Consider the following 54269-nt stretch of genomic DNA (forward strand, 5'->3'; position numbering starts at 1 on the left):
AATATCTAGGATCAGAAGAGGTTTCAGAGTCTTTAAAGGGTCATTGTGAAAGCATTGTCTACATCCACCACCTTTCTACTACTGTGATTTTCACAGACCCACTACACCTCATATTACCCTAGTAGTGTCTATTGCATCCATTTCCAACCTGGAAACTTTATAAGTGACTCTGTGTTTGCATTAGTTTAAGCTCCTTAGCAGTGACTTTCTGAGCCACCATTCCGTTGTGAATCATCTTTGACGCCATCCTCATGTTCTATGACTCCTCTCGATCACAATATCTTACAGTAGACACTACTACAAATGTTTTGCCGCTCATGTTTTAGGCATTTTAAAATCCTCTATGACACTAATAAATACTATTGACACCTAGAGTCTTTGTCATTTTGGGGATCACTTTTTTTTTTTATACAACTCAGATACACAATTGTCCTGTATTCTCTAGTTCCCTTCAATTTTTTTTTTTGTGCTCATTTAACTTCCCTTATCATATCTTTTTTTTTATTTAAATTTTTTAATTTTTATTTAATTTATTTATTTAAATTTTATTTTGCAATACAATTCAGTTCTACATATCAGCCACGGATTCCCTTGTTCTCCCCCCTCCCCCCCCCCTCACTTTCCCCCCAGCCCACCCCCCATTCCCACCTCCTCCAGGGCAAAGCCTTCCCCGAGGACTGAGATCAACCTGGTAGACTCAGTCCAGGTAGGTCCAGTCCCCTCCTTCCAGGCCAAGCCAAGCGATCCTGCATAGGCCCCAGGTTTCAAACAGCCGACTCATGCAATGAGCACAGGACCCGGTCCCACTGCCTGGATGCCTCCCAAACAGATCAAGCCAATCAACTGTCTCACCCATTCAGAGGGCCTGATCCAGTTGGTGACCCCTCAGCCATTGGTTCATAGTTCATGTGTTTCCATTCATTTGGCTATTTGTCCCTGTGCTTTATCCAACCTTGGTCTCAACAATTCTCGCTCATATAAACCCTCCTCATTCTCGCTAATTGGACTCCCAGAGGTCCACCCGGGGCCTAGTCGTGGATCTCTGCATCCAGTTCCCTCAGTTATTGGATGGGGTTTCTAGCATGACAATTAGGGTGTTTGGCCATCCCATCACCAGAGTAGGTCAGTTCGGGCTGTCTCTCGACCATTGCCAGCAGTCTGTTGTGTGGGTATCTTTGTGGATTTCTGTGGGCCTCTCTAGCCCTTTGCTTCTTCCTATTCTCATGTGGTCTTCATTTACCATGGTCTCCTATTCCTTGTTCTCCCTCTCTGTTGTTGATCCAGCTGGGATCTCCCGCTCCCCCAACTCTCTTTCCCTCGACCCTCACCCTTCACTACCCCCACTCAATATATATATATATATATATTAAAGGCAAAGTTTCTAGTCCAATCGTCTTCCTTTTTTTTTCAAAGACTTTGTTTTAGTATGGAAGAAGCCAAGTGCTGTGGTTCTCCAACAGTTGAGAGTAACGCGGGTATGTGCAGTTATGTCTACAAAACTCTTGCTAAGCTAAAGCTGTAACAGGCCGTAGACATATTAGCTCATTTTACAATACAAGCCAGGAACAATGTGTGGCATTGTGAACAAAACACATAAAACTCCCTGTCTGCTGGCATTCTAGTGGGGGAGACAGATAATAAACAGGTTTACTGAGTGAGCTCTAGACTATGTTAACTAAGACACATACCACAGTGAAAAGTTACAGAGCGGAGAAAGCGAAGGAGGTCAACATTTTAGTGAAGGTAGCCAGGAAGGGTCACAAAGAGAAGGAAACATTTAAGAACGGACTTAAAGAACACTGGAGCATGACAAGGCAAGTATTTGGAGAACACAGAGTACCAGAAAGAAGTACAAAGGTCTTGAGGGCAGGAATGTGCCTCTGTCTCTGAAGAAACATGAAGAGGTCCACAGAGCTGAGGCAGAGGAAACAAGGATGGTGTGGAAATAATGAGACAGGGAGAGCAGGCGTGGATGGTCCTGTGCATCACGGGAAAAGACTACATGCCAAGTGAAATAAGAAGTCACTGGGGGCCGGGTGATGGTGGCACATGCCTTCAATCCCAGCACTCGGGAGGCAGAGCCAGGTGGATCTCTGTGAGTTCGAGGCCAGCCTGGTCTCCAAAGCAAGTTCCAGGAAAGGCACAAAGCTACACAGAGAAACCCTGTCTCAAAAAAAAAAAAAAGCCATTGGAAAAACAGGTACAGTGGTTCATACTTGGAACCCCAGCATTTGGAAGGCTGAGGTAGGACTGACACAAGTTCAAGGCTAGGGTTGGGGATTTAGCTCAGTGGTAGAGTGCTTGCCTAGCAAGCGCAAGGCCCTGAGTTCGATCCTCAGCTTAAAAAAAGAAGAAGAAGAAGAAGAAGAAGAAGAAGAAGAAGAAGAAGAAGAAGAAGAAGAAGAAACAAGTTCAAGGCTAACCTCAGCTACATAGTGAGCTCAATAGCAACCTGGACTACAGAGTGAGACTAAAAGGCAAAAAACTATTGGGGGTGCTTAGAAAGCAGTAATGTTGAGGTCTGATTTAGATGTATGGAGGCACTCTGAAGGCATATTTTGTGTGTGCATACACACATATGTGTGCCATGGCACAAGTATGAAGGTCTGAGGACAACTTGTGGGGATCAGTTTTTCTCCTTCCACTGTGTAGGCCCTGAGGATCAAACTTAGGTCATCAGGCATGGCGGCAATAACCCTTACCCACTGAGCCATCTTACCAGCCATCTTCCTCTCTCTTTCACTTCCAGGTTGCCCCTGCACATGCTCCTGGCTGTGAGGATCACCTCCATGGCATTTGCCTTCCCCACAGGACTGAAGCAACTGGCCAAGCAATCGTGGACTGGAATCTCTGAAACTGAGCCAAAGTGTCAGGTAGGGTTACTGATGCTGTCATAAAACACCATGCCCAAACAAGCTGGGGAGGAAAGGATTTATTTTGCTTACACTTCCACATCACTGTTCATCATCAGAGGCAGGCAGGGCAGAAACTCAACACGGCAGGAACCTGGAGGCAGGAGCTGATTGATGCAGAAGCCATGAAGGCGTACTGCTTGCTGGCTTGATCCTTATGGGTTGCCCAGCCTGTCATATTGCACCCACAACCACCAGTCTAGGGGTGGCACCACCCATATCAACCACTAAATAAGGAAATGCTCTTTGTTGTTGTTGTTGTTGTTGTTGTTGTTTGAGACAGGGTTTCTCTGTGTAGCTTTGTGCCTTTCCTGGAACTCACTTGGTAGCCCAGGCTGGCCTCAAACTCACAGAGATCCGCCTGGCTCTGCCTCCCAAAGTGCTGGGATTAAAAGTGTACGTCGGCCGGGCGGTGGTGGCGCACGCCTTTAATCCCAGCACTCGGGAGGCAGAGGCAGGTGGATCTCTGTGAGTTCGAGGCCAGCCTGGGCTACCAAGTGAGTTCCAGAAAAGGCGCAAAGCTACACAGAGAAAACCCTGTCTCGAAAAACCAAAAAAAAGGGTGTGCGTCACCACCGCCCAGACTTTCTTATTTTTTTTAATTTTGATTTTTTTTTCAAGACAGGGTTTCTCTGTGTAACAACTCTGGCTGTCCTGGATCTAATTTTGTAGACCAGGCTGGCCTCCCAACTCACAGAGATCTGCCTGCCTCTACCTCGCCAGTACTGGGATTAAAGATGTGCCTCACCACAATGGACTACATTTCAGATTTCCTTTGTCTAGACTTGGAGGTACTCTGACTGCTTTGCCCTAGAAGGTACTGACTACACCCCCTTGCAGGAGACAAAGTAGATGTTAGAGCTGCCGGGAAATGTTCTCATGTGCTCAATTTATTTGATGATCCTCAAAAAATTTCCCCACTTGCAAAACATTTTCAAAACCAAAAATGTTTAGAGATATCTTACCAGGGAGCATGTGGAATCTGTTATGAGACTGTTGCCATGTAAGTGCCCTGGGTGCCTTAAGGAGATCTCAGTGTTTGTAGTAAACGGTCTGAAGGTTAATTACTCCCTGAAGGGTTGTGGAAAAAATAGAACAAGATCAAGATCTCTCTAAAAATGCCAGTGTGCAATGAACACACTTCAATGTTTTCTGCCTGGTTGGTGGATAGCTGATTCATGTGATCCATGCTACTTGTGACTACAACAAGCATGACTTCTGTTTTACTGGTGACATCTATGCTCAGGAAAGGGAAGCCTTTGGATCCTTCTTTCCAGAACTTTGAAACTTGATTCAGAAAGGTATCTTTCTTGCTTGTGTACCTAAGAATCTAGCAAGAGAAAAATTCCAGCAGTCACTGGCCACAGATTCAGATAAAGGGTCAACAAGATGTCTCAGCAGGTAAAAGACACAAGCTTTATAACCTAAATTCAATCTCCAGAATCCACAGTGGAGGGAGAGATCAGATTCCCACAGATTGTTCTCTGACCTATACTTGTGCTGTGGACTACAATTGATTTGTTTAGGCTGGCTGGTTAAAGAGCTCTGGTGATCTGCTTGTCTCCCTGCCCTCCCATTGCTAGTGTCATAGATGCTAGCCACAGCTCATGGGTTTTACTGTAGCACTGAGGGTCAAAACTCAAATCCTCGTGCAGCAGAAACTACCAACCGAGTCACCTCCTGTTTTCAGGTTGGTTTTGATTTTGATTTTGGTGGCGGTTTGGTTGTTGTTTATTTAGAGTGGCTTTTTGTTGTTGTTGTTGTTGTTTTGCTTTGTTTTGTTTTGTTTTGGTTTTGAGACAGAGTCATGCCATGAAGCCCAGGTTGGCCTTGAATTCATCATCTACCTGACTCAGCCTCCTAAGTGATAGCTTACACGGGGCCAGCAGCAGGTCATAGTGCAGCTCCAGGATCTCCATGGCCTCCACAAGGTAGTCCTCCAGCATAAAGCACTCTATGAAGATGCATGCATGTTCATCCTTCCCAGCTTCCAGATGACGGGCAACCTCCTTCCCAGCTTTCTGGTACTGCTCGGATTGCAGCATGAAGCGCACAGAAAAAGGAGTGTGCGGAGAGAGTTTGTTGAATTAAAAAAAAAAAAAGTTACACCTTAGAGAAACAATGTTACATAAAACAAATAAAAATCTTACTTAAAATACAGTGTATGCTCATAATATGACCTGTTTCTGCGCTAAGTCCTCAACATCTCACCCCCAGATCACAGGCTCTAAATACCTAGGAACTTCCTGCAAATGCAAGTTATTTGGCCACATCCTAGAACGACTGAATCAAGGCCCCACCCACCGAGGTTGAACTCGAGCACTTCCTGTGATTCTGATGCCCTGGAAATCTAGAGGATCCCATTCTAGGAAGCCTAACAGGAGACCTTAGTCTTTTCCTTTCAGCTTACCTTTATTTTCTAAAATATTCCATGGTGAACCTTTGTTATTTTGTAAACAAAGAGATTAATTTTGAAAGGAAGTTGAGCATATACGTCAGTGACAACCTGCTACTCCAGTGACAGAGAAGAATACATATCGTGCTTTCATAGTTATCATTTTCATATATGCCATTCCATGTGATTCCAGTAACACCTGTGGAGGTTTGTATTAGTATTTGCATTTATTACTGTCTGTGTACATACACATTGTTGTTGTTGTTGTTGCTGCTGCTGCTGTGTGTGTGTGTGTGTGTGTGTGTGCGTGTGTGTACATGTTCAGGTATGCTCACTGGTGTCCATATGTGTGGTGGTGGTGGTTGTGTGTGTGTGTGTGTCTGTGTGTGTGTGTCTGTGTGTATATGTGTTCAGGTATGCTCACTGGTGTACATGTGTGGAGGTGGTGGTGTATATGTATGCACAAGTGGATGCAGGTGCCCACAGAAGCCAGAAGCGGGCACTGCATTTCCTGGAGCTAGTCATCTTTCCAGCCCCTCCACTTTATTCTTTGAGACAGGGTCTCTCACTGAACTGGGAGCTGGTCTTTTGGCTACACTGGCTGGCTAGCAAACACTCAATCCACCTGTTTCCACTCTGTCCCCTTTGAGTCTCTAAATTATATACTTTGTCCAACAAACCCTAAAAGTGATGCTTACTGTTTGATTGTCATTTGAATCTGAGGTAAACAGAGGGCCAAGTACATGGAAGCAAATGTAGATGAGTCCAAAATAGGCAAATCCTTTTCCCATAGACACCTCAAAGAAAAGAAGTCACAATCATACTAGCTGTATGTATTTGTCCTGTAAATGCTAAGCTGCTATTACAACCCCAATGCTAGCATGCATGTATTATGTGCCCTGGTGATAAACTATGTGCCCTGGTGACAAATGGTCAAGACTACTGTCAACTTTTTAAAAGGATAAATTTAGGTAAGACAGGACTAATTTGTTCTGTTTAAATTGTTCTTATACTCAATGTTTAAACTTTTTCATGTGTAAAAAGAGAAACATAGTTATCTGGATGATAGCATGAGTCTCTAGGTTGTGGAGATCAAATGAAAGAACACGCAGACATACAGTTTAAAATTGGCAAGTACGGGGGCTGGAGACATGGAGAGAGGACCAGAGTTCAATGCCCAGTAGCCACGTGGGCAGCTCCAGGAGACCTGACACCCTCTTCAGTCCTCTACAGGCACCTGCACACATGTGCCATACACACACATTGGAGTGGTTTGGATGAAAATGGGCTCCACAAATTCGTAAGGAGTGGCACTACTTGAAAGGATTAGGAAGGATGGCTTTGTCGGAGGAAGTATGTCCCTGGGGGTGGGTTTTGATGTTTCAAAAAAGCCCATTCCAAGCCCAAAGTCTCTCTCTTCCTACGGCCTGTGGATCTGGATGTAGAATTCTAAGCTACCTCTCCAACACCAGTCCTGCCTGCATACCACCACGCTCCCTGCCATGACAATAATGGACTAAACCTCTGAAGTTGTAGGCAAGCCCCAATGAAATGTTCTCTTTTGTAAGAGTTACCATGGTCATGGTGTCTCTTCACAGTATTAGAATGCTGACTAAGACGGAAGTTAGCACCAGGAAGCAGGCTATTGCTGCAACAGGCCTGACTGTGCTGTTTGTTGGTGGACTTTGGATTAGGAAAGTGGTTGAACGGTTTAAGTGGGGCTAATGAGTCATACTATTAGAAGCATAAAGACAGTGGTGCTGAGAGCAGTGTAGATTATGACAGCCCAGCTCGTGTTTTCAGAGAAGATTAGTAAGTGGCCTAGAAACTGTTCTTGTGATATTATGGCAAAGAATGAGGCTGCTTTCTGCCCTTGTCAAAAAAAAAAATCTACCTGAGGCTAAATTGAAGAGTTTTGGATTAACAGCATTGGTAGAGATTTCTTTTTTTGTTTGTTTGTTTTTGTTTTTGTTTTGAGACAGGTTTCTCTTTGTAACAGCCTGGCTGTCCTGGAACTTGCTTTGTAGGCCAGGCTGTCCTTGAACTCACAAGTTCTACCTCTTGCTTCTACCTCCCAAGTGCTGGGACTAAAGGTGTGTACACCTCCCAAAAGCTGGTAGAGGAGATTTCAAAATTGCCTAGTACTGACTGTGCCATGTGGTTCTTAGTGGCCAGTCTTATGCAGATCTGTAATGAAAAGGAGCAAGCTGAACAAGGAAAAATAGAAAATGTACAGTTTGAAAAGAAAAGGAGCATTAGGAAGTGTAATGGAGTTAAGTCCAGTGCTCAAGGAGATAAAAAAGTTTAAAGAAAAGCCTGGTGCTAAGTGAAATAAAGGGAGTGGTGACCTGCAGGACCCAGCCAAGCTTCCAACTTGTGAAAATGAGTTAAAGCAAAGCTTAAGCAGCGAAGGAAGCCATCAAAACCAGAAAGTTGGCTGGGTGGTGGTGGCGCATACCTTTAATCCCAGCACTTGGGAGGAAGAGGCAAGTCAATCTCTGAGTTCGAGGCCAGACTGGTCTATAGAGTGAGTTCCAGGACATCTAGGGATAGGCTGTGAAACCCTGTCTCAAAAAACAAAACAACAACAACAACAACAACAACAACAACAACAAAAAAAAAAAACAACTAGAAAGCTGATGAAAATATATTTGAAAAAGGGGCCAAGTTCCAGCCCCAACAAGCAGAAGAAAGAACTTGTCAGCTTTAGCCACATGGATCTGGTTTTAAAGGAGTTAAGAGTTTGTGGAATCTCTCTGGTGACTAAGGAAAGCCACTGAAACCAGGTGTATGTCAGGGGTGCCCCTACACGGAGGCCCAGAAAGGCCACTACATGAAGCTATGAAGGTGAATCCTGGATTTCAATGGAGACCCCAGATATTGGAGATGCCAGCACTATGGGATACCTGCCAAGTATTGCTGATCACAGGGTATGGTACCAGCCCAAGACAGAGAAGTGTATTGCAGTCAACAAAGCTGAAAGGAATTGGAGATCTGAAGAGTCCTTTGACATGAGACATGGAGATGTAGTTTGGAGTTTGCCCGACTGGTTTTGATCTTGCTTTGGTTCAGTATTTCCTCACTATGCTCCCTTTCCTCCCTTTTGTAACAGTAATGTATATTCTATGCCGTTATATGTTGGAAGTATGTGATCTGTTTTTTTATTTTGATTTTACAGGGGTTACAGAGATTGCCATGAGTTTCAGAAGAGATTTTGGACTTTAAACAGTGTTGAGACTGTTATAGACTATAGGGACTTTTGTTGAACTAAACGCATTTTTACATTATGATATGGCTACAAGCCTATGGGGGTCAAGGAGTGGAATGTGGTGCTCTGAATGAAAATGGCCCCTGTAGGTTCATAGGCAATGGTGATATTCGAAAGGATTAGGAGGTCTGGCCTTGTTGAAGGAAGTGTGTCACTAGGGGTGGGCTTTGAGGTTTCAAAAAGCCCATTCCAAGCCCAGAGTTCCTGCTGTCTGCCAGGATCCAGATGTAGACTTCTCAACTACTCCTCCAGCACCATGCCAGCCTGCATGTCACCATGCTCCCTGCCATGATGATAATGGACTAATCCCCTGAAACTGTAAGCACATCTCAATTAAATGCTTTCTTTTATAAGAGTTGCCATGGTCAGCTGGGCGGTGGTGGCACACACCTTTAATCCCGGCACTTGGGAGGTTGAGCCAGGCAGATTTCTGTGAGTTTGAGGCCAGCCTGGTCTACAGATAGAGTTCCAGGAAAGGTGCCAAAGCTACACAGAGAAACCCTGTCTAGGAGAAAGAAAAAAAAAAGTTGCCATGGTCTTGGTGTCTCTTCACAGCAACAGAACACGGACTAAGATGCACATACACATCAAAATAAATAAAGATTTAAAAAAATTGCAAGTACTGCTTCTGGGTGTACAGCTCAGTGGCAGACCACTTACACAGCCTCTGTGAGGCCCTGGCTTTGTACTCCAGGGCCATGATCACACAAAATTTACAAGTGTTATATGAACTGTCAATGTCTTACTTGTTGTTCATGTTACCAAAAATAAATACTACCGAGTTTGCCTAAATTTCACTTATTTGGGTGCACCTTGCTTAGGCCCATGTTACCCAGTCTCCCTCTATTTCTCTCTGTCTCTCTGTATACCTGTTTATGCATTGATGCTGGAGATTGAACATAGGCCTTGAGCATGCTGTGTAAGTGGGTCTACCGTTGAACCAGATCCCTAAGTTGGCTCTCTATTATGTAATCAGGGCTTCTTAAATTCTCTACTCACAACCACTTTTGGTCTGAGAAATTTTTATGCCACCCTAACTACATAGGTAAATAAAACAGATACATAAATCAAACATTTACTGGTTAAAAAACATAAAGAAATGTATCTTAAAACAAATTTTGGATACATATAGTTTCACCATTAATTAAAGGTGAAAGCAAATTTGCATTCTAATGGGATGGATGTGCAAGTTTCTTTCTACATAAAGACTGAAATTGTGGCTGGGTGGTAGTGTCACAAACCTCTAATCCCAACACTCGGGAGGCAGAGGCAGGCCTGGTCTACAGAGTGAGTTCCAGCGCCAAAGCTACACAGAGAAACCCTATTTTGAAAAAAAAAAAAAAGAAATTGTAGGACTGAAGAGATGGCTCAGTGTTTAAGAGCACTGGCTGCTCTTCCAGAGGACCCACCTTCAATTCCCAGCACCCTCATGGCAGCCCACAACCATCTGTAACTCCAGTTCCAGGAGATCTGACACCTTCACACCAATGCACATAAAATAAAGTTAAATAAATTATTTTTTTTTTAAAAAAGAATGAGATCATAGCTGACTATTTGGTACTACAGGACATAGAACATCTTTCACATTTTTCAGAGTTGACTGATATTTTGACTTCATATTCATCAATGCTAAAAATGCTGATTTGCAATAATATGTAGGAAAACTTGCAGAAGAATGTTTAGTGCCATTTCAGATATTGCTGGAAATTCTGCCCTAATTCCAATCCCAAATTAATCGAATGTCTTTTAGGCAGAAACTCCAGCAACAATTACTTACTTATTAGTGTGTGTGGGAGTCAGAAGACAACTTTGTGGAGCTGGTTCTCCCCTTCCATGTTTACTGGGGTTCCAGGTATTGAACTCAGGTTTCAGGCTTGCACTATTAGTGCCTTCATCTGCTGATGCATCGAACGGGTATGTTTCTCTTTATTTTGCTTTGTTTGTATATTCTCTGAGACGTTCATATATGTCTACAATGTAGTCTGACTTCTCCCAGACTGTCCCACATTCCCTCCCAACTTCCTCACTATTTCTTCTTTCCTCTTCCTCTTCCTCCTTCTTCTTTATTGAGTCCAGTTAGTGTTGTTCATAGGCACATGCACATATAGGGTTATACACTAGAGTATGGCCACACTCCTGAGGAAAAGCGACTTTTTCCAGCAGCCTTCAGTAGCCGGTAACTCTCAGCTGGGGATGGGGCCTGGTGAGATGGAATGGTGACTGGCTTGCATTCGTTGTTCAACCAGCCAAGGCTGCCGTAAATTCATGAGTGGAGCCGGCGATGGTGGCGCACGCCTTTAATCCCAGCACTCGGGAGGCAGAGCCAGGCGGATCTCTGTGAGTTCGAGGCCAGTGTGGGCTACAGAGTGAGTTCCAGGAAAGGCGCAAAACTACACAGAGAAACCCTGTCTCGAAAAAACAAAAACAAAAAAAACAAAAAAAAAAAAAAAGTTCGCTGGGCAGTGGTGGCGCATGCCTTTAATCCCAGCACTCGGGAGGCAGAGCCAGGCGGATCTCTGTGAGTTCGAGGCCAGCCTGGGTTACCAAGTGAGTTCCAGGAAAGGCGCAAATCTACACAGACAAACCCTGTCTTGAAAAACCAAAAAAAAAAAAAAAAAAAAAAAGTGACCCTGTCAGGACCAGAAGACACTATTTTACACAAATCCTCCCAGATCCCTGGCTCTGACAATCTTTCCACCTCCTCTTCCTGAACTTTTGGGGAGGAGCTAATACAGATGCTCCATTTGGGGCTGAGCGCTCCATGTCACTCAACCTCTGCACTTCGATCAGTTGTGAGTCTCTCTGTTGAACAACAATTTTTTAAAAATAGTTTTAGTTTTTATTGTATGAGTGTTTTGCCTGTATGTATGTCTGTTTACCACATGTGTGTCTGGTCCCAGTGAAGTCAAAAGAGGGCATTGGATCCCCCGGAACTGGAGTTATAGGCAGTGGTGAGCAGCCATGTGAGTGTGTGGAACTGAACCCGGGTCCTCTGCAAGGGCAGTTAGGGCTCTTAACCACTGAGTCATCTCTCCAGCCCCTCAAACAGTAACTTTTCTTTCTTTTGTATAAGATTTGTTTTATTTATTATGTATACAGTGTTCTGCCTACATATATGCCTGCAGGCCAGAAGAGGGCACCAGATCTCATTACAGATGGTTGCTGGGAATTGAACCCAGGTCCTCTGGAAGAGCATCCAGTGCTCTTAACCTCTGAGCCATCTTTCCAGCCCCTCAAACAGCAATTTTTTAAATCAAACATTCTAACACAATACAAAACAAAGATATGCTAATTTGATACATGCAGAGAAATGATGGCAGTAATTTTTTTATTACATTTATTTATTGTGTGTATGCATGTGGGGGTATGTATGCCACAACACTTATGTGGAGGTCAGAGTACAACTTGCAGGAGTTGATTTCCTCCTTCCACCCTCAAGGGATCAAATTCATGCTTTCAGGGTTGGCAGCAAGTGTCTTTACCAGCTGAGATATCTCTCTGGCCTAGGAAAACATTGTCTTTGTTTCCCATAATTAAACTGTAATGTTTCTATAAGGGCAGAAAATTATGTATATATATGATAAAAGCTCTGCAGTCCATAACATACTGCAGTCTTGAATCTGAGACTGGGTATTTCAGGCAAAGTTCTCTGGCATTGCATGGCATGATGTCATTCCAGAGCAAAGTGCTTATATGTTCAGAACCAAGACTACAGCGAAATCATGATATTCAGTAGAGTTCGTCACTGCCAGAAACACATGGGATTTATTAAACTCTCTGTTTTGAATTAATTTTTAGTCAATGCACATTCAGGAACATTTTATTGTTGCCAAACATTTTTGTGACTCCCACACATTCAGTTATGCAAATATGAAGTTATGAATTATGTTTAACAGGCTAGAGTCCAAATCATGCTTAAATATCTGAAAGATCTGGCTAAAGAGCCGGCCACAGTGGTACATGCCTATAAACTCAATACACTATTAATGCTTTTGCTGGTTTTTTTTTTTTTTGTTTTTTGTTTTTTGGTTTTTTCTTCAAGACAGGGTCTCACTATGTAGCCCTGGCTGTCCTGGAACCCACTATGTATACCAGGCTGGCCTTAAAACCCACAGAGATCTGCCTGCCTCTACCTCCCAAGTCCTGGGATTAAAGGCACTACTCCCAACTCTATTAATGCTTTTTTAAAGTAATTTTTTTTGGATGGTGAGATGGCTCAATGAAGTAAAGAAACTTACTACCAAACCTGGCGACCTGAGTTTAATCCTCGGGACCTTTCAAAGGTGGAAAGAGAGCACGAAGTCATGAAAGTTGTCCTCTGACTTCCATCCTGCCTCCAACCAGCATGTCCACAGAAAATACACTTTTTAAAAATGTAATAAAAGGAGCTGGATCCATGGATCAATGCTTAAGAGCATTGGTTGTTCTTCCAGAGGACCAAAGTTCAGTTCTCAGCACCCACATGGTGGCTCACAGTCTTCTATACCTACAGTTCCAGGGCATCCAAGCCCTCTCCTAGCCTTCTGACGTTGTATACATGTAGTGTACACATACACATGCAGGAAAGACACCCATACATATAAAATACAAATAAAATTTAATGTAATGAAAAAATTTAAAACCAGGTCTGGCCGAGCGGTGATGGCACACACCTTTAATCCCAGCACTCAGGAGTCAGAGGTAGGCGGATCTTTGTGAGTTTGAGGCGAGCCTGGGCTACAGAGTGAGTTCCAGGAAAGGCTCCAAAGCTACACAGAGAAACCCTGTCTCAATAAATAAATAAATAAATATAAAAATAAAAATAAAAAATAAATAAAACAGGTCTGGAGAGAGGGCTCAGCAATTAACAGTACTTACTGTTCTGGCACAGGACCCAGGTTGAGTCTCTAATGTCCAAGTGATGGATGTCAATATGTAAAAGATTAGAAATAGATCCATATCTGTCACCATGCACAAAACTCAAGTCCAAGTGGATCAAAGACCTCAACATAAATCCAGTTACACTGAACTTGACAGAAGAGAAAGTAGGAAGTACTCTTGAACGCATTGGCACAGGAGATTACTTCCTAAATATAACACCAGTAGCACAGACACTGAGCACAACAATTAATAAATGGGACCTCTTGAAACTGAGAAGCTTTTGTAGAGCAAAAGACACGGTCAATAAGACAAAAAGACAGCCTACAGAATGGGAAAAGACCTTCACCAACCCCACATCTGACAGAGGACTGATCTCCAAAGTGTATAAAGAACTCAAGAAACTAGACATCAAAAATACTGAACAAACCAATTAAAAAGTGGGCTAAAGAGATAAACAGAGAATTCTCAAAAGAAGAATCACAAATGGCTGAAAGACATTTAAAGAAATGCTCAACATCCTTAATCACCAGAGAAATGCAAATCAAAACAACTCTGAGATACCACCTTACACCTGTCAGAATGGCAATGATCAAAAACACTAATGACAGTCAATGTTGGAGAGGATACAGAGCAAAGGGAACACTCCTCCACTGTTGGTGGGAATGCAAACTTGTACAACCACTGTGGAAATCAGTATGGCGGTCTCTCAGAAAATTGGAAATTGATCTACCTCAAGACCCAGCCATACCACTCTAGGGCATATACCCAAGGAATGTTCAATCATACCACAAAGACACATGCTCAACTATGTTCATAGCAGCAGTATTTGATATAGCCAGAACCTGGAAACAACCTAGATGCCTGTCAACTGAAGAATGAATTAAAAAAATGTGGTACATATACACAATGGAGTACTACTCGCAGAGAAAAACAATGACAGCATGAAATTTGCAGGCAAATGGATGGAACTAGAAAATATCATCCTGTATGATGGTAACCCAAACCCAGAAGGACAAACATGGTTATGTACTCACTCATAAGTGGATTCTAGATATAAAGCAAAGAACAATCAGACTGCAACCCACAGAACCAGGAAGGCTATATAGCAGGGGGGACCCTAGGATGACTGTGGCTTATAATAAGTTTTGGTTTTACTCAATCACTGGGCAAGCCTCAGTGAAACATTTCACTATTAGGATGAGAATTTGTACTGTATCAAGCTGATAATAGAAAAAAAAATTAATTAATTAAAAAATAAATAAAACCGGTCTGGAGAGAGGGCTCAGCAATTAAGAGTACTTATTGTTCTGGCACAGGACCCAGGTTTAGTCTCTAATGTCCATGTGGTAGCTCCCAACCAACCATAACTCTAGCTCCAGAGATTCCAACACTTTCTTCTAGCTTTCTTGGGCACTACACACACATGATGCACATACATACAAAATATAAGTAATGATAATAAATTTAAATCAAGTTTAAAGTTGTCTCCCTATCAACGGATGATGGGAGGACTGCTTTACTCGGCAGAGAACAGCCTGTGTTTCTCTTTGTTTGTAGTACTGATGTTTGAATCTAGGGCTCCCCAAACCATATCTTCAGACCTTCAGACGTTTTTGTTGTTGATACCGGGTCTCCCTAAGTTACCCACGTTGGCTTCGAATTTGTGATTCTTCTGCCCGGATTACTGGCCTGCACTAGCCAGAGAACTGCATTTAAGTGTAATACTTATTCCACCTGAACTCTCTTCACAGTCGAAGATGCTAAGTTTTTCTGAAAGTTGAGAGGTTAGTGGTTTGTGTGAAGCATTGGAACGAGGAAATAGTGGAGATAACAGGAAATAAGTTTGACGGGAGGAAAGGCACCTTACTGTCCTTGCTCGAGAGTGTAGTGCTGTATAAGCTGTCGCCTGGCAGAAGGGATACCTTTTTTTTTTTAAGGGCTAAGAAGCCATTTCAGAAAAATTTGCCCCGAGGGCTTAAAATCAACAGCTATTGTAACTCTGACAACACTGACTAGATAAGGCTCTATCTCAGTGGAAGAAGTCCAGGAGTCTGGTCGTGTTACATTGTAGACCTGTGGAAACTGGAATTAGAGATGTGGGAGTCCCATCTTCCCCCCTCCCCCGCCCACCCCCACCCCCCCCCCACCCTGCCCCCAGGGTTTCTCTGTGTAGCTTTGCGCCTTTCCTGGAACTCACTCTGTAGCCCAGGCTGGCCTCGAACTCACAGAGATCTGCCTGGCTCTGCCTCCCAAGTTCTGGGATTAAAGGCATGTGCCACCACCGCCGGGCTGGGATTCCCATCTTGTAAGAATTAATACAGAGAGAGATTGGGAATTCTCTTTATGATGTTTTCCCCAAAGGCAACATCTTACAAAACTAGAGTGGACTACTAGAACCAGAGTGTTGACTTTGATCCAGTCTACAGAGACCTTTGAAACAAGTAGATCTCCTTAGTAAGCAACCAGCACACTCCCGAAGGCCAGAAGCAGTCCTTTACATTCCAAAATTTCTAAGTGAGGTCTTGGAAGACACATCACTTTGGGGATTTCACAATGATCCAGAGGCAGTTTGCAGGATTGTAGGAAATATTTACTTAACCTTTTGCTCACCACCCCGACCCCTAGGAGTCTCAGGCAATTGATAACCTATTGTAAATTAACCCAAAGGCAATCAGCTTTGTAAGTTGAGCTGGACATGTATTGCAGGTATTGCAAGTTTGCAAATCATCTTATTGAGCAAGCCTCCTACAGCAAGAAGAAAGTGTATTCTGAGAGACTCTGGTTTTTCTCACAGCCACTCCATTCATTTAAAGACCTCCATGTAAGGAATTCTTGATAGCGCAAAAATGGCCTGAATGCATTTGCTTCTCTGTGGACTAACTGCTTAGATATGACTCTTGTAATTCAAATAAAGATTTTTGTACGTGTCTAAGCAGGTTAAATTTGGCCCCTGGGATCCACATTGTGGACGGAGAGAAGCAACTGCGAGTTGTCCTCTGACCTCCACATCATGCGCACACACAAATAAACCACTGTAATAACTTGTTTTTTGTTTGTTTCTTGTCTTTTTTTTTTTTTTTTTTTTGGAGACAGAGTTTCTCTATGTATTCCTGGCTGTCCTGGAACTCGCTCTATAGACCAGGCTGGCCTGGAACTCACAGAGATCCTCCTGCTTCTGTTTCCCAAGTGCTGAGACTAAAAGTGTGTACCACCACACCCTGACTTGTAATAATTACTTTAAGGTTAGGTTTTGTATTCTAATTATCAGCAGGATTTTTCCGGTTTTGTTCCTTTTTGGATATATGTTCCTTCTTGTCATGCTGCCTCGTCTGGCCTCAAATTCATATATAGCCCATGTTGGCCTTGAACTGGTGGTACTCCTCCGGCCTCAGCCTCTCAAGTACTGGAATTACAGGAGTGGACCAGCACCCATGGCGTCCTTAGTGCTTTACTGCAACCTTTGAAAGTTCTTCGGGTTGTTTTGGACAAAAACATCTAGAGTCTTTTAGATAAATATCTGAGAAAACAGACAAAAGAGGGAGAGCCCCTCCCCCTAAGGACAGATTAATCATAGTGAAAATTATAAAGCCTCCTGAATAAACTATTCATGAATTTGAAAGGAAATCCCCTCTAGAATCTGGAGAGGTCACATGAGCAAAAAAGGATAAAGAAACAATGATACAAACCATAGGAGATAAGACAGAAGCTTGCAGACTGTGTATGTGAACATGGACAATGAAAAAAGCTTTGGAAAGCCGGGCGCTGGTGGCACACACCTTTAATCCTAGCACTTGGGAAGCAGAGCCAGGAATATCTCTGTGAGTTTGAGGCCAGCCTGGACTACAGAGTGAGATCCAGGACAGGCACCAAAACTACACAGAGAAACCTTGTCTCGAAAAAAACTAACAACAACAACAACAAAAAAGCTTTGGAAAAACAAAACAAAACAAATGAAAACACAAAAACAATCTAATGCCAGGCACAAATGCTCACTAAATATCTCAGAGTGTGTTTGTGATAGGTTGTTTCTGTTATTGGTGTCCAAAGATAAAGTTCCTTTCCTGAAGTGATGCTTTACATCCTGAGACATACAGAAAGGAAGATGCGACAGTGTGGAAAGGGTCACCATCTCCTCCTATTGTTAGGATGTGGATGCTTTCCCAAGTCAGCAGTGTTCCTTCTGGTTCAGTCCCTACCGTCACACAGATTTGGGGAAGTTTTCTGAGCTTCCTCTGACAGTGCTGCAGGTGTACAGAGATCAGAGAGGAACTAGGCAACTAGTGTAGATTTCAAATTCCTGCTGGCTTAGGGAGAGGAATAACCAGCGTAACAAGGTTTTCTCCTACCACAGTAGCTCAGGCTCTCCCATCATAAGAATTCCAACTTCACACAACAAAGGAATTCAATAAATATTCGGGAAATGGGAAGTGGATAAAACAGATTGAAGTTCAACTTTTCAGTCCCCACATGACCCAAATGCCTTTAAAAATCCTCAGCAGCAATGAAAAACCCAAAGGAAGAAAATGAAGGACTTCCAGATTGAAGAGAGATAGCTAAAAGATAAGAGCTTAAAAAAAAAACCATATCAGACACACACACACACACACACACACACACACACACACACACACGTACATAGTTAGGTATTTGGGTTTTTTGTTTGTTTTTAATGGGTTCTCTTTCATGTATTCTAGGCTGGCTTCAAGCTTATTGTTAGCTAGTGATGACCTTGAATTCCTGATAACTTCTGCTTCCATATTTCAAGTGCTCAGATTATAGGCTTATGCTACCATGTCCATTTTATTCTAAGGTAATATTCTTGTAATAACTCCAACAGTAACATAAGGTGCTTTTCTTCCTTTTAACCACCAGTCCAGTTCCACCTTCCTCTCCAGAAATACTAGTATGCATCCTACTGTTTCTTTGTAGTTACACATAATTATTTATGTATTACAAGATACACTGTATCTTGTAACATTATATACATGATATTATACTGTACATTCTTGCCAATTTTTTCACTTCACAAAATGTTTGAAAAGGTTTTGTTTTGTTTTGAGACAAAGTCTCACTAGGTAGCCCAGGCTGGCCTGAACTTGCCACAATCCTCCTGCCTCAGCCTCCCAAGTGCTGGGATCATAGGTAATCAGGCTTGGCTTTTTCGGAAGTTCTTTTTACATCTTCCTCCCGCTCATTTAGTAGTGAACTTAAAGTAGTTAAAAAAAAAAAAAGAAAAAGAAAAAGAAAAGGTCAGACAGCCGCACATTAGGGACCAGACACTAGCTGAAGCATCAGCTAATACTTGTACTTCCTGTGTGTATTTTATGTATGTGTGTGCTTTTGTTGTTGTTTGATTGTTTTGGTAACAGGGTCTTCTGTAGTGCCAGCCAGATGACCTTGAACTTCTGATCCTCTTTACCTCCATCTCCAGAGTGCTAGGTTTATAGGCATGCACCACCATCTCCCATTGTATACAGTGCTAGAGAATGAACCCACGGCTTCATGGATGCTAGGCAAGCACTCTACTAACTAAGCTACATCCCCCAGCTAGTATTTTAAACATTTATTTAATGTATATGAGTGCTCAATCTGCATGTAAATCTTCATGCCAGAAGAGGGCATCAGATCCCACTATAGATGGTTGTGAGTCACCATGTGGTTGCTGGGAATTGAACTCAGGACCTCTGGAAGAGCAGTCAGTGCTCTTAACCACTGAGCCATCTCCCTTGGCCCTAACTAGTACTTTAAAAACAACAAACAAACACAATAGCTACTTACTGGAGTCACTGAAAAGGGGAGGAAAAGAAACCCGTCCAGAATGTCTTTACAAATCCCCCAGCTTTTCTTCTGTTGAGTTTCTTTTTAAAGATTTATTTATTTATTATGTATACAGTGTTCTGCCTGCATGTATGTCTGCGGGTCAGAAGAGGGCGCCAGATCTCATTACAGATGGTCGTGAGCCACCATGTGGTTGCTGGGAATTGAACTCAGGACCTCTGGAAGAGCAGTCAGTGCTCTTAACTGCTGAGCCATCTCTCCAGCCCCAATTTGTTTTTTTTTTTTTTTTTTTAATTTATTTATTTATTATGTATATAGTGTTCTGCCTGCATGCCAGAAGAGGGCACCAGATCTCATTACAGATGGTTGTGAACCACCATGTGGTTGCTGGGAATTGAACTCAGGACCTCTGGAAGAACAGCCAGTGCTCTTAACCTCTGAGCCATCTCTCCAGCCCCCCCCCCCAATTTGTTTTTATAAGACATGCATAACCACTTTTTCAACATAGTTGTAATCTGAACACAAAAATCAAGCATTAGCCAAATGTGGCGGTGTGTGCCTGTTGTGGTTTGAATGACAGGTTTTCCTATAGGCTCAGATGTTTGAATCTTGACACTTTTAAGATAGGTTTAGGAAGTATGGTCTTGCTGGAGGAAGTGTCACTAGGGACAAGCTTGGAAGTCGAAGGCCATAGGTGATTCCCAGTTGACTCTCACTGCTTTGCAGTTCAAGATACAAGCCCTCCGCTTCTGCTCCAGCTGCTAAGACTCCTGATTGCTGTCATGCTTTCCACCACAATGGACTCCTAACCCTCTGGAAGGGTAAGCTCAAAAAAAATCTTCTGTAAGTTGCCTTGGTCATGGTATTTTATCACAGGAATAAAAAAGTAATGAATGCACCTGTAATACCATCACTTGGGTGATAGAGGCAGGAGCATTAAGAGTTCAAGGTCACCCTAAGCTACACAGTGAGTTTAATACCAGCCTGGGCTACTTGTGACCTAGTCTCAAAAACAAACAAAAAAAGCCGGGCGGTGGTGGCACACGCCTATAATCCCAGCACTCGGGAGGCAGAGGCAGGCAGAGATCTCTGTGAGTTCAAGGTCAGCCTGGTCTACAGAGCTAGTCCAGGACAGGCTCCAAAGCTACAGAGAAACCCTGTCTCGAAAAACCAAAAAACAAACAAACAAACAAAAAACTGCCCCTTTCCAATCAGCAACCTTCCAAATCTCAAATCAGCCTTTCATTTTTGTTTTTACTTAAGCCAATCAAACTTTCATTCAAATATGAACTGGAATTAATAGGTGACAGTATTTCAAATCAGTAGCCAAGCCCTCTGTTCACCAAACCAACTTGCTTTCCGCTGTCCTGAACCAAATACCTTCCTCTAATTCTCCACACACTTCCAGGTCTCCAGTACTCGCTGCTTCTTCTGCTAGGTCCTGCACAAGGTCCACTTTGGGCTATTTCTTGACCCTTGCATAGGCCTGGGACCAGCACTCTCACCCTGACCCTACAATGACCCTTCCATCTTTCCACTCCAGCAAATTCTGGGACTTCCTAAAGAGTTCCCCAGGGACGACCATTGTATGGATTTCTAGTGATGGCTTGTGAAAACTTCTCTAGGGAATCCGGGCCTGGAGAAGTAAGGAGACAACTACACACTAAACCCATCCAGAGGGATATGCATTCATTTTCCTACCAAAGGGGGCGCTGGACATGATGGGCAGGCGGCCAGCTTCCTCCTCTTTAAGGTAGGCGGTGCTCCCAGGCCGGGTCGTGACGTCATCTCCCCGCGTCGGGGGCGAGATCCGCTGACGCCATCTCCGGGCGCCCGGCTGGGGGGGCCGCTGGGTGTGGGGCGGCTCCGGGGCCGGGGATGGCGGCGGCCGCGGTGGCGGCGGCTCCGGGACGAGCGGGAGGAGTCCAGGGAGCTCCGTGAAATGGGCCGGTGAGTGTCGCCTGGAGTGGTGGCCGCCGGGCTGGCCTGAGGCCAAGCGAGCCTGGGTTCGGAGCTCCGGTGGAAGGGCCCCCTAGAAGCCCGTTGCCTCACCGGGCCGAGGGCGCCCCAAACAGCGGGCAGAGAGAGCGAAAGAGGCCGTGCCTAGTCCTCTAGATGCTGCTTTCCCGCCTGGCCCGGAAGGCGGCTTCAGGCCCTGATAACCCGGCGGTGTTGTGCCCACGGGCCAGGATGTCCGAGTTCTCAGGGCGGGAAGGGGCCCCCAAACAAGGAAGCGTCGCCAGCGGGGCCTGGCCTCAGCCCGATATCCGACCCCCGACTCTCTAAACATAGAATGCCTCCGTTCAGGCCTTACCCTTGTCGGAACAGGGATTGAGGGATCATCAAAAGCCAGCCTCTGATCTCTACGAGGCTGCTCCCTTTCTGTGGGGCGCACCCCTTTCCCTCAGAGAATTTGGGTCTCCCTCAGGGAGCAACCCCTTGATTCCAATCCAGGCATGAAGAGGAGCTGTGTTCCCGTCTCTCTTGGCAGGTCTCTGGAACGGTTCCTTTGCCCCTTAGCTCAGCTGGGTTCACAAGTTGTGTCTTTTCCCATGAGAAAATCTCCAGAGCTGCTCCATACACCCACACCCAGGTTTCAGATTCTGAAATGTTTTGCCTTGTGGGAACCGGGTGCGCAGGCTTGGCTTTCTTCTTTTGGGTTGGGGGGGTGGTGAGGGCGCGGGTGGACTTTTTGCCCGTTTCCATCCTTTCATTATCTTGTGTTTGCTAACTCCTTGGTGACCCGGAGACAGGTTTTCTTAGCTATTTTAGCTACAGAGAGCAAGCATCATTTTGGGAATTAAGGAGAAAGCTGAGTGCTGTCAATTAAAAACTGTTGATGAAGAATGAATGCATGACTTGTACCCAATTTGTGATTTGTTTGTGGCACTAGGAATTTGTTTTTCCACATTTCCACATTTTGTGTACTCTTGAACTATGCCAATCTTAGGTAAATGTTGCCTTCAGTTGGATCGAGGCTTGCAATATTCTGTGTGACTTTGACAGAACAGGCAGTAATTTCTCAGAACTAGTCAGCACTGCTAACTCTGTTAAGACTTTGATGACCCGTTTTTTTTTTTTTTTTTTTTTTTTGTCTTGTTGTTTTCCTTCGAGATAGGCTCTTAATGGAACCCAGGCTGTCTTCTGACGTACTATAGACTTGGATGTAGTTGAGGATGACCATGTCCAATCTGTGTGATGCTGGGGATCAAACCTGTGGCTTGATGCATGCTAGGCACCTTAGCAACTGAGCTGCATCTAAAACCTTGAAAGAGTTAATTATTGATGTCTCTGGCAAGTGTAGATTCAGATATTGGTAGCTTAGTAATACTTTTGTTCCCCATTGCTAGCTACATAGACTTAAAGGGATATTTTCAGTTTCTTTTCACATTTCATTCAGTAGTATGAAGTTGTCACTTAGAAAATTTTACACACACACACACACACACACACACACACACACACACACAGAGGAGCCTTTTTAATTTTACTAAGAAAATCTGTTAATTTGGCTTTCACTTTGAGTAACTCCCCCTTGACCTCTTTTTCTGTCCCAGAAACTTAAATAATTGTTCCTTTTCCTCTAGTGCCACCTTTCTTATTTAAATAATCTCCACATTTGCAAACTCATAGGCCCTTAATAAAGGTGAAACTCCCTGCTTCTCATTGTTCACATGCAAACAGTATTAAGTTTCCCATTTTTATTTGTGCATTTAAGCAAAATTTGGATTGGGAATGAGTCTAATCTTTGGGAGAATAGGGTAGAGAATAAAAAATATTATGATAAAGAAACCAATGAAACTTGATACATGGAAATTTCTCCCCATGGGTATCTTACCAAAATTAAAGCATAAGAGATCTTCTTTCTTTTTCCTTCTTTTCCTCCTCCTCCTCCTCCTTCTTGTTGTTGTTGTTGTTTTGTTTTTAATTTGTGTGTGGAGGCCAGAGGCCAGCTTTCAGGAGTCAATTATCTCCACAACGTGGGTCCCAGGGATGGAACTCAGGTCATTAGGCTTGGTAGCAAGTACATTTACCTGCTGAGCCATCTTGCCAGACTTGGAATTTTTTATTCCCCTTCAATCTCCTGGGCACTCTGGGTAAATGTGCTGTTACTGCTTGGGTAGAGAATGAAGCAAGAGCTCATGGACTTTGATGGTTTCTGGTGGCTTTGGAATTACCTTTCATGATGACCTGGGGAGGGTGACAGGTCAGACTCCTGCTTACTGCATTCTTATTTCTGTCTTGTAGGCTCCCAAGCCAGAGGGGAGGACACTTACTAAAACTGCTCAGAAGTACCACCAGAAGCTCAGGTAATACAGGCATTTTGGATTCCTTGTTACAGGGAAAAACTTTTTTTTTTTTGTTTTTGGCAAGTGACAATGGAAAAACAGAACAGAATTCAGCCTGATTGGAAAAATTATTGGTAAAGTTCATATGCATTGACATGTTCATACGAAAAAGATGCTTTCTGATTTTTTTTTTTGAGATTGGTTGTCATTTAGCCCAGAGCAGCCTCTGATTCATTATGTAGCTAAGAGCGACCTCAAAATCCTGAACTCTTGACTCCCAAGTGCTGGGATTCTATACATGTGCCATCACAGTGGCTCTAAAAAGATGCTTTTCGACAATGCATAAAGTGATTACAAAAAGGGACAGTAAGGGAAAGGGGAGAGAAGACTTTCTTCTGAATCATATGGACCTAAAAATAGTAAGTGGCCATGCATCTGAGGAGAGATGGAACCAGAATTGTATGAAGTCATACCTGGAGCAGACCTACAGTGGATAAGGAGCTGCTGTCCAAAGAAACAAAGGGGAAAAAAGAAGGCAGATTGAAAGTGATCAGTACGGAGAAAAGAAGTCTGACCAGAGCAGGGAACTCCGGGAAGTCGGTGTGAAGTCAAAATTGTTTGGTTGCTCTTTAGAGAGGGTGGAGAAGAAACAAGTTATAGAGCAAGCGAAAATAATCACTCTTCTTATGGGATCCAAGTTGGAATGTAAAGTTTCTTGGAAGAAGAAGAACAACAAAAATACTACATTTCATAATATGTTTAGAGAAAAGGGTCTTGGGGTTTTTTTGTTTTTTGGAGCTAGGATGTCTCTGTGTAGCCCTGGCTGACCTGGAACTCACTCTGTAGACCAGGCTGGCCTGGAACTCAGAGATCCATCTGCCTCTGCTTCCCAAGTGCTAGGATTAAAGGCAAATGCTGCCACCACCCGGCTGGAACAAGTTTTAGTAATAATAATAATAATAATAATAATAATAATAATAATAATAATAATAAAAAAGAGACGAACAAACCTCCTCAGCATTTAGTGACATGAATTTAGCCAGTCTTAGGATAGAAGAGATGGGAGAAAGTAAGATCATAACTCAAATTAAGTTGAGTAAAGGAAGCAAGAATGAGGCCATACATTGAGGGAAAGAAGATGCCACATTGATCTCCCCACACGTGGGAGGAGACTGTGAAGAGCTAAGGGCCTCATGAAAAGCATGACTAATCCAGAAGTTGGTAGTGAAGAGGTCAGGGAACCCTCGGGTTATTTATGCATCTTGAATGTTCATCCTTGGAGCTCTTTGTGCTTTGTGGTTTTCCTGACTGGTTTTTTCTCTTCTTAGGCTAACAGGTGAAAAGTCAGCCTTCTTTTCTCACCACTCTCCTCTGTTACAGCTTTCTACTTGGGTGCATTTCTTGATATTTTGTTTGACTTGATTCCCTGGGTTACTTTTTTTTGCCTCTGGTTTGTTCCTTAGCAGATGTGGGCACCCCAGCCAGCAGCAGAGAAGGGTGCAGGGAAGCCACAGAGAAGTCCCTTCTGATGCCCCAAGGAGCAAGCAAACCCCATCCAGGCTCCAGGAACACCGCAAAGCAATATGAAACCTGTTCATGAAAGGAGTCAGGAATGCCTTCCACCAAAGAAACGAGACCTCCCTGTGACCAGCGAGGACATGGGGAGAACTGCCAGCTGCTCCACAAACCACACGCCCTCCAGTGATGCCTCTGAATGGTCCCGAGGGGTCGTGGTGGCCGGGCAGAGCCAGACGGGAGCCAGAGTCAGCCTCGGGGGCGATGGAACTGAGGCCATCACTGGTCTGACAGTCGATCAGTATGGCATGCTGTATAAGGTGGCTGTGCCACCTGCCACCTTTTCACCAACTGGCCTCCCATCTGTTGTGAACATGAGTCCCTTACCCCCCACGTTTAATGTAGCGTCTTCACTGATTCAACATCCAGGAATCCACTATCCCCCAGTCCACTATGCTCAGCTCCCATCCACCTCACTGCAGTTTATTGGGTCTCCTTATAGCCTTCCTTATGCTGTGCCACCTAATTTCCTACCTAGTCCCCTCCTTTCTCCTTCTGCCAACATTGCCACTACTCACCTTCCACACTTTGTGCCATACGCCTCACTCCTAGCTGAAGAAGCTACTCCTCCGCCCCAGGCTGCATCTCCAGCCCAGCCATTTAACAAGTCCTCTTCTGCCACCTCCCCACCCGGCCAGTTGCCACATCACTCGAACGCTCAACCACTGGATCTTGCTCCAGGCCGGATGCCCATTTATTATCAAATGTCTAGGCTACCTGCTGGATATACCTTGCATGAAACTCCAACAGCAGGTGCCAGCCCCGTTCTTACCCCTCAGGAGGGCCAGTCTGCTCTCGAAGCAGCTGCTGCCAATGGACAGAGACAGCGAGATCGAAATGTAGTAAGACGAGAAAGTGAAGCCCTTGATTCCACCAGCAGCAAGGGTGAAGGCCAAGGACTGGTGCCGGTGGTAGAAGGCATGGTGGATGGACAGTTGTTTTCAGGTTCTCAGACTCCACGAGTGGAGGTGGCGGCGCCAGCACACCGAGGGACCCCGGACACCGACCTTGAGGTCCAGCGGGTAGTTGGCACTTTAGCTTCTCAGGACTATCGTGTGGTGGCAGCTCAGAGGAAAGATGAAGCCAGCCCTCTTAACCTATCCCATCATACCCTTGACCATCAGGGTGAGGGACGAGGGTCAGCCAGGAATCCTACAGAACTGGTGGAGAAAAATCAGGCCCGTGTGTTCTACCCTCAGTCCCATCAGGAACCAGTAAAACACAGACCTTTACCCAAAGCAATGGTTGTAGCCAATGGCAACCTGGTGCCCACTGGAACTGACCCTAGCCTGCTGCCTGTAGGCTCGGAGATCCTGGGGGCACCAAGTCTGGACATGCAGGCCAGAGCCACCTTCCCAGACAAGGAGCCAACACCACCTCCCGTTACCTCCTCCCACTTGCCCTCCCATTTCATGAAAGGCGCCATCATTCAGCTGGCTACAGGAGAGCTGAAGCGGGTAGAGGACCTCCAAACCCAGGATTTTGTGCGCAGTGCCGAAGTGAGTGGGGGGCTGAAGATTGACTCTAGCACAGTTGTGGACATTCAGGAGAGCCAGTGGCCTGGATTTGTTATGCTGCATTTTGTGGTTGGTGAACAGCAGAGCAAAGTGAGCATTGAGGTGCCTCCCGAGCACCCCTTTTTTGTATATGGCCAGGGTTGGTCCTCCTGCAGCCCTGGGCGGACTGCACAACTCTTCTCTCTGCCCTGTCATCGGCTCCAGGTGGGAGATGTCTGCATCTCTATCAGTTTACAGAGCTTGAACAGTAACTCAGTTTCTCAGACCGGCTGTGCTCCCCCAGGCCAGCTGACTATACCCCGAGAAAGGCCTGAGAGGACAGTCTTGGGGCCCAGAGAACTATGTGACAGCGAGGGGAAGGTCCAACCTTCAGGAGAGGGTTCCCGGGTGGGAGAGCCCTCTCAGCCTGAGCCTGGTGCTCAGGCCTGCTGGCCAGCCCCAAGCTTCCAAAGATACAGCGTGCAAGGGGAGGAGGCACGGGCTGCGCTGCTCCGTCCCTCTTTCATTCCACAGGAGGTAAAGCTGTCCATCGAAGGGCGTTCCAATGCAGGAAAATGAACCTCTTTCCCAGCCCAGGACTGGGGCTTTATCCCCAGAGGTGAGCCTCACCGTGAGCAGCCAGAGGATTTGCACATGCCAAGCAGAGAATGGTTCTCTTGGCAGTGAGATTTGAGGGAAATAGGAGGCATGAAGACAGCCTCCCAAAGCAGGATCTGTTGCTCATTAATTACCCCATGGCATCCTTTCAGGACAGCCCTAGGGATGCTGAGATGAGAAATAGCAGGCTTGGAGCAAGAAAGGGCGGGAGTGCACATAGGATAAGAAACATTCCAAAATCAGGGCCTCCCTGTTTTTTCCTACTCGGTCCTGGCTCCTGCAAGGGAAAGTACAGGCTTTGGGAGCAGGTGGCAGAGGGAGCAAAGAAAGAGCCAAAAATGATCCACAGCTTATAGTAGCAGTAAAACTGTTTTCTTTCTTTTTTCCTCCCCCTCCCTTTCTTGTGGTGGGAGGGCAGGAGGCCCAATGGTTGAATATGAGAAGGTTCCCACCCAGAACTCTTCTTGTGAGAGACGTGCACTTTAAAGGGTGATTTTTGTTACAGATGTTTATGGCTGGGGTTGGGGTTGGGAAGCACCATGATCTACGGAACTCTGCTTGACCCTTTGCTTCTGCCCATTGCCATCTCACCTCCCATTCCTCTGTAAGGCTTTCTAGCAGTTTAGGGGCCAAAAGAGAGAGGAGAAATCCCTTCAGGGCTGAGAATGAAGGACTGCCTTGCCGGGACCCAGTCGGGGGCTTTGGGGAAAAGACTTGACTGCTAGATGATGGGCTCTAGGCAGGGCTTTTGAAAGGTGGCTGACCCAACAAAACTCCAACTCCACGTGTCAGGCCTGCTTTGACATTTCCCTGAGTCTCTAGTAGTGACTTTGGAAAGACCTAGAGGATCTTTTCCTCTAGGCACCCACACTCCTCCATTATCTGTCTATGTTGTGCCTAAGTGCCTGCGCTGCCCCCGCCCTTCTGCTGCCCTGACCTCTGCATGGTGTCTTGATCTGGGCCTCACGTGTAGCTGCACTGCCTTTGTCCACTAAGACCTCTAGTTTTTGGTGTATAAGGGTCTCTGGTTTCCCTATCGGCTCTAACTTTTATACTTAGAAACTCAATCATGTCCTCTTTCCCTGGCAGCACTATAGTGGAGAAACAGAAGAAACCATGCCCTAAGCTGAGCATTTCCCATTCTGGTGGTTTTACTTGGCCCCTCCCATCTCAACCCATTGCCTCTCAGCATTTTGGCATCTCCAAACTGTGCCCTTCCACTGTCAGCTCTGCAAGTCCAGGATAGTCCTTGTAACATCTTAGCGGCTGTTTCCCTGTGTGGTGGTGGGTTCTTCTACAAAGAGTATTTGCTATCTTGGGTGTGTTTGCTGCCATCTCCCTTAAACCACATTTCACCTGCAACTTGTAGTGTCAGCTTGGCCTGTAGGATTCCACTGGGTATTAAGATGTAGGCTCCCCCACCAACTTTCAGGTGGTTGAGTATTTTTTGTGTGGATTTTTTTTTAAAGGGGGAGTGTGTGGTTCTTTAGACTCTTGAAGGCAACTCAGGGTATTGTCCACCCAGCTCTCTAGTTAGACTTCTCCTCGAGTATGATTGTGGCATTTCCTTCATAGATAGACTTGGAGCAGTCAAGACCTGGCCTGTCATCAGGAGTCCCACACTTCTGAGGTATGAGCAAAACTTAAGGCAAGTCTTGTGATCTCTCACTCTTTCACTTCCTCCCCAGCTGCCAAATGGGGATAAATAATCTTACCTACCTCCTGGGGGGAGGGGAAGTTCTGAGAATGGAGTCATTCTTAGTGTTCAGGTGCTAAAGGTTCTCTTCGGGAATAGAGTGACAGAAGCTGGCTGGCGGGCTGCAAGCCCTACATTCTGTTTCAGACCTTGAGAGCAGATACCTGGTCAGCAAGCTTTTCGGGGAACATCCAAAGGAAGCTGCTTAACTTAAGCTGACAAGTCCTTAGTCTAGGAGTTTTGTCAGAATCCGACACCAACCTTGTGCTGTGGTGGAGATCACGTTCTTTCCCCTCTCTTGCCCCCATTCCCTGATTGCTGCTTCTCTGGCTTATTTCCTACAGCGGGGGCCTGTGGGGTTGAGTCTTGAGGAATTCTCTCAAATGAGAGCTGTAGGAGAAGGCCTCCTCTCTGTTTGGTGAGCAACTCATTCCTAGGGATTAATGTATGCATGGGTTTCTTGAAAGCCCCCTTTCTCACATGAAGGTTCATCCTGGGAATTTAGTGACATGCACTGTAGATGCTCAAGAAATGTCTACCAGGGATACCACTGAGCTTCTTCCTAATGAGGCCAACGTGCATCTGGTTGTAGTTGAAGTCAAATCACTCTCTACTCAGACTAGTTGGAGCTTTCTAGCCTGGTAATGCCCGCTGAATCCTGGAAAAAGAAATTGTTGAAGACTTGGCCAAATTGGGCACTGACCTTTCTGCTGTGGTTCCTTTTATTATCCCTGTCTGATAAAGTAATAACAGTAACTCCCTTAATATGGTGCCGTGCATTCGTAACACGCTTTTGCTGAGCTGAGGGCTCCCTTTCCTGAAGTGTGCACCCCTAGAAAAGAATGCTTGTCAGAGCTGTGGCAGTGCTTACCCTAAGTGTGTAAGAGACATGAGTGGTCTTTAGAGTAAGCATTTCAGTGGTTAGCTGTCAGCTTTTGGGGACTGGGCAGTTGACAAAGATCAGCCTGTTCCCAGTCAGTGATAGGACATTTCCAGAACTTGGAGAAAGTTCTGAAACTGAACGGAAATACAGATGCCAATTTAGAAGAAGGGGAACTTGGTAAAGGATGATGGGTAATCTAAGATCATCCTTATCAAGATAGGAAGTGGAGAAGGGGCTTGGACCCTCAGAGGTGAGGGAGGAGCCTGAGTAGAGCTAGACTGACCCCTCTTTACACTTAGGGTCCCATTTGGTCCTAACACCATGGGCTTTGCTCTGTGCTGCTTTGGCCACTGCTGTTGTCTGCTCACTGTCCTGCCTGTTGCCCATTTAGCTCCTGTCCTTCATGTCTTTGGCCATGTAGACTAAGCTCAGACATCCAGTCTATTCTAACTTGTGTTCTACCAGTGTTTCTGCACAGCACAGTCATGTTAGACAGGGTTGGTCTGTATGCTGTTGATGGGCTAGTAGATCTGGAAGGATGTGGCTTCAGTGCTGCCAGGAGCCCGTTGGTTCCAAAAATTTGCCTGTCTTGAGAGAGAAACAAGCGGGTCCTACTAGAGACTGTCTTTTCTCTCTTTTATGGTACTTTGTAGCGTGTTTCAAGACAAGAAAAACCAACTATGTTAGGTCTTGAGCCAGGATCCTAGTAGCATTCCTCTAGCCCCATGTTCTGGGGTTGAGAAAGAGTTTGAAGTTTGGCTGAAATAGCTCCTCCATTTGGGTGTAATTTTCTTTTTGCCAGTGGGTATCCTAGGCCTTTTAGGAGACAAACAGGATGGTGGCATGATTTAAACCTGCATTGAGTAGGCATATTGAGTGGTTACACTGGCATGAGCTGAAGGACATTGGGAAAAGCTCAGGCCTTTGGAGTAAAGATAACCAGATTCATTGAATTGGCCATGGGAGATTAGGCCACAGTCCTAGAAGCAAACAGGACAGAGGCCAAGTTTTAGAGAGGTGTGTTGACCTCCTAGGATTAAGTTTACTAAACTACACTGAAGCTATAGTACTTTCTAGATCAGAAAAGTTGTACACTACAGTTGAAGAGCTGAATTCTACTATAGATGGATGTTAGCCTTTGCTTGGAAGCCTTCACCTTCTAGCTTCCCCAGGGTTGGAAAGGTCTCCCACATTATGCAATAATAAAATAAGTATCTGGGTCTTTGCAGCTGTCAGTTTTTTTTCAACTCTAGGATCCATCTTTGGACCTAAAGCCTGGTCTGGGCCTAGGATGACATTGGCCCTTGATTCTAGAGTTGGTTGCATTCTCTCCTTACCTGCAGACTATGCACAAGTTCCTGGGGCAGAGGGAGAAGTGGTATGGCTTGCCCTGTTGAGCCTCCTCAGCAGGAATAATAGTAATAAATGCACTTTTCACGTTAAAGGGTTCTTTATTAGTTCTCCTGTTAAGCCTAGGCTCTTCCCCTAGTAGATTGCAAACTCAACATTCTGTGTGATCCCAAAGCCATCCACTGCAAACGCTTAGCAGTAAAGATGGCCTCAGACTGGGTTCCTGTCTGCAATGTGTGTGGCAGCAGCCCATGTGCCTTTACCTAATGTCAGACTTGGAAGCGTTTAGTCTGTCTTTATGTTAGGGGGTCTTAGGTACTTCAGAGAGAGAGAGAGAGAGAACAGATAACACAGTGGTTTTATGCCCACCTCACCCCCTGCCAGGGACTTTGTGTGTAGTTGTCAACTGTGAGGGTTGGTGAGCTGCTGGTATTGCTGAAGGCAGGGTGGACCCCTCATTTGCTTCATGTGTGCACTCAGTGAATTGGATTGGGGAAGAGACTGACCGTACTCATGGCTAACTTGAAGTATTAAAATACGGCTGTCCTCTACACACTTCCTAGTCACACAGGATCCCTGTAGCCAAAACAGTATATGTTCCAGCTGCAGAGAGCAGACTGCTCTCAGCTTGCACAGCACCTTAGGGGAGGGAAGAATATATGGATAGGTGATAGGGTGGAGAACAGATGGGGATTTTGTCATCCAGGTGGTTTTAGGGTCCTAAGGAGTAGAGAAGGATGGCACTGGGGAGGTCTGGATGGATCTGATTTGTGTAAGAGTTCCCTGTAGATAAATTACTGATCCCCCAACCACTATCCCCAGTATGTAATGGCTGAATTAATATGTAATCAACTGCATTGTATCTAAAGCCTTAGAACTAGTCAGGTGCTCCTCCCACCCAATACCATTTCTTACCCTCTAATCCTACCTGATCTTTAACAAAGCATTAATAATTCTAAGGATAATCTCTATTTTGTTGTGCTTTTTTGTAACTGTTTTAAATAAATCAATTTGTACTGTATATTTGTACTTTTGTGAGATCCTTTTTGCTGTTTTACCATTTTAAGTCTCTGTACTTGGCTACACACAGATTGTATTTTTATTGTTAATGCTCTTCTTATGGATACCTGCATTTAACTTGTGGACTATGTAAACACAATATATATCAATATCTATATATCTATATATCGATCTATATAAACTACTAGCTTTTCCTTTTGGTGTTTGCGCCTTTTTCCTATCTCAGTTTGATGGGTGGCCATTGGGGCAGGATCACTTGGGAGTAAACATGGTGTGGTTATTGGTGAACTTGGCAAATGGTGGGAGCTACCTGAACTGTGGTTTGTGCCCACTGGTCAGGGTTTCAGAGTCTGAGAAATCTACCTGTAGGGTAAGGTCGGCAGAGTCAGTCAGTAGGACCTGTAGATGTCCTAACTGCTGGCCTTAACACCAGTGGCGTACTCTGGCATACTGCCACACACTGCTGAAGTGATCCCAGTTATAGCCACTGCTTCTGACTTTAGAAAGTTTGCCACCAGGAAGTGGTGAAACACTCAAGTACCCTTATTTACTGTGTACCATAAACTATCCTAAGTGCATTATCAATCATCTATTGCTGTTACTACCATTTTGTGACAGGAATTAAAGAACTGGCTCAAGTTACACAGTAATCGTACAGTGGGTTTTTGGGTTCTGGGTTTTTGTTTTGTTTTTTTGTTTTTTAAAAAGGATCTCTCTATAGAGCCCTGGCTGTCCTGGAACTCACTGTGTAGACCAGGCTGGCCTCAAACTCTCAGAGATACACCTGTCTCTGCCTCCCAAGTGCTGAGATAAAAGGTCTGCATCGCTGGGCGGTGGTGGTGGTGGTGGCGGTGGCGGCGGCGCATGCCTTTAATCCCAGCACTCGGGAGGCAGAGCCAGGCGGATCTCTGTGAGTTCGAGGCCAGCCTGGGCTACCACGTGAGTTCCAGGAAAAGGCGCAAAGCTACACAGAGAAACCCTGTCTCGAAAAACAAAAAACAAAAACAAAAAAAAAAAAAAGGTGTGCATCACCACACCTGGCTTGTTCTGTGGTTTTGGTTGGTTAGTTGTTTTTGCAATGGTGGGGATCAAACCTGGGGCCACCAGCATGTTAGGCAAACAACCACTGAGCTGGGGCTAATTCCTGAATTTGTATTAATTCGGAATGTTGTGGAAATAATTGGATAAGCCATGTGAGGTACTCAAAATATTCCTTGGGACAGAGTGCATCTAGTTATTTGAAATATTTCAAATAGGACTTCAGTATGGAACTCTGTGAAAGGCATTTGGATTAAGTACTTAATTTCTTTTCAGTGTAACTCTTGGAGTATTTCTCAGCCAGTCAGGTAGGATTTAGCCCTAGTTTGTTGAGAGTCATTGGACACTTTTAACCAGCCTTAGACCTACAGAGGTGGGAGAGGAGTCCAAATGTCTTATATTGGAAGAGGTCCACAGTCCTGCTGTAGTTATTTTTCTGGCAACAGTTTAACTAGGGCGCATCCTTCTGGACCTCAAGATCTATAAATATCCAGACTGTACATACCCTTTGATGCAGGCTAAGGAAAGCTCTATGCTTGCTCTTGTACCAGCAGAGAGAAATTGAGCAGCTCTCATTTCCTCCATGGCAGGCAGGCAGGCAGGCAGACTGCGAGAGTGAGTGACTCTGCTCTAGTCCTCATCACAGTTGACTCCGTCTCACCATCACTAAGCCCTCTGCTGGGATAGCCTAAGTGGAAGAGCATTCTGCCTCAGAAAAGAACAAGCCACCACAAATCACTACCTGAAAATTCTCAAGCTCTCTCCTAGCACACACACACACAGAAATGAGACCAATGAGCCAAGGGTCAGTAAAGATAAAATTAATTTATTTGCCCTCACAGCTTCATGGACTGTACTGGGGTCCTACAGTCCCCTAACCCTGGCCTGCCACAGTGGGCTGAGGAGTCTAGGTTTATGGAGTGCCTGCTCCCTTGTCCAGAGCTGCCTTGAGCTGGGTCCCTCCTGACTCCATCATGTTCCCACATGCAGAGGGTGCACAGGTTTCCCTGCAACCAACCCGGGCCTGCCTGTGGCAGCAAGGACTGTGGCCTCCTGGGTGACAGAAGCACTGACCCCTGTGGGCTGGAGTGGATGGGTGGTCAGGCAGGAGGGTGTGGTTCAGTGCAGAGAGCTGTTGTTCTGTTCTTCAAAGGCCATTTTCCCCAGAAGCTGGCTGTCCAACTCTACCCCACTCACAGGCAACTGGAAGAAGTTCATTTCAGCTGCTAAGGCTGCCATGGCAGAAGGGTCCTGACCAAACTGAGCTCGCAACATCATGTCCATTTTCTCCAGTCTCCTCTTGAGCCTCTTAGCCTCTCGCTCTCGAATGAGTCGGGCCTGCCGCTTCTCTGGGGTTTCATTGGCCCTCTTCAGCCTCATGGCCTCACGGTCTCGCTGTAGCCGGCGAGCTCGCTGCTCATCTGTCTCCTGCATCCGTTGCAGGCGCTTAGCTTCACGGTCCCTCATGCGTCTTACCTCCCGCTCCTCTGGGGTCTCATTGTCTCGACGACTCTTCTTGGCTGTACGTTCTCGTTCAAGTCGTTGTAGCCGTACTTCCAAAGGCTCGTTCTGTCGACGGAGGGCCCACTTGCGTACATTGGGGGTCTGTGTTTCCAGGAGCTTGCGGTAGGCAGCACAGTTGTTGCACACAAGCAGAATTCCAGCAGGGTATACTGGAGGACTACAAGCAATGTCCTTCCCTTCAGCACTGGAGGGGCCCTCACTGTGGACTTGGGGTAGGGATTCCATATTAAGTACTTCAGGAAGTTTCTCACTGGGAAGCCAAGATTTTTGATGATTAGTATTTCTGTGTAGCAAGCCCCAGGTACCCAAGTACCTGATTTACCCCATAACCACTAGGCAAACTGTTCCAAGTCCACCACTATGAGGGTTGGTTTGAATGCTTGAAACACCTCTTCTTTGGACGAGGGTGTCTACTAAATTTTAAGGCCCACTATGAATTAGCACCTGAGCCACCTGCCATAGAAACCTACCCAGAATAACCCCTATAAGGTGAAGCCAGTGACCTGGAAGTGGAGGTTTCCTTCATGCAGGTACAATTCACTGCTTTACCTCCACCTACCTGGCACTGCCCACAAGGAAAAGTAGCTATGCACTGTACGACCAAGGCAATGGGATGAGGACAGTGTTTTAGTCTTCCTAGAACAGAGCAGAGCGTGTCCTTATACCAGATCCTCTCAGCATCCTGCAAGTTCTGTCTGCTTGCTTTATCATGAATGTTCTTGGGTGTCTCTGCATCACTTTCTAGTTGGAAATATTCTGATAGGGAAAGAAAAGCAATTCATTTCCCTTGAGGGATCTAGTACATACTGTCTAGCCTATCTCTTAGTTTCATTATTTGTATTTCTAGATTGTTCTATCAACTCTTTTGCATTACTTATCTCTAGCCTTTCTTTTGACCTGGGACAGCATCATTACGCCCAGTAACTTGCCCTTAGCACAAGGTTAGGTGTTCTACTAACCTGTTAAAAGTGGCATGGCTAGTAAAACGGGCTCCACACACAGCACAGTTAGACCGCTGGTCTTCTGAATGGATTAGGAGGTGGCGACCCAAAGACCCTGGGGAGCTAAGGGCCCGTCCACAGACAGGGCACATGTAACTCTTGGCACTCACCACTGCTGCAGTATGCTGTAAAACAAAGCCTCAATCTGTTATTTGTGTTACCTCCAGGACAATCTGCACCCCTTCTTTTTTTTCCCTTAGAATGAAGAACTTGCAACTATTTGTTTAGCCATTCAGACCATTGCTCATGTTTTATTATCGTGAATTCTGACCATATTCTGGGACACATGAATGGCTTGAAGAATTATGGGTTCCAGAGCCCTGCTCAGAGCCTGAGATTCATGCTCTTGATAGTTTTGGCTTCCCTGGCTCACACTGTGTAGTTCCAAGTGCATTTTAAGAGTACAATGAAGGAGTTTGATAGTAGTGGTATGTAACAGGTATTTATGGCCTGGCTTTCCTCAGTCCTCTGAAGAAGTTCTTTTAAACTCAGAGAGCCGCCTGCACCACCTCCAGGCAGAAGAAAAACTTGTAACGAACCAACTATCTCTCTAGGTACAATCTATAAAGCTTGGTACAACCTAGGCTGTCCTGTGTAGATGTCTTGTAAATACAGACCACTAGGAATAGGTACACTCTCAATTGGATGAAGGTGGAAAAGTCTTTTTTCCTTGTTTGTACTTTCATTGGCACCTCAATATGTCATGGTGCATTTTATTTCTTTTGTGTGCCTGCATGCCACATGTGTGTGTGTGGAGGTCAGAGGATAACAAGTGGCAATCAGTTCTCCACACACTATGTGGGTCCCCAGGTCATCGGGCTTGGTGGCAGGTGCCTTTACCACCAAAGCCATCTTGTTGGCTCACATTTTGTTAGCCCTACCCCCTTTAAAAGCCATCACTGTTAATAGAAGTCAATTTCTATTTTACTACTGAATGTATTAAGTAATTTAGGAAAATAAGATCATGATACTTAATTTCCAAAATGTATCTGTCTGGGAACTCAGAACCTATTTAACCAATACATCACCATTATTTTCTAGGATGTTCTGAAGGGTAGGAGGAGTCCTAGTAGAACCAACACCCTGAGCTGCTTTTCCCAGAGGCAAAGGTCACTGCAGCACCTGAGATCTAAACTGCTGGCGGTCAGTCCCAGAACTCCCCCTCCCCATTCCATACCTGGTACACATGTGCGATCAGCTGCTCCCGACTCCCACAGTCTAGTTGGCAGAGGGGACACTGGCAGAGTTCAAGCAAGGGGTCAGAATTTAGGTTTTCTGTGACCTGCAAATCCACCAAACAGGCAAGTCATGAAGATTCCTCACTAGTCTCTTCCCTGTCCCACCTCTTTCAATAGAGACCTACACCAGGTGTTGTCTTAGGTGCCCAGTATGGACTGAAGGATAAAGTACTGTTTCAAAGGAATTAAATTTTCTTGAATCTTCAAGACTTTCTACCCTGAGGACACTGGACCCTGCAGGGAAAAAGGCTTAGCTTCCCTTGTGCATGTTCCTTGCAGGAATACTCAGGAAACAATTTAGTTGGAAGCTGGTTTCACAGGACAGTCTGACTCTGACTTAACCCTGAAAGCACACTCCAGAGTGCCTCTTAGAATAGTTCTCACTTGGCTAAGGTGGCTGCTCTGCTTGGAAAGAAGTGAGAGCTTTTAGGGGTCTGGGTGTGGATGGAAAAGAAAACTGTCATGACGAGGACTGCTTGCCACTTGCCTCATGCTCTACTACTTCATTCCCACTACCAACAGGCTGTTCTGCATTTTCTAATTCTTTTTCCACCTTGACTACCCCACCATCTTCCTCTGATGTGTGGGAAGATACTTCATCTTGTGTGGTCTCCTCTTCATCACCTTCACTGTCACCTGGAACACATAAACTGGTCACTTGTTCTGAGTTTTACAGGAATACATCCTGAGTGGCTGTCCACTCCAGGGTTTGCAGCTACAATGAAAAAACATTTTCAGACTTCAGGTTGTATAGTTTGCACCAGTGCACAAATCCTGATGAATGGAAACAAGCTATGACTGCCATTCATTATTCCACATACACACTAACGGGAGAATGTGAGGCAAATCAACACTAGAAATGGTAACTAGCCATTAAATCATAACCACCATAAAATAATTGTTGTTTATGAAATAGGTCTCATGTAGCTCAGGCTGGCTTCAGTCTCACTATATATATTCAAGGATGATCTTGAAGTTCTGATCCTTCTCCTCTATCTCCCAAGTGCTGTGATTATAGGCATGTACCACCATGTCTAGCAAAATAATTATTCTTTTTCATGGTTCTCAAATATCTTACACTTGAGATCGTACTTCCCTAAGCACAACACACCAAACTCATTCCCACAACACACACTCTGACTTAGCAACATCTCTTCCTTATTTTATTACTTTATTACTTACTCGTCTCTACAGTCACCTGCACAATTTCTCCGTGCTGTCACAGACAGTTCTACCCCAGAACACTAATCTCTTCTTTTACAACAAACATCAATACACATTTCCAGAAATAATAACAAAATTTTATTTCCTCTTATCAATAAGGATGTAAGAATAAATTAGTTTAAAATTATGTCAGTTTATAGGGAAAGGGCTATACATTATGGAAAAATGGAATTAGCATAGCAACCAACCTTGGGCAGTTCATATTTATAGGGGTGGGAGGTGTTCAAATTTATCCTAGTTTTCTTTCTTTTTTGAGATGGTTTTATTGTGCAACAAAGGCTGGCTTGAAGTGTATGATCCTCCTGCCCCAGCTTCCCAAGTGCCCACTTTGTCCCCGCTCCCCCTCAGACAGGGTTTCTCTGTATAGTGCAGGCTGTCCTGGAACTTTCTATTCAGAGATCTGCCTGTTTCTACCTCCGAGTGCTAGGATCAAAGGCGTGTACCACCATGCTCATCTGTCCACTCTGTTCTTAATCTACTAGCACTGCACATTTTAAATGACAGAAAACCACTGTTTCAGTTGTGTCTTTGGCTTATCTAATGGATAACTAAATGTGAAAGACGTGAAGTGTCATTCTTCACTTCAGATATGAGTAACTGGATCTGCTTTAGTTTGGGAGGGAAGGATGTGGTTGTGGGGTCATCTACCTGTGGCTAGTGAAGCTGCAAGGTATGTGTGAGCTGATTTTGTTCTGTCATCTGTAAAATAGAGGGGAAAAAAAGATTGAAAGGGAACAAAAACCCACAATAACAAATGAGGTTTAGTGTGGGTGCTTTAAAGATCACAGAGGAAGCCACACCTAGGGAAGCTGTCAGTCGTTCGGGGACAGCCCTTTGATTCCTGCTTAGATTCTGGACTCCTCTGTGAGTAGAGCCTCATCATGCTCTGCAGGTACAGTAGGCTCACATTTCCCTGCTAACAGTGCTATTCATCTCCCTACTGTTGTGCATAATTTCTAAATCCACAGTACAAGATCATTTCTTTCTAGACAAAACTGGGTTAAATTTCCTTTATTGACAAATTCCTACCAGATCATCTGCTGGTGGCTATATGTGTCTATATTAGATGTGCTTGTCATGTGGTAGTCTATATTTGGGTGCTAAAGAGTATATGTATGCTTTCCTTAAAGTTTTATTTCACTTGAGTCCATCTCAATTATGAGGGGTTAGCACAAATTAGATGGTAGCATATTTTCTCACCAGCATCCAGTGTGGAACACTTGTAGGCTTAGTCTAAGGCACTGCTAAATGAAATACACTTTTGTAACTTGTCAGTTATCTGAGTACCTCTGTCAGAAACTTTTTTTTTTTTAAAGTATGCTGTCTAGAAGAATAATGTAACTCTTTGGAACAGTAATTTCTTTCTTTCCTTCTTTCTTTTTTTTTTTTTTTTTTTTTTTTTTTTTTTTTTTTTTTTTTTTCCTGAGACAGCGTTTCTCTGTGTAACCCTGGGCTGTCCTAGAACGCACTTTGTAGACCAGGCTGGCCTCAAACTCAGAGATTCACCTGTCTCTACCTCCTGAGTGCTGGGATTAAAGGCGTGCACTACCACTGCTTAGCTGTAGAGTTCATTTCTTTGTACCTACCTGATTAGTTGCTATTTGTGTGTGGGGGTTGTGTCTGTGTGGTTGCTGTTGCTTAATTATTTGGTTAAAACTGTAGAACTCTCTATAGAGTTCAGAACACACACACACTTTCTGTTTCTCTCTCTCTCTCTCTCTCTCTCTCTCTCTCTCTCTCTCTCTCTCTCTCTCTCTCTCTCTCTCTCTTTTCCCCAAGTTTACAAGTGGTTAAAAAAAAAAATCAGGGTTTCACCCTAAACTGATATTAATAAAAAAACAGTATCAAGTGCATAAGAGCAGGAGAGTATAGACATCTTTCTGGAAAATAACACAGCTCAGAATAAGTCTGTTCAAGCAGGTCATGGAACAGACAATCCATGAGCCTTAACTTTTAAGACTACATTTTTATTGTTGTTTGAGACAGGGTTTCTCTGTGTAGCCCTGGCTGTCCTGGAACTTGCTCTGCAGACCAGGTTGGCCTTGAACTCAGGGATCTACCTACCTCTGCCTCCAGAGTGCTGGGATTAAAGGAGTGTACCACCACCACCACCCAGCAATACTAAATGTTTTTTGACCTCTTAACATAGAGATCTAGTAAGGGGTTTGTTGTGGGAAGACCTGGACTTCAGCATTTTTACATGCTACATAATCTCATCACTAAGCAAGTCTGTACAACATTAAAACTAGAACCTCAAACAAAACTTCAATGCCACTCTTACATTTTATTAATAAATAGACTTAAAGCAAAGGGGTTTTTTTTTCCTTTTTATCTGACCTGCCCTTGAGCTACCTGAACACTTAACTGTTTTCGTTTTAAGATGTCCTCTTTCACAACCACCACAAACCTATCTGGATATGGCACAGTGCCAATTCCTAGAGCCCATGAGTTATAAATAGCATGCCAACCTGTCCTCTCTCTCTGAATCCACACATCTTCTTAGCTCTTCCTCCCAGCCCCCACGAACAATCCCCAGAGCACACACTCTGTTAGTTCTTCTCCCATTGCCCTGAGTCATTACCAGAAGGTGCAGAACTCACTGCTACTGGAGTCCTGATGTCTTAGTTGTTGGATAGCTTGTCGCTGACTGCCAAGATCTCCAGGAAAATCAGTTTTCATCATCGCTTGTCGGGCTTGTTCTTCTAGCCCAGCAAATACTTGATCCCCTGGTGGTCAAAAGGAAAAACAGGTCACTAGTTGGTCGGTCACCAGTACTTGCCTAGACAAACTAGTTGGAGGGTCAGACAATCAACAGTAGGAAACAGGCAGGTATTCTGTGGCCAGTTCATTCATCTCCAAGTCATGCTGCTATTGCCAACAGTGTAGCTGCTCTTCCTGGGCAGTAAGCTGTCTTCCTATTCTTGACCCTTGAAAAGGTGATTAATCAAGACTTTACAAACCTAACTGCAGAATCTCAATTCCTTGCAGCCTTTCCACCAGGACTGGGGAAATAGGTAAGAGATAAAGTGATGGGATGGAGGCAGGGCAACAGAGTGGGCAAAAACCTCTACACCTTCAACTACCATCATCACAGCCCTATTCATTCTATTTCAGCCTTGTGTGGGCTTGAAATGCTTGAGGCAATCCTGAATACACCTCCAATCCCATCTTTCTTCATTCATTCCAAGGTGTTCTGGACACTCCTCTTGCCTTTCTCTAGTGTCTATCAGAATTAGCCATAACAAACATGCCTGGCCAAGTACAGATGGGATGGGAAGCAAAGGGGGAGCAGATAATAGTCTAACTCACTAAACTAATCCTTGATTGAAACAGCAGCTAACTTACAACAAACACTACGTATCCAAGTCTCCTTGGGTCAATGTGGCCTTTGCTTTTGCATAAAGTGTCCAGAAACCCTGGACCATCCCTGATTTTGCATTTAGTTTTCATGAGCTTTGCCTGGGATCCATGTTGTTGGAGAGTTAACCTTCAAGTGCTTTTTAATTTCTAGGAGACTAGGCATAGAGAGAAAAGAGAGTTAGGTTTCTCTTATCTCAGTGAGAATGGAAACTACAGGCCCAATTCTCCAGTCTAGAACAGGACCTTTCTTACAGAAAAGGGAAAGGTTAGTAAACAGGCTAAGTTTTTGGAGACAGTACAATGATGTCGGAGTTGTTCCTTGGTCAGTGTAAAAACTGAAGAGGGGGTCAGCGTCATATGATTTAGTTGGTTACTCATTCAGCAAATAATCCTTAAGCACTACTATATGGTAAACAATTATAGTTACTGTGTGACACTTGCTATTCCAGGCTTTTTAAGTACTATATAGTCCTCACCTTAATTCTCTCTAGTTTCTAAATTTAATATTTTATTATTTGTGTCGGGAAGGTACAGATGTACCACGGTGAATATACAGAAGACAGAAGACAATTTTGTGGGTTCTGGGATTGAACTCAAGTTGTAATGCTTGCACAACAAGCACTTTTGCCCACCTAGCATCCTGCTGGTCCCCTCATCTTGATTCTTTATATGGTAGGCATTCTTGCCTACCTACCTACCTACCATGTACCTATACTACCTATATGTTATTAATAATACAACCAAGGTCATGGGATGGCTCAGCAGTAAAGAGTGTGTATTGCTCTTGCAGAGTTTAGTTCCCAGTCGCCATATCAGAGGCTCACAGCTGCCTATAACTCCAGCTCTAGGGAATTCAACACCTCTGGCCTCCACAAGTACCTGACTCACGTGTACATAAACACACAAACACATAATTAAACAGAAATCATTTTTTTAAAAAATAAGAAAACTAAGGTCTATGGTGAAACCAAGTATTGAGGTCCGTACAACTATATGTCCTTCCTGGGCCCCTTTTCTTTATCTTTAGTGTCTGTTTCTCTTCTGATGGGGGTTAGGCCTAGGCCTTACACATACTAAAAACATACTTTTAGCTATAATGAGCTATATAACCCTACCCCCTAAAATCCCAACTTCCCATTTACTGCCAATGGAGGTATGAGTTCAGTGTTATAGAGGCTTCACAGTAGATCTGCTAACAACAAATATTTGTCTCTGTGTGGTAAGACTGGCTCTGATCATACTATTGGTGTTATCTTCATATCATGAAACAATTCAAATATCGAAATAATGTTTTCAAGGCCACAGTATGGCAAAAGGAAAAATAATAGTTCTGATTCCAATGTTATGAGTTATCATGCCTGGATTAGATAAACTGACATTATGGCAATTATGACTCACCCTGTGGGTAAGAATGGAGGTAGAGAGTGTTAGGGCATATTCCTAGGTATAGAGACCTCAATAAAAGGAAAAACAAGTTGCTTTAAGATCATGTTCACATGTTTTTGTTTTTCATTTTTTAGACAGGGTCTATGTAGCTCTGGGTGGCCTGGAATTCATTATGTAGAACAGGCTAGCCTGAAATTCACCTGCCTCTGCCTCCTGAGTGGTGAGATTAAAAGGTGTGTACCACCATGCCCATCCTGTGTTCACAATTTCTAAGGTTACTAAGTTACTGCTAAAGAAAGCAAAAAGTAAACTATACAGAGTGCTTTTCCTTCCTTCTCTGCAAAAGTAAAGTATTTCATGTCTCCATGTTGATCCCAATGAAACAAAAAAAACTATGGCCAGTGTAACAGTCACTGAGGTCCTCTGGATTGGTTCATGTTTTTGGACCCAAGGGCCAGAGACTGATCTGGCACTAAGGAACAAATTATACACTGGCATGTACTATAAATGTTAGTTACTGTCAGTAATCCTCATCAATAACACTTCAGGTCTGTAAGGAAATTTAGTTAGATTTATAACATGCTAGGAATGAACAATAAAAAAATTCCTGTCACATTGTACCAGTAGAAAGACATTTAAAAGGAGGCTGGAGAGATGGCTCAGTGGTTAAGAGCATTGGCTGCTCTTCCAGAGGACCCAGGTCAATTCCCAGTGCCCACATGGTGGCTCCCAACCATCTGTAACTCTGATTCCAAGACATCGAATGCCCACTTCTGGCATGGATACCAGGCATGCAAGGAAAAATGCTCATTCACATAAAATTAAGTTTTAAAAGATAGCTAAAAGCAGATGAATCTTTCAAAATGAGCTAGTAATTCAGTTTAATCTTTATCAACATGAACTCAGAATTTAGTTTTGTCTGTTAAGTTTAAATATTCAGGCCTTTACAGAACAGAATAGAATCTCTTCAATATGACTTCCCTAAGATTTTGCTGGCAATCTCAGCTAGGGAACTTGGGATACATTATTTTTTTCAGTAGTGTGGAAACACAACCTACTCTTTTATTCCATTCCTGACTATGGAAATGCCTATTTATTATTCTTTAAAGCTGTTCCTATTTTAAATAGCACCATAAAACAATACATATGTATTTTTAAATCTTAAAGGTGATTTTATCAAACTTCCTAAGAGTCAATGATTTTTCCAGTAGTCACTTTTACCTAATCTCCAAATCCAACTGTCTAGAATTATCTTTTGGAGAGGAGGTAGTGAGAGCTGCTAAGAAAATACGCTACACTGGGGCTGTGAGACAGCTCGTTGGGTCACGGCGTCCCCAGCATGCTGAATTCAGTTCCTGGAATCTACATGGTTGAGGGAGAGAATCCATAGTTGGAGGCTGGCTTCTGATCCTCAGGTGTGTGCTGTTGTATGCCCTCCTACCCCATACACAAAATAAACAAATATAAATTTTTTAATGTTATACATGTTAATTCAAGTATGATAAATACAGATATTAGTGATTAAGAAATGTTGTAGAATTGCCTATTTTTATAATGAAGAATTATTACATCTATCTTGAGACTGATAGAGTAAGTTCAAATTCCCTAGCTCCCAGATATTAATGCAGGGTCACCTTCCTATTAAATGTGGGCATTTATCTGCCTATTTATAGCCAGGGTCCACAATAATATCCAGGTACTCTTCTCTCTTTTCTTTTTCTCTTTTTAAATTTGGTATGAAATGCAAAGAGTTTTTATCTCACTTTTTCCTTGGGATTCAGACTAGTGAAGAACAAGGCCGTGAAAGCCAGTTTTGAAAAAGATTTTAAAAAAAACCAACAAAGTCTTAGAAGGACAAAGATTTCTTCTTTTTTTCCCTTGGGGGCCTTAGTACAGTTTAGTAAATGCAACTCTGGGCTGCCTGAAATTACACAGTTGAATATTCTCTAAGTGAACAGATGTCTGTTCAGAAAAAGCAGCAGTACTGGGAAAGGGGTGCTGTGGACTCCTTCCCAGCTGGCAGTCTCTGTAACCCAGGTGCTGTCTATGTTGGGAACAGCAGTTATATCCCAGGAATGCTAGCAGCACGAACTGAGACAAAGCTCCCATGCTCTCAGAAAAGAAAGGAATCAGATGCTTTTTCATCTCTGAAAAGCTTTAAGCTGAAGCTTTCCAGGCTCGGTATCTTGCAATCTAAAATCAAAAGTGTCTTAAGAAAAGTTTTTTCTTGGTGGCTTCCTGATTCCAGCACATGAAATATGAGTATACAAAGGGCTGTATTTTCAAATTCTCCAGACAGTTGACAGACTTGTACTCAGAAAGGGGAGAAATGGAAAAGCAGATAAGGCAGAAGGTCTAAAACACAAGGTTTCAATCCGGCAGTAGTTTCTCTATAGTGAGTAATTATGGGTTTTTAATTCTAAAATTTTGCATTGAGTCTGCTAAGGAGATGGGAATGGGCTGTCTGGATGATTTAAATATGAAAGCACTCCTGGAAACAAAGGGTGTGCTAAAGTAGCCTGCCACTGGCTTCTGAAGTATCTTCAAGACATAGTGCCTGACTATCACCATGCAAGTCCTTTTTTTCTTTTTTTAAAGACAGGGTTCCAGAGGCTCAATGGTTAAGAGCATTGGCTACTCTTTCAGACATTCAATCTGAACACCCACATGACAGTGCACAACTGTAACTCCAGTTCCCGGGGATCTGATCCCCTCTTCTGGCCTCTGTAGGCATCAGACATGCATGTGGTGCACAGACATATAGACAAAACAGCCATACACATAAAGAAAAATTTTAAAGAAAAATAAAAAACAGGGTCCCAAGCATTCCAGACCAGCCTCAAACTTGCTATGAAGCCAAGGATGACTTTGAATTCTGGATCTTACTGCCTTCACCTTTCCCAGTATTAAGATTACAGACATGGCCGGGCGGTGGTGGCGCACGCCTTTAATCCCAGCACTCGGGAGGCAGAGCCAGGCGGATCTCTGTGAGTTCGAGGCCAGCCTGGGCTACCAAGTGAGTTCCAGGAGAGGAGCAAAGCTACACAGAGAGACCCTGTCTCGAAAAACCAAAAAAAAAAAAAAAAAAAAAAAAAGATTACAGACATGGCCATGTGCTGCCGCTCAAATGCAGGGTTTTATGTAGCATAGGCAAGCACCCTATCAACTGAGCTACATCTCCCAGATTTACAGTGGGATTTAAATGCACGGCGGGCAGCGGCCGCGGCCGCGGGCGTTTGGTATTGGTGATAGAACCTAGAGCATTCCTAAGCATTCACTTTCCCATTAAGCTACATGCCAGCCTCTGGGATTCTTAATATATGTTAGGCATGCTTTTAGCTTCAGGCCACACAGTCTTTCCAGAGGGCTGAAGTAATGAAGCTCACTTCTCTGCTCAAATGCAAACCTAGACTTTGAATCCATCATATTTACTATAAATATACAAGCAGCATTAAGTTATTAAGTTTAATATGTATGATTAGTTCTATGTCAGGTGAGGAGATTCAAGTGGTCAAAAAACTCAAATTACCTACTTTTACTTGCCATTATTTTCTTTTTCTCTTTTTGAGACAGGGTTTCTCTGTGTAGTTTTGGTGCCTGTCCTGGATCTCGCTATAGACCAGGCTGGCCTCGAACTCACAGAGATCTGCCTAGCTCTGCCTCCCGAGTGCTGGGAAAGGCGTGCACCACCACCACCTGGCGGCCATTATTTTCATAAACAGTGAGAAGGTACTGTTTTGAAAAGGATAGGGTCAGCTTCAGTCCCCAGGTCATAAATAAATAAAAGGCATTCAGAAACCAGCAAATCTTAGTGTTTTGTTTTGTTTTGTTTTTTTTTTTTTTTGGTCAAACTTAGCTCATCACTTGAAAAGACTATCTCTGCCCAAATCTATCACTGAAAACAGTTCCTCCCCCAGGGTTCACTCTTTAGGTGCATCTGAGTATTTGTGCTCATAGTCCCACAGTAAAGGACCTCTTAATGGGCACTACTCAGAGAGGCTGAGAAGCCCCATCCATTCTGCACAGTACAACATTCAGTTGGGTTGAGTCTGGTAACATTTCTGCAACTTATGGATGGATAGCTATTTTCCCATCCTTCATGATCTGTTTGTCCATGTGTTTTCCAACTCTAGTACCAGCCCCAGTTTGTTCTGGCTTTGGCTGTCTGTGGTGGAAGCAGATGTAACTAATGGATATAAGCTGTGCAGACAAACACAGGCCACTCAAGCCTTTGCTGCTTCCCTAGCTTTAGTACAATCGTGCTGTCACTCTACAAGCTACTTTACTCTGTCATCTCTAGGGAAGATGATGTGGTGGATGATTTATACGGGAGATGCCTCCTTTGTTCTCTACGTTCAGGCACACTACACCTGTTTCAGCATCAACTTCCAAATCTTCCTAAATTGCTCGCCTTTTTATTAAGCAGCTTTGCAAATCTGCCTATCCCGGAATAACAACTGGTTCTATCTCATTCAACATTCCCAGGACTTAAACAATGATTGTATATGAATGTTTGCTACCCAATGGCATTAATGTAAGATGTCAAAGCTATCATAATTTCTTTGGTCACACTGTTTTAAATAAAATTTTGGTCATCTTAATTTCTTACATTATCAATCATCTTTTTTTACTTATCAATCATGTTTTTGTTTACTTATTGCTTTAAAAAGAAAGTCTTACAGGGTGGGACTACAGCTGGGTGTTGAAGTACCTGCTATGTGTAAGACCCTTCACAGAAAGATCATGTGTACCTCTGAATTTTCTTATTCTGTTGCTGTACTGTACTTTATTAGTCCTCCATAATAGCCACTTATCTATTTTATGAAGGTTCAGTTAAGAATGCTTCTCTACCCAGAATATAGGAAAGTGGCTAACTAGCCCAAATCTGATAGTAACTATTTTGGTCGGTGTGTTTGTGTGAATGTATGTATGTGTGCATGTATGCACATGTATGTAGAGAGGCCAGAGGTCAATGTCTTCCTCTATTGCTCTCTATCTTATTTTTTTTTTTTTTTTTTTTTTTGGACAGGGTATTTCTCTGAACCTAAAGCTTGCTGTGCCAGCTAGACTATCTGTCATCAAGTCCTCAGAATCCTCCTATCTCTACTCCTCCCCCAGCACTGGGGTTACAAATTCATACCACACCTTTTTTTTTTTTTTAAATGTAGAGTGTCTGTGTGTGTGTGTGTGTGTGTGTGTGTGTGTGTGTGTGTGTGTGTGTGTGTAAGCATGTACTTGAGCATGTATGTAGGCTGAAGGACAACTTGCAGGAGTTGGTTCTGTCCTTCCACCATGCTGGTCCCAGGGATCAAACTTAGGTCATCAGCCTTCAAAGCTGGTACTTTTTACCCACTGAGCCATCCCATTGGCCCCTAAGTTTTGTTTTTGCTTCTTTATTATTTATTTTTATTCACGTGGGTTCTGGGGATTTGAACTCAGGCCCTCAGGCTTGTACATAAGCACTTTGCCCCTGAGCTGTCTCCCAGCTCGAGTTTTGATTTTTCTTTTTTGCTGCTATTTCTCACCATGTAGCAGGGACACCCCTGACACAGGCCTGGCCTCAGCAGCTTTTCCTTAACTGAGGTGGAGATTCTACAACCCCTCTGTCATGTCCTTGAGGCTAAAGCCAGAACCATGTGGCCAAAGCTGCCAAGTTCTGCTGCTTGATGAGGTTGGAACTTGGCCCCCTTGTCCAATTACTTTTGTGTCAGCTTTCTATTTTGATGGTTTTCTTCATTGTTTAAGCTTTTCTTCCCATACCCCACCCCCCGGAGCTGAGGACTGAACCCAGGGCCTTGTGCTTGCTAGGCAAGGGCTCTACCACTGAGCTAAATACCCAACCCCCTAAGCTTTTCTTTAGTCTTTTTCACAAGCTGGCTATTTAGCTGGATGGGGTCTGACTTTGGACAACTAAAACTTCTGCTTGCACGAAGTCTCTTTGTTCTCTAATAGATCACAAGCATTCCCTTTCTTTTTGTCAAAATCCACCTTTCACTGTTTAAGTTCATGGCCCAGGGCCTCTTCCATCAAGTATTCCATTGCTACCGCTGACCTGGAACTCCCTCTGTAGACCAGGCTGGCCTTGAACTCAGAGAGATCTGCCTGCCTCTGCCTCCTTAGTGCTGGAATTAAAGGTGTACACCACCACTGCCCAGCTTGTCCTAACTACTTTTAACTTCTGTGGTATACATAGTCTATAGTAGCCCTGAGGGATAGAGCATATACTGGCTTGTATTTGTATTTTTCTTCTGTGTTTATGTGTAGCTGCATTACAGTTTAGTTATGTTATATTGTTTTATAGCCCGACACCTAGGATTTTTCACGAAATAAGTTTCCTGTAATTGTTAATATAATATTAAGAATGAATAATGCATATACCCCTTAGACAAGTTAGACATCTTCGACCTCACACTTCTGTATCTGTAAGCCTTTAACCCTTTTCTTTTCCAACACAAATGAGTGTGAGCCTCTCATGCTAAATTTAGGTTTCTCTTTCCTTCTGACCCTCATTTTCCCAGGTTCCAGAGGAGAAAGCCCAGTACTCACAGTGAACTTTATTTGGATTTGTCTGTTTCCTACGGGACATGTTTCCCTGATACAAAAGCTCTGGTCTTTCCCAGTTCCACCACTGGATATATCACTGCCTCCTTGTAAGGTGCTAACCTACAAAAATAAAAATCAAAAACGATATTGTTAGCCTGTTAGTTTCCCCAGAAATGACAAAATTAGAAGTTTTAAAGACCTTAAAAAATACCTCAAGCATATAAAATTCACCAGTATAAATAACTGAGCTAATGAAATGAAAAAAGTAAATAAATCTCTAACCCAGTGTCAAGGTCCCAAGAAGCTTAAGAGGCAACTGCTTTTAGAGGACTTAAAGAGAGTTCTCTAAAGCTATCTTTGGACTCCAGATGACTACTAAGTGGTTACAGTCAAGATCACAGGACAGAAAAGGATGCAAATTCAGGCAACTGAGGTTAGAAGTACTGTGAGTTAAAGGGATTACTCCCACAGACGTGAGAGAAAGCAAAAGCATGACAAAGACCTGTAGCAGCTGACCTGTCACATGTGCAACTGGAAATCAAGGCCTGCAATCTGCACCCCTAGATGGTTTTCTGAGAAACGGGCTTAGAGGTGACAAAGGTGTCACTTATCTGCAATGCAGGCACACTACCAGGCACCGAGCATGATGGCACTTACAGAGCACGTCAGACGTCTACCACTCAAGACAGGCTCTTACCAGAAGAGTAGGTGACAGTCACATTGTGGAGTACTAATTCAGTCTACCAATGTGGACCGCCAACTGGCCCTGCTCATATGTTCTGGAGAGGTGGTCAAAGATCCTAAGTTTATAGCCTCTTCTCAGTCATACTGTGTGTGTAGCAAGGAGACCAAGAAGGAATAAGAGAAATGCTCCATACAGGAGAAGAGCAGCAGAGATATGCATCTGCCCCTGACAAAGGAGCAGGCCAATTCTTAAGCCGGGAGGTTCCTATTAACTATAAGACTGGTTCAGCCATAAGCATTGTAAGAGGCTCTGAAATGGATTAGTTGCAGAAGCTGTAGCCTTTTCTTTAAAAGACAGAGTGAGGACTGGGGATGCGATACAGTGGTAGAACACTTGCCTAGTATGTGTCAGGTCCTGGGTTCAATTCCCAACACCATAAGACAAAAAAGACAGGCACCAGAGTGAACAAATGTAAAGTGAAAAGATTCTTTTCTGCCAAAGTTAGAGAGGTGCATTTGGTCATTCTGATTGCTATCAGGTCCTGCCTTCTTAAATTGCACTCACATATAGAAGTTATATAGTTTATTGCTTTAAGAGAAACTACTAGCTGTACTTTGCACTCTAGTTAATGAAGACTCACCTGCTAATGCCAACTAACTCCTCTATGTAGCTAGAAAGGCCCTCAAACCTATAATCAGATCCTGCCTCCCCTTACCAAAAGAAGAAAGAAACCGCAAATGGCAAAGACAGGCCTCCACAGGAAGTGGCAAAGGAAGCAGCTCTCAGGCAGTCTTCTATCATATCTGCATACCAAACACAGTTCTTTTCAGACCTTCAATTAAAAAAAGGAAAACAACGCCTAATATGTACAATAGAAAAACAATTTTAGACAGCAGCATACTGATATCCAATACAAAGGGTATGTATTATCTATGTTTCTCTCTTTTTTTTTTCCCCTTGGAGGTATAAGTCTCATGAATCCTTAACTGGTCTTGAACTGGGTAAGTAGCCAAGAATAACCTTGAATTTCTGATATTCCTATCTCAAGAGAATACAGGCAGTTGCCTCCTTACCCAGTTTTATGTGGTGTTGGGGATTGAACCCAAAGCTTTATGCATGCTAGCTAGGACTCTGTGCACATTGGGCAAGAACTCTACCAACTAAGCTATACCCCAGTTGTAGGGGGTGGTCACTCTTCTTTGTCTTCTCCTCTCTCCTGCGCCCCTACTCTTTTTGGAGACTGTGCTTTGACTTCAAACCCCTGGACTCAGCCTTCTGACCAGCGGGATTAGAGATGTACATCACCACACCTGGTTTATTCTTTCTAGACATTTTAATACAAGCGCTGAATGAATATCACACTTTAGATCTTTTTCTCTGTGTCTATGGAATCCCAAAGTGGAGAGCTAAATGAAATGAAGATTGTCAGCTGGGTGGTGGTGGAGCATGCCTTTAATCCCAGCACTGGAGGTAGAAGCAGGCGGATCTCTGTGAGTTTGAGGCCAGCCTGGTCTACAAAGTGAGTTCCAGGAAAGGCGCAAAGCTACACAGAGAAACCCTGTCTCAAAAAACCAAAAAAAAAAAAAAAAAATTGTCTATTTTCCTACACTTCTCTATTGTATAATGAAAAACAAATGAAATCTCATCTACATTTGCCCCATGAAGACCAGGAATTGAAGCTCTGAGGAAGAGGTAATAAAGTCTATTTGAAGGAATGCCAAGTAACTTGAGTCAGGCTCTATTTTGATCATCTTAGCAAGACAACAGTTCAATGCTAAAGCTACAAGGCAAAGAGATTAAATATGCAGGCGACAGGGCTGCGGATTCAGAAAGGCAGCGGCATCCACTGGTTCTCTTGGATCCTCCTAGTGGCGCAATGGGGAACTGACCAGATGGTACCTCATGGGACTTCACACCTGAAGAATCAAAGGAAAAATAAACACACACCCTCCCTTCCCACAAAACAAAGCCAATAATTAAAACACCCACCAGAAAGAAAAAGTCCGGAGGCAGGGGAAACCCTTGAAAATAAGTAAGAAACAGACAAATGGTCCTGGAAGGACACTCCTCACCCAAACAGCACACTATCTGAGGTTAGTTTATAGGCGGCAACCCTATGGTCCCTTTAACTTCAGCACTGCCCAAATGTGAAACTTAAGCTAGGGATGTAACTGGAGAGCTAGCTGCGTGATCATCTTCAGCTGGAAGGAAACTGGAATGGGAAGAACGGTAAACTGAGGATCAGACCTACAAGGGATGCTACCTTTAAAGGGAGCAGTTTAGTCATCCATAGAACCACAGAGTCCTTGGGAGGGTGCACCGCCCCCTTTTATCCCTGTCTCTGCTCTCCTACAGGTGTTTGGAAGTAGCTTCCAGGGCACACTACAGACGTGTGTGTAAGGCCAGTCTTAAGAAAAGAGGGTGCATTCCCACCTCCAGCTCTGGTGAGGTTCCCACGGAGCAAAGTAAACTCGCCCAAATCCAAGTGATGTGAATCTGCCAAAAAGGAAAGAAGAAAGGTGGTCACACAGCCGTTTCACTGCCCCGGGATCTTCTTGGGTCGGAGCTGCAGCTTGTGTGTGCCATCAGCTGAGATGGTCCCTCTGGCTTTCTCGAACGGGAGCACAGGTAAATCCCAGGTATTAGATTGGAGCCGGAGGTCTCCCGAGGCGGCTCAGACCAACCTTCAGACCACTTAGTCTTCTCCGAAATCTAAATTTAGTAGCTCCTCCGCCCGCCCGCGCCAGGACCGCCCGTGCCCCCCGCCCAGTCCGCTCTCCCACGCCCATCCTCCCCTCCCCCAGCTCCACCCCAGCCTGTCAGACGCCGGCCCGCGAGGCCCGCGCCCAGCCGCCGTAGCACCGAGCCCACCCCTCCCCAGGAGCGGGCAGACAAAAGGCGGACGGCGGCGCGGGGCGGCGGGAGCTACACCGGCTGCTGGGTCCCGGCGCGGGGGCGCTTTACCCGCTGCCTCGGCGCTCTGCGTCCCTGGGCCCCGCCTCCGGACAGACAGACCGCGGGACAATGGGCCCCGGCCGCAGCTCAGGCTGGCCGGGCCGGGGCTCTCCGGGACCGGACCCCGGCGGGCAGAGGGTGGCTGCAGGCCGGGCCGGCGGTGGGGAGGCGAGGGGAGGCGCGGCGGACGGACAAAGCCAACGGCAGACAGACGGACGGAGGGGGAAAAAGATGGCGACGCGGGCAGCGGGAGCGCGCTGCTCGCGCTCTCGCAGCGAGTGGGGCGCGTGCCGGAGCCTCACCTCTCTCCTCCCGCCGCCGCCGCCCCGACCCCTCCCGGCTTCCGAGGCGCGCGCCTGGCGTTGTGGGCGGGGCCTCAGGGAAAGGGTCCGGGAAGGCGGGACTTAGGGAGCATCCAATCGTTGGCGTTCCAGAGGGGCCCCGCCCTCGTCCTGTTACTGGAGACCCCGGCTGAGCACCTCTACGAGCTTTGGGTAGTGCACTCAACCCCTCCGTGCCCCTCTTGGGCGGGTGAACTCCACTCAGCTGTCGTCTCCCCTGGTTTCCTACACCAACATCGAGTTCAGCCACAAAACCCACATCCCCCAACCACAGCTCCACCGCAGGCTTCCCCTCTCCGTAGCCGAGCCTGAGCCACCCGCCCCATCATCACAAGCCCTCTTCACTCCCACATGCCCTGGGGCTTCTTCAGCTCCCAAGGTATTTAATGTGACGAAAGAGGGGGCCACAGATTCTGTGGGAGGGACTAAGTTCAGCTGTCAGAACCTCGGACTCGAAAAATAGATTTATTTGGGGTGTTTACTTTTCCAACATGATAGTTATATACACAGGACCTAGGTAACTTGTGATCCTTGCTGCCATCTAAAGGGTATTTGGAAAGAGTGAGAGTGGTTGGACGCACTTCCTTCTAACGCGACTCTGTGATTGCCTGCTTCATTATTTCTCCGTTGCCCTCCCTCCTTCCCCCTGATTCTCGGGTGGGAAACCAAAGCCTACCTCTGAAGTCTTTCCTACTTGGAGAAGCAGAGAGTGAAGCCCTGTGTTTAGAAAGCCCAACTTTCAGTCCCAGCTCTGCTGCTGACTAGTCTGTTAACTGAGCAAGTCACTTCCCTGTTGTGAGCCTCTGCTTCCTACCATACTAGATAATGGAATTC

General features: G+C 44.6%; 2 protein-coding genes across 6 annotated transcripts; one reads left to right on the forward strand and one right to left on the reverse strand.

Moving 5' to 3' along the window:
* Positions 1-21050: 21050 nt before the first annotated feature.
* Atxn1l (ataxin 1 like) lies at positions 21051-32334 on the forward strand. 2 transcript variants are annotated; one of them, XM_052728623.1, is made up of 3 exons: positions 21051-21163; positions 23462-23523; positions 24966-32334. In XM_052728623.1, exon 3 carries the CDS (start codon positions 25086-25088, stop codon positions 27150-27152), a length of 2067 nt encoding a protein of 688 aa, XP_052584583.1. In that variant the 5' UTR covers positions 21051-21163; positions 23462-23523; positions 24966-25085; the 3' UTR covers positions 27153-32334. The 2 variants fall into 2 exon arrangements, with proteins under 2 accessions (XP_052584583.1, XP_052584584.1); XM_052728624.1 differs by having other exon boundaries at positions 24969-32334.
* A 1650-nt stretch (positions 32335-33984) lies between these two features.
* Positions 33985-53327, reverse strand: Znf821 (zinc finger protein 821). Of its 4 annotated transcripts, none has more exons than XM_052728626.1 (9): positions 53104-53327; positions 52573-52635; positions 50855-50942; positions 49458-49574; positions 40766-40891; positions 37429-37577; positions 36881-36985; positions 35662-35828; positions 33985-34952 (listed from the first exon to the last, which is right to left on the reverse strand). In XM_052728626.1, exons 4-9 carry the CDS (start codon positions 49495-49497, stop codon positions 34298-34300), a joined length of 1242 nt encoding a protein of 413 aa, XP_052584586.1. In that variant the 5' UTR covers positions 49498-49574; positions 50855-50942; positions 52573-52635; positions 53104-53327; the 3' UTR covers positions 33985-34297. The 4 variants fall into 4 exon arrangements, with proteins under 4 accessions (XP_052584586.1, XP_052584585.1, XP_052584587.1 ...); XM_052728625.1 differs by having other exon boundaries at positions 50855-50971; XM_052728627.1 differs by lacking the exon at positions 50855-50942.
* Between the last annotated feature and the right edge of the window lie 942 nt (positions 53328-54269).

This window comes from Peromyscus californicus, unplaced genomic scaffold (assembly GCF_007827085.1).
Source record: "Peromyscus californicus insignis strain IS unplaced genomic scaffold, ASM782708v3 Scaffold_8__1_contigs__length_139910024, whole genome shotgun sequence".
NCBI lineage: Eukaryota > Metazoa > Chordata > Mammalia > Rodentia > Cricetidae > Peromyscus > Peromyscus californicus.

Coding starts and splice junctions, on each gene's coding strand:
- Atxn1l (XM_052728623.1), top strand. CDS start 25,086: ATGAAACCTGTTCATGAAAGGAGTCAGGAATGCCTTCCACCAAAGAAA.
- Znf821 (XM_052728627.1), bottom strand. CDS start 49,497: ATGTCCCGTAGGAAACAGACAAATCCAAATAAAGTTCACT. Junction 37,578..40,765: donor ACATCAGGACTCCAGTAGCA/GTGAGTTCTGCA, acceptor TATGTGTTCCAG/GTGACAGTGAAGGTGATGAA. Junction 35,829..36,880: donor TGATCGCACATGTGTACCAG/GTATGGAATGGG, acceptor TTTGTTTTACAG/CATACTGCAGCAGTGGTGAG.